Here is a 72,089-nt window from a genome sequence, read left to right on the forward strand (position 1 = left end):
TTGATCTCCATCACCAAAGCACCGGCACGATCTTCTTGTCACCGGCGCCACACCATGATCATCCATCAACGTGTTGCCATCGGGGTTGTCGTGCTACTTATGCTATTACTACTAAAGCTACATCCTAGCAAAATAGTAAACGCATCTGCAAGCACATATGTTAGTATAAAGACAACCCTATGGCTCCTGCCGGTTGCCGTACCATCGACGTGCAAGTCGATATTTCTATTACAACATGATCGTCTCATACATCCAATATATCACATCACATCGTTGGCCATATCACATCACAATCATACCCTGCAAAAACAAGTTAGACGTCCTCTAATTTTGTTGTTGCATGTTTTACGTGGTGACCAAGGGTATCTAGTAGGATCGCATCTTACTTACGCAAACACCACAACGGAGATATATGAGTTGCTATTTAACCTCATCCAAGGACCTCCTCGGTCAAATCCGATTCAACTAAAGTTGGAGAAACCGTCACTTGCCAGTCATCTTTGAGCAAAGGGGGTTACTCGTAACGATGAAACCAGTCTCTCGTAAGCGTACGAGTAATGTTGGTCCAAGCCGCTTCAATCCAACAATACCGCGGAATCAAGAAAAGACTAAGGAGGGCAGCAAAACGCACATCACCGCCAACAAAACCTTTTGTGTTCTACTCGAGAAGACATCTACGCATGAACCTAGCTTATGATGCCACTGTTGGGGAACGTCGCATGGGAAACAAAAAATTTCCTACGCGCACGAAGACCTATCATGGTGATGTCCATCTACGAGAGGGGATGAGTGATCTACGTACCCTTGTAGATCGTACAACAGAAGCGTTAGAGAACGCGGTTGATGTAGTGGAACGTCCTCACGTCCCTCGATCCGCCCCGTGAACAATCCCGCGATCAGTCCCACGATCTAGTACCGAACGGACGGCACCTCCGCGTTCAGCACACGTACAACTCGACGATGATCTCGGCCTTCTTGATCCAGCAAGAGAGACGGAGAGGTAGAAGAGTTCTCCGGCAGCGTGACGGCGCTCCGGAGGATGGTGATGATCTTGTCTCAGCAGGGCTCCGCCCGAGCTCCGCAGAAACGTGATCTAGAGGAAAAACTATGGAGGTATGTGGTCGGGCAGCCGTGAGAAAGTCGTCTCAAATCTGCCCTAAAAGCCCCATATATATAGGAGGAGGGAGGGGGACCTTGCCTTGGGGTCCAAGGGACCCTCAAGGGGTCGGCCGAGCCAAGGGGGGGAGGACTCCCCCCCAAACCGAGTTGGACTTGGTTTGGTGGGAGGAGTCCCCCTCCCTTCCCACTTCTTCCCTTTTTTTTTCTTTTCCTTTGATTTCCTTCTCTTGGCGCATAGGCCCCCTTGGGGCTGTCCCACCAGCCCACTAAGGGCTGGTGTGTCTCCCCAAAGCCTATGGGCTTCCCCGGGGTGGGTTGCCCCCCCGGTGAACTCCCGGAACCCATTCGTCATTCCCGGTACATTCCCGGTAACTCCGAAAACCTTCCGGTAATCAAATGAGGTCATCCTATATATCAATCTTCGTTTCCGGACCATTCCGGAAACCCTCATGATGTCCGTGATCTCATCCGGGACTCCGAACAACATTCAGTAACCAACCATATAACTCAAATACACATAAAACAACGTCGAACCTTAAGTGTGCAGACCCTGCGGGTTCGAGAACTATGTAGACATGACCCGAGAGACTCCTCGGTCAATATCCAATAGCGGAACCTGGATGCCCATATTGGATCCTACATATTCTACGAAGATCTTATCGTTTGAACCTCAGTGCCAAGGATTCGTATAATCCCGTATGTCATTCCCTTTGTCCTTCGGTATGTTACTTGCCCGAGATTCGATCGTCAGTATCCGCATACCTATTTCAATCTCGTTTACCGGAAAGTCTCTTTACTCGTTCCGTAATACAAGATCCCGCAACTTACACTAAGTTACATTGCTTGCAAGGCTTGTGTGTGATGTTGTATTACCGAGTGGGCCCCGAGATACCTCTTCGTCACACGGAGTGACAAATCCCAGTCTTGATCCATACTAACTCAACTAACACCTTCGGAGATACCTGTAGAGCATCTTTATAGTCACCCAGTTACGTTGCGACGTTTGATACACACAAAGCATTCCTCCGGTGTCAGTGAGTTATATGATCTCATGGTCATAGGAATAAATACTTGACACGCAGAAAACAGTAGCAACAAAATGACACGATCAACATGCTACGTCTATTAGTTTGGGTCTAGTCCATCACGTGATTCTCCCAATGACGTGATCCAGTTATCAAGCAACAACACCTTGTTCATAATCAGAAGACACTGACTATCATCGATCAACTGGCTAGCCAACTAGAGGCATGCTAGGGACGGTGTTTTGTCTATGTATCCACACATGTAAATGAGTCTTCATTCAATACAATTATAGCATGGATAATAAACTATTATCTTGATACAGGAATTATAATAATAACTATACATTTATTATTGCCTCTAGGGCATAATTCCAACATGACTGACCCATGGTAAGACACACTTCAGGTGCGGTACACAACACATCATACTATAGAGCCTACAGTTGATGCATAGGGGACGACCTTCGTCCTTTCCATTTCTTCCGCCGTGGTCGAGCTTTGAGACTTACTCAAATTCACACCTTACAACACAACCAAGAACTCCTTCTTTACTGATCTATTTTGAACTCCTTCAAAAACCTGTCAAGGCATGCATTTCGTTGAAAGTTCTATTAAGCACTTTGATCTATCTCCATAGATCTTGATGCTCAATGTTCAAGTAGCTTAATCCAGGTTTTCCTTCTAAAACACTTTTGAAACAACCCTATATGCTTTCTAGAAATTCTACATCATTTCCATTCAACAATATTTCAACCACATATACTTATCAGAAATTCTATAGTGCTCCCACTCATTTCTTTGAAAATACAAGTTTCTCATAAACTTTGTATAAATCCCAAATCTTTGATCATCTCATCAAAGCGTATATTCCAATTCCGAGATGCTTGCTCCAGTCCTTAGAAGGATTGCGGGAGCTTTGCATACTTGTTAGCATCATTTAGAATCGACAAAAACTTCTGGTTGTATCACATACAACCTTTTCTCAAAGAAACCGTCGAGGAAACAATATTTTGACATCCTATCTGCAAGATTTCATAATACAGCAACTGCTAACATAATTCCAACAAACTTTCAGCATCGCTACGAGTGAGAAAGTCTCATCGTAGTCAACTCTTTGAACTCGTCGGAAACATCTTTGCGATAAGGGATAGAGAAGGAGCAGTCTCGCATAAATGGATAGGGGATAGAGGGCGAGGAGAGAGAGGGGAAAGATAGAGAGGGCGGTGCAAAAGAAAATGCTAGATACCCAACATACTGTGGGCCTCACCTCTTGCGATGCGTTCGCATGGATCTCAGCGCCCCGCCACACGGGAGGACGAGGATGCGCACGCCACTCGTTACCTTTTCCCAACATTAAATTGTATCAAAACATATAAAAGAAAAGATTGTCGATACATCTATTGGTTGCCGACATGAATCCACATATGCTCAACCAAATCATTTACAGCTGCATGTGAGCTTTCCAATCACGCATCTTATGAAATAATTTGTTTTAGTAATTTTTTTATTGTATTGAAATAACTTGCAAGTCTTTGCACAAACTGTGGAACACGGTAGAGACGAAGAACAAGAAGACATGTTGGGGAAAATAATCCGCGGCGAAGATGATATCACCTCACAGTTTCTGAACGACTCCGATGAGGGAACACTAGTGGAAAACGGGCCTTTAGTCCCGGTTCAAATGGGCCTTTAGTCCCGGTTTACCAATCAGGATAAAAGGTCGAAACTTTTAGCCCCGGTTGCATTACGAACCGGTACCAAAGGCCCTCCACGTGGCTCCTGGGTTTGGAGGACCTTTAATCCCGGTTGGTGTTACCAACCGGGACTAAAGTATTTTTTTTGAAAAAAAATAATATTTTTTTGGATTTTTTTTCATTTTTTTTGGATTTTCAAATCTTTGAATTATTTAATCTCTAATCAGCCCTCCTCGCTGCTCCACCATGAAGCCCTCATTTCAAATCTTCTCACTGCTCCAACCCAAGCACGTTTAACTTTCGAGTTCTATCTACCCTACTATCAAATTTGCACTTGTTGTTTTCTTAACAATAGTAAGTTATCAATCCTATTAATCCTTAGGTCTTGATGTCACAAGATTTAATTTTTAAAAATTCCATCTAATTATTAAAATACACAACAATGATTAATTTAAAAACTAAAAAAAACATCAAAAAAGATAAAAAAAATCAAACAGTTCTCAAAAAATAAAAATCCAAAAATAAAAAAAATCAAAATTAAATATATAATAATAATAAATATCTTTAAATCGAAATTAATAATTAATAAAAATAATAATAAAGATATAAATAATAATAATAAAATAAATAAAAATAAAGTAAGTACTAATATTGTCTTACTCATTTTTCCCATTTATTCATTTAATATGGCATAATTAATATCTTTAAATCTATAAATTGAAATTCAACAAATAATATATCCATTATTATCAGAAAAATGTGAGGAATCCAAATATGGCATTATTAAAAAATATCAATTTTTATTCTTTTCGATTCAAAAATCTAAAATAAATAAAAATGTTTTAGAAAATAAACTAGTTATTCAATTAATTTATATTATATGCATCATATCAATCCTATGAAGCCCTCGAGCATGATGTCACACATTTCACCATTTGAGATTGAAACTATTATTCTAAAAAATAATTATTGTTTAGTAACACAAATATTTATTGAATAAGTAGTTTGACAAAAAAATTAAAAAAACTAAAACTTGAGGATATTTTTTTTTCCTTTTGGAATTTGAGGATTCTAAATATTTTAAAAATAGTCTACGACGTGTTTGCCATCGGAACCGGTTTGTCGTGCTGAACATTTTGATATATTAAACTTTTTTTTGAGCTAAATGATCGTGGAATTAAAAAAACACTACAAATAAACTCTAAAAACGCTGAAACTTGGCATGGTATCGTCATTTCATCCACATAGGATGTGTTAAAAAGTTGTGAGGGTTATGACAAAAATTGGATGCACTTTGTGTACAAACTGAACAATCTCTTTCGAAGTATAAGGGTTTCAGACGAATACTCATGTGTTACAAAGACATTTCATTTTTTAAACTTATTTTAACTCCGGACTTTGTGTGTGCTCAATATGCACCATTCAAAGACACGTCATCAAATTTCAACCCTTTCTGACTTTATTTAATGGTTTGTTTGACCTAAATGACCGTGAAATTGAAAATCACTACAAACGATATCTTAAAAGGCTGAAACTTGGCATGGTATCATCATTTCACCCACATAACATGAGCTAAAAAGTTGAGAGGGTTACGACAAAAATTGGATCTACTTCGTGTACAATCTGGACAATTTGTTTCGAAGTATCAGGGTTTCGGACGAAAACTCATGTGTTATAAAGAAATTTCATTTTTTAACTTATTTCAACTCCAGACTTTTTTGTGCGTTTAACATGCACCACTGAAAGCCATGTCATCAATTTTCAAACCTTTCTGACTTCATTTCCTATTTTTCATGCATTTAATGATTTTTTAACAATGATTTCAAATCTAAAAACAAAAATTGTCCTGTTTAGAAAAACAAAACAAACCAAAAAAGAGAAAATAGATCATTAGTCCCTGTTGGAGCCACCAACCGGGACTAAAGGTCCCTTCCCGCTCGAAATTTGGACCAACAAAAAGGAGACCTAATGCCTACAGTGCTCCGTCAAAACCTCTTTAGTCCCGGTTGGTGTCTCCAACCGGGACTAAAGGTCCCATTCGAACCGGGACTAATGCCTACCGAGCTCCGTCCGACGTCCTAGCCACTCGAACCGGGACTAATGCTCACATTAGTCCCCGTTCGTAACGCGTCCGAGATTATCGCTCCGATTAGGCTAGCATGAAAGCCATGTATAGTCCTCAAAATCAATTTAAATTGATAAATAAATACCCCAAAAGTATTCTAGAATGATAATATGTCAGCATGGAACAATAGAAAATTATAGATATGTTGGATATGTATCATAGTGTAGGGGGGGGGGGGCAATTCCCCAGCTCGAAGAACAGAAAAACCAATCATGCGCCCCGCTCAATGTGTTTGCCGATATCGATCCGGATGTAGCAGCCCGTGATCTTGGTTTCATTCTTGCTTAATACTTAGGCCAACAGGTAGAGTTTCCCAAGGCTGATTTAGCATACAGATACCAGTACGGGAAGCCTCTTGCCAAACCTGGAGGTCCGGCTTCCATCAACACAAATGCGAAAATTGCATCAGTGATACATGGAAGCCTCAAAGGAAGGGAGCAACTGGCTCAATAAGAGATAGCATTACTTCAATGAAGACGAGGAGATGTACATTGAATTTGATGAATTATTTCAGTTATACAATCAAGACGCCATTGATAAATCTATCGTCAGTTGCTATTGTTTGTAAGTAATATTTCTGTAATAAAATCTCCAACTCAGCTTGTTCATTGCATGCATAATTATTCTCACTATATTATGCAGATAGAAGATTTTCAAATGCCAAGAAGAACAAATCTATGTCATTGGATTCATTAAGCCAAATAGCTTACATGAATCACAACATGGATCAGAGAATTTGCCATCTGTCAATGGCAAAAAAGGTCTTTGTCATCAGCTTGTAAAAAACAGATGACAAAGAAGGGATTGATGGCCATCAGTCCTTTTTTTGCCGTCCTCCCGCTAACGACAAAGAGCAACATGGCATATGGCAAAGGGGGAGATGGGCCCCACCATTCTTTGCCGTCTGCTAGCTCTCAGTTTGCCATCTGTGAAAAACTAAACGGATAGCAAAGTGCTCAATTTGCCATCAGCCAGAAAAAACGGACGGCAAAGACTTTGCCGACTGTTTTTTTATGTAGGCAAAACGACAATATCATGTTTTCATATTTTTTGAAAATGTAAAGAAAGTCTGAAGAATATGAAATTTGGCATGATATTGGTTTGCAATTCGTAGAAGACGTAGAAAAAGTTTGAGAAAATTTACTAAATTTTAACATGTTTCTTGTCAAAAGTAATTGGGTAAACAAACACAAATTTATTGCTGATTTGCTATTGATTGGTACCTCATTCACCTGGATCGATGACCTGGCAGAGCATCCACCCCCACCACGGAGTAATGCTACATCTATAAAGACTTACTTAAAATTTTTACGTAATGTGATTGGTAATTAGAGGATGAGAGGCTCCATCCTCACTGAAAATTAGGAAGGAGAGAAGAATTAGTTTCGAAGGTTAAGTAAATTTTTTAAGTTTTTATAGGTCTAGCATTATTACGCACCACGCATCAAACTGGCACACGACAGCCGACCACGGCCCCACCATCGCACGCACCATCACCCATAGCCCTTTCCTTTCTCTGCAAAGTCCTCCTCCCAGGAGCAGTACTGTGAAAAGTCTACGCTAGTCGGCGGTCGGCAGTCAGGCATGGAGGAGGAGGAGCTGACGCTGGTGGTTTACTAGTCGAGTCTGTTCGCGCTGCACGCGCGCTACGCCCTCAACATCAAGGGCCTCCCCTACGCGTACATGGAGGAGGTGGGCCTCTTCGACGGCAAGACCGCGCTCCTCCTCGCCTCCAACCCCGTGCGCAAAAGGGTACTGGTGCTCATCCACAACGGCAAGCCCGTCTCCGAGTCACAGCTCATCGTGCAGTACGTCGACGAGGCTTTCCCGGCCAGCTCCCCGCGGTTCCTCCGATCCCTTCCGACCCGCACGAGCGCGCCGTTGCTCGCTTTTGGGCCTCCTACGTCGACGACGAGCTGCTTAGCGCGTGGATGCCCATCTACGGCGGACGCACTCGCGAGGAGAGGGCTCAGGCGACGGGGCGGGTCGGCGTCCCCCTGGAGACGCTGGAGCCGGCGTTCGGGAAGTGCTCCAAGGGGAAGGGCCGGCTTCTTCGGCGGGGACACGGTGGGGCTTGTTGGCGCCGCCTCCTTGGAGCGCCGCTTCTTCTTCTACCTCGAGCTGCCTGGCACAACTCTCCTGAGGTTACTCTCTTCTCAAAGCATCAACATCTCTAATAGAGCCCTCGAACCCTTAAAAATAACCGTTTTTTTATAGTTTTCATCGGAAAAACGGCGTAGACTAGAACCTTTAAATCCTTAAACCCGTAAAAAAATTTAGAGGTCCAACCCTCAAACCCCTTCCCAGCATGTAGAAGTGAGGGTTGGAAGGAAAAACTGCCCCCAACCCGCACTTCACTTCCCACCTCACGCGGGAGGCAGTTGTTCACCGCGCGCGCGAGGAAGTCGCCTCGGCCGCCGCCGCCCCGCCTCCCCCCGCGCTCCGGCCGCCGCCCCGCGCCCCGGCCGTCGCCCCGCCGCCCCTCCGCGCCCCGGCCGCCGCCCTCCTTGCCCCGCCGCCCTCCGCATCTCGGCTGCCGCCCACCGCGCTCCGGCCGCCGCCCCGCCGCCCCCGCGCCCCGGCCGCCGCCCCTCCGCGCCCCGCCGCCCTCCGCATCTCGGTCGCCGCCCACCGCGCCCCGGCCGCCGCCCCGCCGGCCCACCGCGCCCCGGCCGCCACCCCGCCTCCTCGGAATATTTCGTTATAAGGGTTGGTTTTGAGGGTTCTAGTCTTTGCCCCTGTTTTTTAACCCTTAAAAGTGTCAAAAATGGGCAATTCTCAACCCTTAAAACTGGTTTTAGATTTAAGGGTTTGAGGGTTCTACTAGAGATGCTCTCAGAACATCTCTAGTAGAGCCCTCAAACCCTTAAAAATAACCGTTTTTTTACAGTTTTCATCGGAAAAACGGCGTAGACTAGAACCCTTAAACCCGTAAAAAAAATTAGAGGTCCAACCCTCAAACCTCTTCCCAGCCTGTAGAAGTAAGGGTTGGGAGGGAAAACTGCCCCAACCCATACTCCACTTTCCACCTCGCGCGGGAGGCAGTTGGTTCCCCGCGCGCGCGAGGAAGTCGCCTCGGCCGCCGCCGCCCCATGCTCCGGCCGCCGCCCCGCCTCCCCCCGCGCTCCGGCCGCCGCCCCGCGCTCCCTCTGTGCCCCGGCCGTCGCCCCGCCGCCCCTCCGCGCCCCGGCCGCCGCCCTCCTTGCCCCGCCGCCCTCCGCATCTCGGCCGCCGCCCACTGTGCTCCGGCCGCCGCCCCCGCGCCCCGGCCGCCGCCCCGCCGCCCTCCGCATCTCGGTCGCCGCCCACCGCGCCCCGGCCGCCGCCCCGCCTCCCGGGAATATTCCGTTATAAGGGTTGGGTTTGAGGGTTCTAGTCTTTGCCCTTGTTTTTCAACCCTTAAAAGTGTCAAAAATGGGCAATTCTCAACCCTTAAAACTGGTTTTAGATTTAAAGGTTTGAGGGTTCTACTAGAGATGCTCTCACTCTGGTTGTTTCTCTCAAACACACACACACAAAAACACTTATGAACACACACGTCCAAGAAAGAAACCAGCACCAGCCTTTGCCAAGAGCTCTCCTCCTTGATGACACAAATGCTACATTGTTTCTCCCAGCCCTCACGGCCTTTCCTCTCATTTCTGTGTTCACCTTAAATAGCTTGTAGTACAACAGACTCACACACGATCATACTACCAGCTAATCCCTAAACTCACGCTCTAACTCACGCCGCCAGAGGCCACGTCCTGATCCCACTTTCTATGCACGCAACTACTCCACTAATTATTCTACATGCAACCTCCACCAGCTAATAATGTGCATGTACTAATGAACACGACCGAATCACTCGGCAACATGCCAACTACCTCACGCATGCATGGTTGCTTCAAACCCATGTGAATGACTCACCGGTTCATCATGTTCGTGTAGCCCGTCACGCTCCAACCTCCGTCGCGCCTTGTAGCTTCTCACGACATCGCCGCATCACACGACACCATCAGCATCTCATTGGCAACCCGGAATCTCGTCTCCTTCGCGCCCACAGCTGAAGCTTCTCTAGACATATTATATCCTAGACTATAAACTGCATGATGTGCACACATGCACGTGCATAAGGCACATGACAAGATTATTTTTAACATTTTCTCTTCTAATCTTGACATGGTGGCTCACCAAATTCCCATGAATGACGCCTTGGCAGCGCCGATCTCCACTTCATATCGTCATCGACGCTGTCACAACGCCGATCATGCGCACCTTGTCGTCGACGACACCGTCACAACACCGAACTCGACGACACCGTCATGGCGTTGACCATGCCATCGCAGCAGCGGTCGCCACGCCGTCTTGCCGCAGCATCACGGTGCAACTATCATTGGCTTCGCACCAACTCTCCATGATGATGATGGCATCGCACCACCGTCATCGGCATCACACCGACCAGAGTGACAGCATCACGCCGCCATAGACCATCATAGCGACATATCACCGCCTCACCTTGTAACGACATCTCAGATCGACGACACGGCGGTGGTGTCCATCCAGGGGAAGCCCCATGGCCGCTACCCGTGTTTCGATGGCTTGATCACTCCTTCAGTCTCTTACACACGGCTTCTGGCTACCAACCCGAGTCCGTGCACCGGTACGGGGCCTTCGCAGCCTCCCTTAGCCCGCCAACATGATGTAAGTATTTCCCCCTTATCATCTTTCTTTCTCACTTTCTCAGTTTATTTTCAGCATTGCCCACTTACAAACAACCTAAATTTTGTAGGCATATAAGGCCTTTGTCGAGCTTAGGAATCTCGATGTGCGGGAGTACTTGCAACGAGTGAAGGCAAACGAGGATTACAACCATCAGATGATGGCGGTTAGTTTTGCCCTCTTAAAACCAAGCTAAAACTTGCACTTTCATTCCTTCTGACCTTCTAGTTTGCTTGATTAACTAACATCCAGGCTATGTTGGCGTCTTGGACTAATTGCACAGATCCACCAAAAATGGGGCCCCACCACCACCTGCTGGAGAACCCCCACACGTGCCCACGTTCGATGAATGGGTGGCACTAGGCAGTCAGTCTCCGGTAAGTACATTTTCCAAACTATAGACAAAGTAGCTCTCGTTCATTCAACACTATCATATCATTTTTACCCTTACAATCTCTTCTCAAACATGTAGGGGGCCGGTGGCTCGACTCCTGCTTCGTCGACCCCAGTCACTCCGATCTGGCAAAGTGGTGCTGGTCTTGGCGGTGGCGGTCTTGGCTGACGTCGATGATGATACCCGTGTTGGTGCATGTCATGCCATACTTTTCATGTGCCGTTCCTATTTACCGTTCTTAGATGGCGATGATGATGCTTGTGTCTCATACTTATGTTCTCATACTTGTGTTCACTAAATTTCACCGATGATGATCTTGATGATGATGATGATCTTGCTGTGATATGCCATATTTGTGTGTTGAATTTGAATGAAATGGAAAAAAAAGAGCATATAAAAAAACAGAGCAGAACTATGCCGATGGCTTGCCGTCGGCATTGCTATGCCGAGATGAACCGGTAGCTGACACGTGGCAGGGATAAGCCGACGACCTGGCCGTCGGCTTAGACTGGCCCCTATGCCGACGGCCAGGCCATCGGCTTATCCGTGCCATGTGTCACCTTGTGCTACGGTCGGTGCAGTGACGATGACGTTTGCGGCCGTCTCGTGAGAAAATACGCCGGTGGTCAAACTATGTCGTCGGCCGTACGGAGGCCGTCGGCATAGACCCCTATACCGATGGCATATCTATGCCGACAGTCTGACACAACTACGTTGACGTTATCTACGCCGACAGGTGTATGCGACGGTCGCCGTCGGCATAAAGCTAGGCCGACGGCAAAGGGCCTACGCCGTCGGCATAGGGGGTTAGTCCGGTAGTGCATGTAATGACATCATGAAAAAAAATCATACCTAGTGTCTGTTTTATACCATACATTTTTATTTTATATATTTTTAATATGATAAAATACGGTGGCATCGTTTACTCTATTGTCCAAATACTTCTAAAATGTACTTCCTTCGTTTCAAAATACGTGACTCAAAAATGTCTCTACTTTGTATTAATTAATACAAAGTATAGTCATTTTTAAATCACTTATTTTGGAACGGAGGGAGTATATTGGTAGCTTTCCTTTTGGCGTGCGTCGTGCTAGTCGCCACTTCCCCGTCGGCCGCGCACAGGCGGGCTTAAAAGCTCCATTCTGTGTACAAACTGCCCCCGCACGAGATTGCGGAATAACACCGCAACCCCGCGTCTTGTGCCACTCGAGTGTCATCAACACTCTCTATCGCTCCCAGACGATCCTCGCTCTCCGCTACACTGTCAACGCCATCCCCGGTAGCCGGGCAGTGTGCATCCTTGCCGTTGTCCTCATCATCGTTTGACACATTGTCCTGCCGGCATGCCCGATGCCCATCACCGCTGTTCTCACCCACGAGCAGTATTTAAGTCTGGAGTCCACTGTCCTGGCCGTGAACTCGTCCCTGGCCCCCGCCCTCACCACCCTCGATCCACCGCTAGTGAGATTTCTCACCCGATCTAATGATACATTACGCATGTATAATGTTGGATTAAGCAGTGTATATAGGTAAGTGTTGGTTTAATTTGTAATGTAAGTTACCGTAGATTTTATTTGTAATGAGGTCGGTGCATATGTTTAACTTTATTTTTAATTTTGCCTTGATATATTTAAATTCCTAGCATTCTATTGCCATACTGGATGGGTGCGGCCAAGCGCACCATGGATGATCTAGTCCTAGATAACAACCACCCAAATAGACAACAAATTAACATATAATTATTTCTTCTACCACATGGAAAACTTCAGCGTAATGCACAACAACACGCGGCGCACGCCTACGCAGCATGGCTAGTTTGGAGCAATGCAAAATGTACGAAATTCACCCTATGGGGTTTACGTAAGAGCATAGGTATTTTTTGATTTGATGAAATCGGAGAAAGGGGCCCACTGAGTTGAATTCAGAAGGGGTGGGGGGAGGGGGAGATTAAAGAGGATATGTAAGGAGCCAGTAAAGTTTTCGTAGGTGTGGCATTTTTGGCTAGTTCATCACCATCAAAAAAATCAAAACAGGGTCCAAGACAGCCTTAAATTACAACGTATAGCGTATCCAATCGAACAAAAAAAAAAACAATCAAAACATGGACCAAGACAACCTTTAATTATTCAACCTTCACCGTACTTTTAAAAGAAAAAATTGGTTGTTTCATACTCATGAATATATGCATACAATCCACAATGAATCATTTTCATGTCAAAGTCATTTAATTATCTACAACTACTAATACCACAGTGAACCATATTACCATGCAATAAAGTCAATCCTCATGATCTGCCGATGGCAGCAAAGCCACCACCACGCATCATTTGCTTGAACTCCTTGAAGTCGACGCGACCATCGCCATTGGCATCGACCTTGCTGATCATCTGGCGGCATTCCTCGATGGTGCGTCCCTGCTTGAGGCCGAGGCTTGCCAGCACGGACCGCAGCTCCTCAATGGTGATGTAGCCATCACCATTCTGATCAAAGACACAGAATGCCTCCCTCATGGCTTCCTCCTCATCGCCCATGTTGCCACCGTTAGGCCCCTCGCTTTCATCGAGGATGGAGCGATATAGTAGGCCAAACTCCTCGATGTCGACGCAGCCATCGCCGTTGGTATCAATCTTGGCCATGGTGGCGTCCATCTCATCCTCCGGGATGTAGATCCCTAGGTTCTTGAGCGACTCACGTAGCTCCTTCTTGGTGATCTGGCCGTCGCCGTTCTTGTCGAACATCTGGAAGACCTTCCTTAGCTCCGAATCATCCACCCTGCTGCTCATATTTTCAGCTTTCGGCCGTTCTATTTGCATTATGTATCTTGAAATCGAACTTTCATCGGGGTTAGTGTTGGAATAGACTTTGCCGAAGTAGTTGGTGATTGGTTTTGTTCCGATGAGAACAAGCTGTGCGGTGTGGAGGCAATAGCGGTGCCTCTTTTCCAAGAGAAGAGAGATGGAGTTAAGGTGTGCCATACTTCTTTTTTTGGACATACTAGCTATTCTCGACATTCAATGCGCACTTTTTTCTCTATCTCTTATCTCTTTTTTGTCTAAAAAAAGACATGGTTTCAACTTTTACCTCAAAACTAGCTGGATGCCGGTGTCTTGCCACAGAACAATATATATGGAAATAGAGATATTAATCAAAGCATTGTTATAATTTACTACATGTATGATGATTATGTCATGACAAATATTGCCTTAAACATACGAAATAAGTAAAACCCAAGTGACTTGTACAGTTGTACTTACATTTTAAGTGCACATATATATCATATTCAATATATAAAGTGTTTATCTTTGTGGGGAGAAGGCGCCCACATTTGTACTCCTTCCGTAAAGAAATATAAGAGCATTTAAATCACTATTTTAGTTATCTAAATGTTGTTAGATTTGTTTACAGAGGGAGCACTTTTTGTCAACCCACACGCAAAGACAAACCCCCACTCCCCTCCCTCTCAGAATCATCGAGTATCGTGTCGTCTTTTCCTAGCTTGGCTCTAGGGTGTGTAGGATGGGCAACTCAGTAGAGATGCTCTTAGAGCATCTATAGCCGCAAACCTCAAACCGGTCTTAAACGTCGAGGCGAATGGCGCGGTCAATAACGATAAAAAAAGACCTAGATGGGCTCCTCATATCATTCCTAAACGTCTGTGCTGACCGGCACCCCTCATACCGAACCTAAATTTAGGGCGGGTATGAGGAGGTCTCGAGGCGTCCGCCCCTTTACACCAGACAACTGGGCCCACTACAAATTGCACCAAATGTCCCAAGCCCAACAAACCCACCACCCTCCTCCCACATTCGTCCACAATTTCCCGCATTAGAGCCTTCGCCGTTGTCCACCCTTGCTTCCCCATTGTCACCGTAAGCTGCTATCCACGTCCCTAGATGTCGACCAGCCCGTCCCACACCGCACCCATGGAGGCTACTTTGGTAACGTCCGTGGGTCTCTCATCTCTGGCTTCGACATGCCAGCTGGAGAAGGTCATCGGATCGATGAAGGGGCAGCAGGAAAGGAAAGCGACATCATAGGTAGCATATGTGAACCTCAGTGAGCAGCGACCCCCTCGCCGCGCCCGTAACCCCCCCCCCCCCCCCGAACCCTAGATTGCGCCATCCGAAAGACTCTTGGATGACCAAGCAGAGAAGTTTCTTGTGGAGCTGAATAAGGAGTTCAATGAAAGTAGGGAGTACGAGCCGATGAGAGTGGCGATTGCAGCAACATAAGTAGAGGCAAGAATGCAAGTATAGGAGGCAGAGCGGGAGGAAAGGTTGGTCGTGTGTGGACCAGACGGCATGGATGGCATCCGTTACACTCAGACTTGAATTTCATCTTGGCATGTCCGGATTGGTGTACTGTGATTTATTTTTGTTAGTCGCATTATTGAGCCGTTGAATTGTGATGAATTTGTTTTCTATGATTTATATGCATAGATTGCATGGATTTGAGGATCCGCATATGAGGTGTGTGGTTGTCCGACAGGGACCGTATGCCGCTGTCCGTGCATGCGTCCGCATGCATATAGGAGGTTAGATTTGCCAAGTCCGACAGTACATGATCTTAGTGATCATCAAATGTTCTTCTAGTTTTTTTCCAGATCATACATAGTGATGATTAAATTATATTTATTATGGTCCATCATAAAGTAGCACATAAATAACGAGTGAGACTTTTTGGCTCTCGGCCTCCATGGAGGCCATTTAAAAAATTATCAAAATTTAAAAAATTACTTTCAAAAAAACTATAAAAAATGTGCAAGTAAACAAGGATGTTATGTGTACGTGTGTAAAATTTCAGGATGAAATACCATGAAATGCGATCTATATAAAAAGACAAATTCATAGCCTAGGAGGATGAATAGTATCATGTGTTAATAAGTCCCTGATTTATATTTTTTGCACAGCCCTCATTTCAACATATTTTGTCCTGAAAATTTGTACACTTGTGCATCAGGCCTCCATGTATATAAAAATATTGAATTTTTTAAAATCTAAAAATATGAATTTTGATAATTTTTTCCTTGTTCAAAAACCGTCCTCATTAGAGCTCGGCCTCCAAAAGGGATTTTCGGTAAATAACAAGATTACTTAAGAGAGTGTATGTGGTCACTTCAACTCATATTTGTCTACCCAGTTGTGGGTTGCACACTGTTATCCACCTTAGCTTGATTGTACTCACAATTCCTCCCCAAATAAGCTTCTATTTGAGATTGTGTCCTTTCCAAGTATCAATCTAGAGCATGATATAATATCGCAATAGACTTGAAGAGAGCACAAATGTATTATATTGTGTTGTCGAAATAGGGAACCAAAATATTAAATTTATGTACCTGTAATTTATGAATGAGAACCAAATGGGAAATAACTGAGTGAAATGAATCCCCACCAGGATCATGTGTAACTATCAACAGATCAAAATATAGCACTACTGTTCATGTTCTTAACCAAGATATGCAAGCAGAGTATTAGCAAACTAATGCATCTACTGAAATTATGTCTTCACACATAAAGATTTGTACATACAACCATATGAGCTCTATCTGATTGAAATGAAAACTTAGTCCAGTTCGAATTAAATATGTGATCACATACATAATAACATGATGCTTTGTTGCCTTCTATTGGACAACAACAAAGGTACCTGGCGTTCAAAACGAGTAGATAGTAATAAGAATATGCATGGTATTCCGATGACAAGATCTCCATAATCATACAAAGAGCACCAACACATGTGCCCTATGGCACTTCCGATCCCTCGCAGCATAGATCTCATGGGCTACAAAGTAACTAAAGATAATGCAAGGAGATAGAAGACAATGGTGCATCCGTGCATGAGATTTAAATAACATAAGCCGTGTGATCTCGATAGTTCAAGATGCATACTGCAGATCTTCTCATTATCGGGCATTGAGACGACGACAATAGGCACAACTGCCTTGTGATGTTGGATGCAACGTGCGTCCGGATCATTTGATCTGCTGACTCGCCTTGCTCTATCATCCATTGATTCGGTTGAGGTTTAGGTAAGATTTCATTTGATACGGTGGAGTTAATGCATGACTTAGGAAACATAAACTAGAGCTCTTAGGTTGAGCAGAAGTACAGAAGAATGATAAGTTTAGAAAGGAATTTACATTGGTTATGATTGCAGAAATCAACAAGGCTGAATACAACCCTGTTTTGTTTTTAACCATAATCATGTTTGGCCAAAAAGTAACTACAAAATATATATAAGGATCAATTTAGACAATAATTGAATGTTCATGTGCTGTAACGGATTAAAAAACATATTGCATTAGCACGTGAACTGCACATGTATGTATATATATACATGACAAAAGCGAAGATATAAAGTTTCGCCGGAGCGGATGCAATCACAAGCGCTCATTCGTATGGAGATGTGGTTTATCCTGTTACCTCATCTGTATTTTCCATCTATAGTTTATTTGATGTTTATTTCGAGTGCGGACGTTTGGAGCTCGGCCTCCATGGAGGCCGAATTTTTTGAATAATTCAAAATTCAAACTTTTCGGTTTTAAAAAAATCTGAAAAAAATATGGAAGTAAAGAAGGATGTTATGCGTATGTGTGCAAAAATTTAGGATGAAATACCTTGAAATACGATCAGCACAAAAAGACAAATTCGTGACCTGAAATGATGAATAGTGTCATGTGTAAAAAAAGCCTCAGATTTGTCTTTTTTGCACAGCCCTCATTTCAATGTATTTTTTTCTGAAAATTTACACACATGTGTGTTGCGCCTTCACTTATCCCTGTATTTTTTCAGAATTTTTTGAAATGTAAAAATATGAATTTTCATGAAATTTGAGTTTCAAATTTAAAGGGCTCCATAGAGCTCGGGAGCCAAAAGCAACCGGTTTATTTCCTCTTATGGAAGAAAGTTGGACCACTAGGCCTGCAAGAGAAGGGACCGCGTTGGCACTAGACTGACGCACGCCAACGGTCCAGCGGGAGGGCCCAGTCGCCTAGTGGGCCGAAGGGTTCCGAACCTTTTTTGAAGAACTGTTTATTTAAGGTTCGAACCTTTTATAGTGGAACCCTGTACCTAAATCCTCCATTTTTCAAGCAAATCATATCAGCGTGAATGGAGTGCAGCGGCACCAGTGTGGAAGAGAACTTGTCATATGCAAAGCAAAGCTGGACGCTGGTTCATTTACTGTCCAAATGGTGCTCATTTAGCTAGACGAAAATAGCAAGTTTTCCATGCCCCGGCCAGCACAGTGCAACTTGGAACTTTCCATCAGCTAATGAGAAAACGTCCCGAAGTACCTCCTGGCGGCCACTGTCCAGTGAGAAAGGCAAACACCTCTCTAACAGCCTTTCATGTGAATACACGTGAAAGTTAGGCAATAGCTTGCCTTCTTGGGACTACACCTCTCTAAAGGTCCAGCCGAGCTTTCCTCCTGCGTCATGGCAAAATTCAGCAATTCATAAAAGCTGAACCTTATCCACCCAATGGTGCGGATCTCAATGCACATGAACGGTTCCGATAGCCACCCCTTCAGCTAGTTTGGATAGCAAATCCATGCTCTCTCTCTTTCTATATACATACATACATACATACATACATACATACATACATACATGTATAGTATAGTCCCAATGCACACATCCCACACACACAAGATCTCACCGGAGAAGAGCTAAGTCAAACTAGACCGAAGCAATACCTAGATCGAGAGAAAAACATAAAGAAAAGAAATATCCCAAAGGAAAAAAATAGAAATCGATGATGTTGAGGGACAACCATGGGCTCCAACTTGTTAAACATTGTATATTTATCTGTGTTGGTATTGTATAAACCGGCACATGTAGGGATAAGGGCGTGAGTTGTAAACGTGTTGGTCTGTTAGGATTTGATCTCCCTTAGCTGATTATATTCCTTGGAGATCAATCCTAATCCCAACCACCTTTGTATCTTGTTCACCTATATAACACGTACCGCGTCCCTGCACATTGCATGCGCTTCTAGCCTCTATTTTCTACATGGTATACAGAGCCTTCTCTTCCCATCGCATCTAAACCATGTCATCCTCCTCCACCGCGGTTGCCATGGCCGTTCCATCCCTCGCCTCCTTAGGTCACACCGTGACAGAGAAGCTAACCAGGAAAAACTTCCTGGTGTGGAAGACCCAGGTCATGCCACATGTTCGGGCAGCCGGGATGGTCAGCTTCCTCGACGGCACCATCAAAGAACCAGCTTTGATCTTGATGGTGGAGAAGGAGGTGTCTGACAAGAAGGTGGTCGAAGAAGTTGTCAATCCAGAGCATGCGATCTGGGTAACCCAGGACCAGCAGGTCCTCACGTTCCTCCTCGCCACCATGACTCGAGAGGTATTGCTTCAGGTGAATAGCATTGACACTGCTGCAGCTGTTTGGGCGGCTGTTTTGCAAAGTTTTTCTTCTCAATCTCGAGCCAAGATAAGCCAACTCCGTTCCCAGATTGGTCGCACCCGCAAGGGGGATCTCTCTGCTGCTGCATATGTTTGCAAGATGAAAACTATTGCTGATGAACTAGCGGCCGCTGGTAAGCCGCTTGATGAGGATGAGATCGTCTCACATATCCTGGAAGGATTAGATGCAGACTACAATCCTTTTGTTTCGTCCATCTCCATGCGTGTAGATCAAGGAGTTGGCCTGAACGAGCTGTACTCCCTTCTGCTCTCGGCCGAGGCGCGCATTGACGCCCAGAGCCGCTACACCAACCCCAGCGCCAATCTGGCCTCCAAGGGAGGCAATCGTGGTGGCTTCAGCCGTCCCTCTGGAAACAATTCTGGAGGAGGCCGCGGCAACTCTGGAGGCGGTCGCGGCAACGCCAACAACAACACCTCCGACACTCGCCAAGGTGGAGGGGAGGTGATCAAGTGCCAGCTCTGCAAGCTCGAGGGCCATGGAGCCTGGCGCTGCAAGAAGAGGTATGATCACAATTTCAACAACAACTTCAACAACAACAACACCCAGCGCCAGCAAGGAGGTCGAGGTGGTGGTGATCGCTCCGCTAACACTGCCACCAACTCCTATGGAGTAGATACCAATTGGTATCTTGATACTGGAGCCACAGATCACCTGACAGGCGATCTTGAGAGGCTTGCAGTGCGTGATCGCTACACGGCAACGAACAGATTCACACTGCAAGTGGACAAGGTATGGATATTGCACATGTTGGTCATTCGGTTTTAACTACTCCCCAAGGTTCACTAAAACTGAATAATATCCTTCATGTCCCATGTGCATCCAAAAATCTTCTTTTTGCATCTCAGCTTATGGAAGATAATCATGCTTACCTTGAACTTCACCCTCAATTCTTTTCTGTCAAGGATCAGGACACACGGAGAGTACTCCTTCAAGGCAAGAGTAGGAGGCGCCTATTTCCTATCTCGGGTCATCATGTGGCTCCCAAGCGAGAAGTGCTTATTGCAATAAAACCCTCTACCTCTCGGTGGCACAAGCGTCTAGGACACCCTGCTTTTCCGGTGGTCCAACAAATTCTTCGCAACTTTAGTCTCCCAGTGTCAAATAAACAAGATCATCTCTTAGTATGTGATGCTTGTCAAATGGCTAAAAGCCATCAGCTACCATATCCTAGGTCTACTACTGAGTCAAAAGCTCCTTTAGAGCTTGTTTTTTCTGATGTTTGGGGCCCTGGGCCTCTCTCTGTAGGCAGACATAAGTTTTATGTCAGTTTTATTGATGATTTCAGCAAGTTTAGTTGATGCTTAAACATAAGTCTGATGTGTTTGAGAAATTTCATCTCTTTCAACAACACGTTGAATGTCTCTTTGATCGCAAAATTCTTGCCATGCAAACTGATTGGGGTGGTGAGTATCAAAAGCTTAATTTCTTCTTTGAGCGCATTGGGATTACTCACCATGTCTCATGTCCCCATGCTCACCAACAAAATGGTTCTGCCGAGCGCAAACATAGGCACATTGTCGAAGTAGGTTTATCTCTTCTTGCTCATGCATCAATGCCCTTGAAATTTTGGGATGATGCATTCCTTAGTGCAGTCTATCTCATTAACCGCACACCCAGTCGTGTTATCAAAAATCAATCTCCTCTAGAAAAGTTCTTTAACACTCCACCAAATTATCACTTTCTTCCTATTTTTGGGTGTGCCGTTTGGCCTAATCTTGGGCCTTTTAATAAACACAAGCTTGAGTTTCGTTCCAAACAATGTGTTTTCTTGGGGTACAGTACACTTCACAAAGGTTACAAGTGCCTCGACGTGTCCTCTGGCCGTGTCTATATTTCTCGGGATGTCATCTTTGATGAGCATGTTTTTCCCTTTGCCAATCTTCCCCCCAATGCCGGTGCACAACTCCGCAAGGAACTTGTTCTCCTTCCATCTCATCTCCTACCATCCACCCATATGATTTCGGGAGTAGGGGATAACCGCAATGATCACATGTCAATATCGCATAATGCCTCTGACCCTGTTTCTGAAAGTGTACAGGCTATAGGAAATACTACGGAAGAAATTGGCGAAAACCGCCGTGATTTTATGCAGGATCCAGCACCAGATGCAACCGCCGCAGAAAATCCGGGCTCTGCGGATCCCGGAGCTGATTTGGGCGGGACTTATGCCTCGGGATCAGCCGCGTCAGCCGCGCCAGCACCTGTAGGCGGATCTCCTACGAGATCCGTGCGGTCTGCCCAACCCCGCCTATCCCCTACGCCGGGTGTCGTGCACGCTCCACGTGCAGATTGCAACACCGACGGGACTCGTGCGGGTCCTCTACGGTCGGCCGCTCCCATTGGTGGGGAGCCCCCTGGTGCGCGTGGCAGCAAGGATGGGGCCCGCCTGTCTACCTCTCGGGCCAACAGTTCCACCGACAGTGCGTCGTTGGCCACGCCTGCCTCACTGCCGTCACGCCACCTGGCGGTTCCGGATTTGCCGATCGCTCCGGACGTCCAATACCAGGAGTTTTCTAACACTGCTACTTCTGTTGCATCTGATTCCTCTCCTGTAGACAACCGTACCCTGCTCCAGATTGATCGTCCAGCACAACCTCCTCCTGCACGAGCTCATACCAGGTCACGCAGTGGGGTGATTAAACCCAAAGAGTATACTGATGGGTGTGTTCGATGGGGTTCTTTTTTGTGCCACAGGTGAACCACAAAATCTCCAGGAAGCACTTGGTGATCCTAAATGGAAAAAAGCCATGGATGAAGAGTTCCATGCCCTCATGGAAAATAAGACATGGAGGCTTGTTCCCCCTGTCAAAGGCAGCAACATCATTGACTGCAGATGGGTATATAAGGTAAAAAGAAAATCTGATGGCTCCATAGACAGGTACAAAGCTCGCTTGGTAGCCAAAGGTTTTAAACAGAGGTATGGCCTTGATTATGAGGATACGTTCAGTCCTGTGGTTAAAGTTGCTACTATTAGGATAATTCTCTCCGTTGCAGTCTCTCGTAATTGGTGCATGCGTCAGTTAGATGTGAAGAACGCGTTTTTGCATGATGTTCTGGAAGAGGAAGTCTTCATGAGGCAACCACCTGGGTATGAAGTTTTAGGCTCACCTCGACAGGTGTGCAAATTGGACAAAGCAATCTATGGATTGAAACAAGCCCCGAGAGCTTGGTACTCTAGGCTATCCTCTAAATTGCAGTCACTTGGTTTCATTCCCTCCAAAGCAGATACCTCTTTATTCTTTTATCACCGCCATGTGTGACGCCCTCGGCTTAATCGTACGCTAAACATACACGCAAATGCGTACGATCAAACCCAAGGACTCACGGGAAGATATCACAACACAACTCTAGACACAAATAAAATAACATCAGCTTCATATTACAAGCCAGGGGCCTCGAGGGCTAGAATACGAAAGCTCGATAAGCACACGAGTCAGCGGAAGCAACAATATCTGAGTACAGACATAAAACAACATGGGGTGCCTTAGAGAAGGCTAGCACAAAGGTACAACGATCGAACGAGGCGAGGCCTCCTGCCTGGGAACCTCCTAACTACTCCTGATCATCAGCGGCCTCCACGTAGTAGTAGGCACCGTCGGGGTAGCAGTCGTCGGTGGCGGGGACCTCCATCTCCTGGGCTTCATCATCTGGTCGCAGCAAACGGATCAAGGGAACAAGGGGGGAGCAAAGCAGCGGTGAGTACTCATCCAAAGTACTCGCAAGTCTTACATCAGAACTATTCTAATTATGCACCAGTATCAAAGAAGGGGGTTATATGTGGACTGACTGCAGCAATGCGAGAATAGAGAGAGAAGGCCTAGTCCTATCGAAGACTAGCATCTTCAGGGTCTTGCAGCAATAGACGAGAGTAGAACAGGGGTAACACATTAATAGTCATATTGTTGCAGCAATAATAAAGTGAGGTCACGCCTAAAGATCCTTCCTCGACTCCCTGCGAGGAAGCAATCCCGAGGCAAACTAATTCCAGTTAAGTAACAATTGTAGTTGTAAAAGATCAGGGCACAACTCCAAGTCGTCCTGTAACCGTGGACACGGCTATCCGAATAGTTAATTTTCATCCATGCAGGGGTGCACCACATGTCCCGTCACGCTCGATAACACTCTGGCCGGACATACTTTTCTGGGTCCTGCCCGGCCTCGGAATATCGATACGTCGCAGCCCCACCTAAGACTAATCAGAGAGGCCAGCCCGCCGGTCTAAATCCTAAGCACAAAGGGTTCATGGGCCCAGTTCCCCTTCACGCTCCTGCACGTGGCGTGGGCGGCCGACGTCAGTCCTAGCATCCCTTAATCACAAGCGCGATGCATCTCGGGACCACTCGGGCGCACGCCGCTACACTGCTGACATCTGAAAAGCTTTGGCTGATACCGCGACGCCGAGTACCCATAATTCTTCCCGCGTAGCCGGTTAGTGCGAAAAGGTCTCCGACCAACCCAGATCAAATACCCAAATCCATTAACATTTTAATTAGGCCAACAACACGGTCTCGCGGGAATCCACCCGTCTTACAACTAATCACCGAAGATCCCAGTAACATGGTCGAGTAACTGTGTGGTCGTAACATCGGGGGGAATCCGAGGTATCACCCTCGTTGGATCCCGAACGATGTACCCGTCAAGGTGGGCTTAGAGGAATCACCCTCGGGGGTCCCACACTCGCGGGGTTGCACGACAGAGGCGTCATCCGGAATGGTGAAAGAGGAATCACCCTCGATAACCACGACCGACTAGCTATACTGCAGAGATATCATCAGGAGTACTTAGCGAGGTGTCACCCTCGGTACCCCATAGTATCGCTGTAGCGTCGTACAACGAAGGGGGTGAAAGTGTTGTGTCGGGTCTGGCTCGTCGATCAGAGATCGAGATTGAAAACAAGCGGGGCAACTGAGCTACGGGGTCAGAGGGGATGACTGCTCCACCTATACTAAGCATATTAAAAGTACAGGATTGAAAGTAGCAGTTCATCAAAAACAGACTATGCATCAGATATAGGAGCTAACTACAACAGTAGCAAAATACTAATGCAAGCAGTAGGAAGAAAAACATAGGCGATATAGGAATGATCAAGGGGAGTTTGCTTGCCTTGCTGCTCTGCGGCAAAGGACTGATCGGCAGGGTCGTAGATGTACCCGGCAGCAGCGTCAGTCTCGGGGTCTACCGGTAAGAAGAGGGGGAAGAAACAATAAATAATAGCATCGATGCAACACAAAGCATGACATGAAAAGATGCAGGCTAGACATGAGCTAACGCAGGAACATCCGTCATAGACGGGTCGGAAGAATATCTGACGATATTTTCCGGGTCTCGGGATACTACCGGTTATACTGGAAACGATGGAAAAGTTCCCTGTTTGCTATGCTAGGGACGCGTGACAGACGAACGGGCCGTGCATCCGGGTTCGTCTCGCTTTGCTGATCAACTTTCATGTTGAAAATATTTTGATCTGACTTACGGATTATTTAATATTAATTTTCAAATTTTTATTAATTATTTAGGAATTAAAAACAGATTTAAAAGATTTAATAAAATTCCAATATGACATCATCGCGATGTCATGCTGACATCACATTTGACTGGTCAACTGACCTGCGGGTCCCGAACGTCATAGGCACAAGTTTTTATTAAGATTAATTATTTATTAATCAGATTAATTCAACGAGGGACCCACGTGTCATACTCTACTTATGTTAATTAATTATTTTAACTAATATATCTATTTATTTATCTATTTAATAAAACGTTATTTTTCTAATTTATATTAACTATCGCGTGGGGCCTCCCTGTCATAGACCCGGGTGCATTGGCCCCATCGGTAAGTGACCTAAGGTTATTTTCCTATTTTATTATTAGATACCTAACCGTGCAAATACCGTATTTCTTTAAATATCCAAATACACAAATACATACATCACATCTCATACATACATACATACATACGCATCTAATACACCACTTATGCTTTTTATTTTTTTCTCTCAAAACTCTCATCTCTCTCTCTGTTAACAGAGACACAGAACTCACTTTGCTCCAACTCCACCTAGAAGAACCTAAACTTTAAATCCTCCTAGCGGAGTCCACTGTCGACGGATCGAGGCCCCGTTTGCCGGAACGGAACCGAGACGTCGAGGAGAACGACAAGGTGGGAGGAGCCCGAGGAGGGGCTCACCGACGGTGACGTGACGGCCCGGTGAAGCCGGAGTTCGCACAAAGGTGACGGTGGAGACGGCGTGGAGGCGGTGACGGTGACGGTGACGATGGTGGTGACGTGCCGGCGAGGGGGAGCCGGTCGGATCCGGTCGGATCCGGTGAGTTGGTGATGTCTCCCTGCCCGGTCCCTCCCGGACCGAGCGGGAGATGGCCGACGGGGGGCCGGGGCTCGCCGCGGGGAGGAGGAGGCCGAGGGGCGGCCGGGGCTCGCCGCGGGAGGAGGTGGCCGAGGGGCGGCCGGGGCTCGCCGCGGGAGGAGGTGGCGCGCCGGCCAGGGAGGGAGGGGGCCGACGGGAAGGAGGCCGGCGGGGGGAGGCGAGGAGGCCTTGAGGGGGAGGCGAGATGGGGTGGGAGAGGGAGTCGTGGGGGATGGGGGAGCTCTCGGTTGGGTGGGGTGGAGAGGACCGAGAGAGAGAGGGAGGGCGCTGTCGTGGGGGTTGGGTGGGGCCCCACCACGAGGGTGGGTTGGCTGGCGGCGGCGCACAGGGGGGGGAGGGAGCTGGCGTGGGAGGCTGCTCGCCGGGGGGGGGGGGGGGCGCTAGGGTTTGGGGAGGCCGGCTGGGCCACTTGGCCCAGTTGGGCCGGCTGGGGGGGCTTTCTTCCTTTCTTTTTTTTGTTTGTTTTGTTTTGTTTTAGTTTGTTTTCCCTGTTTCCTTTTTTTTATTATTTCTTTCTTTCAATTTTCTTTTCTTTCTCTTATCATTTTTTTTATACTTTCCTTTTTTACATATATGTTCTTTCGATATTTGTCATGAATTTATAATACACTTTTCTTTTGTCCTCAAATTTTGAACCCGGATAGGCTTGAATCAACGCGGGTCTGAGATGGAAATTCGGTGACGTGGCATCATTAGCGGTTGATCACTGTAGCTTAATTACAATCACTACTGTAGCAAAAGTCGAGGATGTCACACCATGGCACTGTCATTTTTATGCTCATCTATGTTGACGATATTATTGTCACAAGCTCCTCCCCAAAGGTTGTTGATGCTCTCCTACGAGACTTGCGCATGGACTTTGCACTCAAAGACTTGGGCGATTTGCATTTCTTTCTCGGCATTGAGGTAAAACAGGTAGATCATGGACTTGTGCTATCTCAAGAAAAATATGTGCAGGATATTCTTCAAAGAGTGGGTATGAAGGGTTGCAAACCATCTCCTACACCCTTGTCCACCTCTGAAACTCTCTCTCTCTGCATGATGGCGCGTTACTTGGTGCTACTGACATCGTAGTGTGGTTGGAGCCTTGCAATACTTGACCCTTACTAGACCAGATATTTCTTTATCAGTCAATAAGGTTTGTCAGTTTCTCCATGCTCCTACTAGTTCTCATTGGACAGCTGTTAAGAGGATTCTTCGGTATCTTCATGCCACGAAAGGATATGGCCTCAAACTTGCCAAGTCAGACTCTATGTTGGTTAGTGCTTTCTCTGATGCAGATTGGGCAGGATGCCCAGATGACAGGCGCTCCACAGGTGGCCTTGCAGTTTTTCTTGGAGGTAATCTGGTTTCTTGGAGTGCACGTAAGCAACCCACTGTTTCTCGTTCTAGTACAGAAGCTGAGTATAAGGCCCTTGCAAATGCAACTACTGAGGTTATTTGGGTTCAACATTTGCTGACTGAGTTGGGCATTCCTCATCCAAAGGCTGCTTCCTTGTGGTGTGATAATCTTGGTGCTACCTATCTCTCTGCTAATCCTGCCTTTCATGCCAGAACTAAGCATATTGAGATCGACTACCATTTTGTTCGTGAACGGGTCGCCAACAAGCTTCTTAACATTCGTTTTATCCCCACCGGAGATCAAGTAGCTGATGGGTTCACCAAACCCTTGTCAGTACGACAGCTAGAGGTATTTCGTCGCAATCTCAACTTGGACAGTTGGAGTGTTAAACATTGTATATTTATCTGTGTTGGTATTGTATAAACCGGCACATGTACGGATAAGGGCGTGAGTTGTAAACGTGTTGGTCTGTTAGGATTTGATCTTCCTTAGCTGTTTATATTCCTTGGAGATCAATCCTAATCCCAACCACCTTTGTATCTTGTTTACCTATATAACACGTACCGCGTCCCTGCACATTGCATACGCTTCTAGCCTCTATTTTCTACACAACTAACGCACGACATGACATATACTACATGAGAGACTCTTCAAAAGCGATGCCTCCATCTATCTATCTATAGTCTATATCTATCTATAGTCTATAGTCTATCTATAGCTATACTAATTAGAGACTCCCGACAAATTCCCATGTTAATCAAAAAATTAGGGACTCCCAAAAAATTATCACGTTAATCAGAAAATTAGTGTTGTTAATTTGGTGAGACCGATTTATAACAGTGTAGATTAACCCATACAAATTCCCATGTTAATACAAAAATTAGAATCTTACAAATCTTGAAAGGCAATTTAATAAAAGGGATCGCCTAGAACTCGGTCGACTGAGACATAGTTTGGTCTCAGCCAGCTGACATCATCTGACGTTGTTCTGATTTTAATCTAAGCTTTTGTTTTCTGATCAACCACCTGGTCGTTTTCCTTTTATGGGCTCGGCCAGATGCGTTATCTTATCATGTGGGCTATGGAATTGCTTTTATTTTTTCCACAGTTCATAGTTCCTTTGTTGGGCCTCGTTGCTAGCTAGGTTCGTCTTTCTCTCCTTGTTTCATGGTTTGATGCAAAAAAAAATGTGTTTTGTCTAAAGTAAGGCAGTGTTATTTTTGTGTGGGAAACACTAGAGTTTGATTGTGTGCATAAAGAATAGCTAGATTGCGCCTGCCAGAGAATATAATTTTGTAAAACAAAACGCAAAAAGGACCAAAATGAAAATAAAATGTTGTATGTATCCATTGTGATGGGACAATAATAGAAAATCCAGATATGGGATGCTGAGATAAAGAAATAGAGAAGTAACTGGCTCGAAAACCCTTTCCTAGTCCCCATTTGCAATCGCTTTGCGCATGTATAGCTGCACTTAGGCTACAACGCTTACACTAGCATGTCTAGTGGTAGACATGCAACTAGACCGACAACCCTTGTTCTGACACTAATTGCAATCGCTTTGTGCTCGTGTAGTTGCAGTTGGGGATACAACTCTCGCAGTTGCATGTTTTGGAGTGAAACATGCAACTAACCCCAACAGCTCAACTCTACTTACAGCCGTGTTATGCTTGTGTAGTTGCAGCTGAGGGTACACCTCTTACAGTTCAATGTTTAGGGGTGACACATGCAACTAATAAACCTGAACAACTCCACTCCTGGCCTTAGTTGCAGTAGCTTTGTGATAGTGCACTTGGGGTTGGGGGTACAATGCTTGTAGTTGCATGTTTCGGGGTAACACATGCAACTAGCCCAACAACGCCCCTCACGACCCTAGTTTTAGTTGCCTTGTGTCCATGTAGTTGCAGTTACGGGTATAGCTCTTGTAGTTGCATAATTACGGGTGACACATGCAACTAACCCCAACGACTCCCCTCCGACCCCTAATTATGGTCGCCTTGTTCTCATGTAGTTGCAATTGGGGGTAGAACGCTTGCAATTGCATGTTTAGGGGTGACACATGCAAGTAACTTAATAACTCATTCCCAGGCCGTAGTTGTAGTCGCCATGTTCCAATGCATTTGTAGTTGGGAGTACAACGCTTGCAATTGCATGTTTAGAGGTGGCACATGCAACCAACCGCAACAACTCCCTTCCTGCCATGGTTTCCAGGTGTACTTAAAGAGTGATAAAAATATTAAAGAAAAAACATAGAAATGAAAAAGAGAAAATGACAAATAAAGTATAATAAGAAAATAACAAAAGGAACGAATAAAATAAAACACCATTGTCGGTTCTACACGCTCTGCTTTTCTCTCTCGCTTACTGCGACAAAAAAGATGGGAATAAGATGATTGAACGATCGTTCCCCGTCAATCCAGGTTTTATATAAAAAACAAAGTCATGACGGATTGTGAGCATCATCAACGAATGATAAATAAAATAAATTAAGAAAATAAGAAAAGGAATGAAGAAAAATAAACCACCGTTGTCTCTTCTACACATTTTGCTTTTTCTCTCGCTTGCTGCGACAAGAAAGATGGGAAGAACACAATTGAACGATCGGTGCCCTGTCAATCCAGGTTCTATACAAAAAAAAGTCATGACGCATTGTGAGCATCTCAACGGACAATACAAAAATCTTTCTCTAATAATAAAAGAGCTAATATTTCTATCGTCCGTCATGCACTTTTACAAAAAACTCCCTGCGTTTACTGATAATCAACCCGCATTCTGTTTTAAGTGAAGAAAACGATTCGACTTCATCCTGCGCCGACGCGGACCGGCCAGCGACAATACGTCCGTGCGTACGTGCGAATCTAGGTCGCCTGGTTTCGGGGGATTGAGTATCTCATTCGTTATTTTCCCCCTCTCTCTCTCTTCACGGGATTCTTCCACATCCCCGGGCTCGTCGAAGGCGACGGGGCCCTGTCGGAGGTCGCCCAGCCCTCCCTGCCGGACAACGACGCGGACGCGGACGCGGAGATGCACCACACTCCCGACTACGCCCGACGGGGCGCCGCGGGCCGCCTCAGGATCGCGCCGCTCGAGCTCTTCTCCGCCGCGGCCCCGTCGCCTCCGGCGGTGCCCCGCCCTCCCGGCAAACCCGCCTTCCCCGAATCCGCCGCCGCCGACGGTGCAGCCGCGCTAGAGGCCAGCGGGCGGAGGGGCGCAGGAGGAGGCCGGTGCGGGCCGTCAGATCGCGCAGGGGGCATCGCCGCACGTCGTTGCCAAGGTAATAACACCAGCGTCAGGCCTCGCTTCAGACATCCCTGCCGCCGCTGCTGGTGTCCATTGCAAAATTAAATCGCTACAATGTTTTGTTGTAGGGCGACGGAGGCGACTGCTGTGGCCGGCTGAGACAGGACAGGAGTACGACTCGTTGCTGAGGAAGAAGGGCGAGTGCAGGAGGGTGTTGGAGGATCTCATGATGGAGAACCAGCTCAAGACCAAGGAGTGCCGCGAGGCCTAGATATCCATGCGCGAGCTGCAGATGGAGCTCTAATCAACCCGCATTCCGTTTTAAGTGAAGAAAACGATTCTTTTGTTGAACGCTGCGAGCCTTGATGTTTATATGCTGATACACCTGCATGACAGAAGCTCACAAGCAGCCCAGTGGCTAGGTCCCTGGTCTTCCCGCCGTAAGACCACGATTCTATCCCTGTTCTCTGTATATTTCTCTCCTTTTCTCCCCGCACGGAGGAACGTGACACCCTTTTTTTGTTTTTTGTTTTTTTCCTTTATAATTTCTGTATATGTTTTTTTCTTCTTTAAATTAATCCGGGATTTGCAAAAAAAAATAATCAAAAAGTTGCGAGTTTTTAAAATATATATCAACATATGATAACAATATTAACTATTTAGAGACTGTTTGCATATTATAAACAATTCACGACTTCAAGAAAATGTTAGTGAAATAAAAATGTTCACGATTTTGAAAAAATGATCGTGTATTCACAAAATATTTGGTAATTTGAAAAAGAAGTCCATCAAATTCTTTAAAATGTTCACAAAAATTAAAACGGATAAGTAAAAAAACAAACAAAACAAACTGTCTCTTATATAGAAATTTTATTAGGAGATTTGTAGATGTCGTTTTATAATTTTATTAAGTCCTTCACGCGTCGCGTAAAAAAAAGTTTTGTGTTTTTTACAACGTTGAGCCCCCAAAAATTGACACAACTTTCTATAGATTCGTTTTTTAAGTTATATGAAAATGACTAAATGTTTATTTTGCCTCCATACACAACTATGTTTACTTTAGTGTCATGTTTTTTATTGGTTATGAAAAACACCGCTATGCTAGGTCAAATGCAGACATATCATTCATCAATCTTGCTCAGGCATGGTCCATTAATGCACTTTGCTCAACCAAAATATATTTCGTTGTGGTTAAGAAAATGTTCGTGAATTGAGTTCACGATTTCAAATATGTCCATGATTTTTAAAAATTATTCATGATTTCACGAACATGAAAGTGATAGTATATCTCGATGATGTAGTAAAATATAGTCATTGTCATTAGAGATTACGATTTCTTTTCTCCCGTTGCAACGTACGGGCCATTTTGCTAGTGTATAAAAAATCAGTCACATCGGGCCATATGCAACATTCACTGGACAACCTATATGAATCCCGATGAATTTTGATCTAACATCACAAACGAAAAAGTCATAGTTAAAACTCACGTTGTCATATTAAAAATAAAAATAGCACAAACAAAAAATCTAAAAAAAATAATCAAGAATGAAGAACCAAACTACTATTTTTTTTAAAGTCTAAGAAAAAGTGAGACAATCAGACTTGGGAGAGTGGTTGAGAAAGGGTAGGAAAAAGCTCACAAGGAATACATAAAAGTTTGCCTTAGTCTTCATTTCTGTATAGGACACTGACGTGAAACGAGGCGAGATACATCCATTCAAAACAGCTACAGTACAAAAGTATAACATGCCCAGCACCTCCGCCCCCAACACAATCCAGCCCAAGATGTGCCGCGCACCAAGAAAAAAACAGATAACGGGCTGCGTTCCGCATTTTTTAATAACAACACAAATCTCAGAGTGAATGACCCTTCTCAAAAAAAAAAAAAACGAACGTGAATAAGACCACAAATTAATCTTAGGTCCTGTTTGAAAATACAATAGATTATGATAATCTGGATTATGAAGATAGATTATATAATTTGGTTATAAAAGTAATCTAGGTGGACATATATGAAAGCCAGATTATATAAACTTTAATTCAGGTTTTACATTGCATAATGACATGTTTTTACTTTTTTCTAAAGAGAAGGGTGACGGTGATAGAAATGTAATTTTCTTCAACTTTACAAGGGTAATGGGTCATTAGTAATCTATAAATCTGATTTTAGCTGGGGTAGATCAGATTATGAGTTTTTAATAATCTGTCTATCTAGTTTTTATAATCTACATTATAATCTATCATGTTTGAAGACATAATAGATTATAAAACTGGATTATATAATCTGAGTGCTTCAGGGCCTTAGCTAGCTAAGTTTTGGCAAAACCGTTAATAACCCAAAAGCTAACGCCAACACGTGTGGGCATTTGCAATTTGCCCACATGCCTTCATTACCACTCATTTTACCACGTCAAAATAGATAATATCATCCGGAATCTTTTTTGATTTTTGGCTTAAAAAGTTTTATCTTTTAGTTAAAAAATCCAATTAAAAATCTGTTTACACCATTAAATCCGTTTCGACAAGATCTTCAAAACTAGATCCCATGATGATATGTTTCGATGAATTTTTTTTCAACAGTTGCCATGATGTTACATTGTAGTTGTCATAGTGTTTACACTAAAGTTGTCATGACATGTTCTATCTATTTTTTTCTTCTACATTTAAAGCTACCGGTATATTTTTCAACTACTTTTTATGACAATTTTTAGTAATTAACCAGGGCAAATTTAATGCATGGATCATGGCAATTCTTTATTAGTCCATCAAAATTTACTTTTGAATGTAGAAGAAAAAATACCTGAAACATATCATGGCAACTTCAGTGTAAACACCATGACAATTCATGTGTAATAGACATGAGTACTTTAAACTGAAAAAAAAGTCGTCGAAACATATTGATACGAGAGCTAGTTTCGAAGATCTCGTCGCGATAGATTTAATGGTGAAAGAGGATCTTCAATCGGATTTTCTATTTCATAGATAAAATATTTTAAAAACTGGAAATAAAAAAAAATCCCCACATACATGCATGTGATGACGTGACGCAGTCTGTGTGTTATAGGCGTGTGGACGGATATTGCTCTCATCATACGTATGTGCGTATCACGATAAAAGAAGGTAGCCCTCCTCCCGTAGATGCCAAAGAGATTGGATCCTAATTTTACTACATCTACCTCCGTATTTTATCTCTCTCTATCCTTCTCAGATATAAATAATACTAAAACGTCCCTTCCCCTCTCCAATCTCTATCCATGTGAAAAACGAAACCATCCTTCTAGTGTCCCTTCCCTCATGATGGAGAATATACCACCGTACCGCTCTCTCCCCCATTGTAAGCAAATCCGCAATTCTACGGTCCCTTCCTTTCTTTTCTTTCTCTCAAACCATGGTAATTATTTCACTGTCCTTAAATCTTGGACAATCTTAATTTAATTTCTGGGCGAGATGCTACCCACCAGGCCTGGCTGTTCGTGACGAGCAGATCAATCCATCTGGCTGCCCACCAGGCTAGGCCGTTCGTGACGAGTAGACCTCACCAAAGTTCACGGCAACGTCCATGAAGAGACTGCAGATGGTGGCATTCTCCAGGGTCTAGCCATGGGAGCAGCTCGCCAAATTTGTTGCCCAAGTAAACTGATGGATGATCGATCTGTAAATCTGATGTTCATGGGTGCGGTCATATCAATGTTCGAGACAGAGGGCGTGCAGACTGAAGCCCCAGCAAAAGCCACACACGGGCTCACAAATCCATGGTGCTTTATGTCAAGGTCGCTAGATCATACAAATACCTATCTGGTTTGGTTTTTCGTTGTCAACATGTTATGTTTGAATGATCAATTTGAATTGGTTTATTTAGCGACTGATGATTCCCAAATGGTAGATATGGATGCGCCCGACACCTACATGGCTAGGGCATGTGAAGTCACTCACGGTTACACTTCCGGGGAAGTAGACTTAATCGGCTATACGCAACTGCAAGCATTCTGTAAGGGGAGAGAAACCAAACTAGACAAATTGCATGCAAGCAACGCCTTTAGCTGTGGCTTTTACTAAATCATTCTGGCGGCCAAATCTGATGCTGCAATTTGCACCAAAGTGGACGAAGATAAGTATACCTTAATTACATAGATGCAGGCCCATGATAGATGGTGGAGCTGCAGTAAGCCGGGGTGGAAATCAGATGATTAAGAGCATATTATTTGCAGGAGTGCCAACGACAGTAGGATGATCTATGGTTCTTGAAATTAATGGATACAAATAAAGTAATATTGTCTCATGGTAACCTCCGCAGAACTGCAACTCGCAGCAGTGAAACACTTCTCTCTTGAATCACGTCATCCTTGTGATCCATGGGCAGCTCCGGGTAGCCACGGCGGCAATGGCATCTCCTGGATACGCAGTCACACTTTCTTTGCGTTACATGGATGGTGCACGTGAGCTTTCAAGGGCAAGAAGCCGATGTACACATATGTTTTGCTTAGGATATGATACCTGCAATGTTACGGTAAGCATACAGACATGATTGCCGTACCTCTACAACAGGAGACCCCCGTACCTCCAGATCGGATCTCGCCGGTGCCGTACCTCGCTGCCTGGCGCCTCCACTACATAAGCCCCTCCCGTCACCCCCAGTAACCCCCTCCCGTCGCCCCTCCTGTCGTCCCCGTGGGGGACCAGGGGGTAACCCTAGCCGCCGCCGCCGGTTCTCCCTCGCTCCTCCTTCATCCTCGCCGCCGCCAGCAGCGCCGCCGGGCGAAGCCTGGCCGGCAGGGGCGGCGGCGGGGATCCTCTCCCCTTCACGCGACATGGCTGATGCGGGACGGCCGTCCGCGAGGAGGCGTCGGACTAGCGCGCGGTGCGGTGGCGCGGAATGTGGATCCTAGCGGCGGTGTGTGGAGCGCGTCGAGGGCTGGGGTTCGTTCTTGTGGCGCGGTGTGACGGCTGTGGGAGGGGCAAGACATGGTGGTTGATGGGGTCATAGTCCTAGGGTAGGGTCATAGGCCTGCCCTACACGTCCTATCCAAGGGCTACCCCACACAAGGGACATGACCTTAAGTATGCCCCGACTGAATTAAGGTGCCCCCATCATCCAGTCGGTAGCAGGCCCGGAATCATCTAGTCGGAGACTAACATTCGGAGAACACCGGGCCTACCGACTGGATACACTCGGTGCGCCGTAACCTCTCTGGAGGGAAACTGCTGTACGTTTCCGGGTGCATTTACTAGCATTTAGAGCATACGTTACCTGTAACGTATGCATTCAATCGCCACTACTCCACCCTTGAATCAGAACCGTTGTGGAGGGCAGCGCACTCTATATAAGCCGCCCTCCCCCACTGGTAAAAGGGTTAGCAAATCTTTGTACTCCATATCACACTCGGTAACAAGCTCCGAGAGCACTCAGACGTAGGGCTGTTACCTCCACCGCAGAGGGGCCCGAACTCATACAACCTCGCCGTAGCTAGGACTCTGCCCATCTCATTCGTACCCTACACATCTACTGTCAGGCTTATACCCACGACAGTTGGCGCCCACCGTGGGGCAGGCGTCTAAGCGACTTCCGGCGAGTTTGCGACTACTTCCTTTCGTCATGTCGTCCGGTGGAGGTTCGAGCATGGGTCACCAGATCCTCTTCGGCGCTCTCTCCTTCGTCGTCGACGATTCGGCGTGGCTTCAGGAGGCACCTCTCGACGTCGAGGCGCTTCCCCGTCGCGGGGCCACACACTTCTGTGCCGGCGCTCGCGGCGTTCTTCTTCTCCAACAATCGGCTCCATTGCCGGCTTGCACCTTCGTCACGCGCCGCATCAGGCGATCTCGCAGTCCGCGTCTACAACGTTGGGTACAGCATGCCCGAGCGCGTCAGTTCGCGTCCTCTCAAGTGGCGGTTCTGGAGTCTGTTGTGGTTGCCCCGCGTCCCCAGTGCTCGGGATCGGTTCCGACTGAGCTCCCTTCCGAGTACGTGGGCCGCGGGCCTGCAGCAGAAGTTCACATGGCCAACACCCATGAAGATCCCATCAGGCCGGCCGGAACGAGCGCGAAGTCGGTGAAGCATCCGGTGCACGCCGTCCGCCTCGCCGTTCTGCCAGTCGGCACACCCGACAGAGCAACGTAGAGTTGTTCCACACACCTCTCCTCAACTTGGCTGCAGCAGCCAAGATCGCCGATTCCCTCCAGCCGACTGATTCAGAGGCAGGAAGAGGAATTGAGAAGATCCGTGCTCTGTTGCACACGGCGCAGCAGCAGAATTCGGCAGTCTCCCAGTCGCACAATCGGATCCGCAATAGTTCCGTCCATGCAAACACGCATCGGTCGGTTCACAGCCCCGGCTCCTATCAGCACCACGGGGGAGGCAGTCGTTCCATGGTTCGTGAAGATCGCCGCCGTTCGCGCACCCCTCCGCGGGGTGGGCCCTATGGGTCCCGACATCATGATGATCGGCTTCAGACGGCGACACTTACGACCCGAGACCCGACGCAAGAGGGCGAATCGCCCAGCGAAGAGTCGACAGGGGTCGAGCCCATCGCGATGGCCACGATCTGGATCGTCCGAGTGGCAGCAGGACCATTGTGTCCGACCCCGAGTGTTTTAGTCGAGCCATCCGCTCGGCTGACATCCCGCCCAACTTCCGATTGGCAGCGGGAATCGGTAAATTTACGGGGGAATTTAAGCCTGAAACATGGTTAGACGACTACCGAGTGGCAGTCCAGATCGGAGGAGGGGACGACTATGTCGCTATGAAGCACCTCCCTCTGATGCTCGACGGCTCGGCGCGAGCTTGGCTGAACCAGTTAGCCCCCTCAAGCATTTACAGTTGGGCAGATCTGGCCCGAGTGTTCATCAGGACCTTCGAAGGGACATGCAAACGCCCTGCAGGCCTTGTGGAACTTCAGCACTGTGTCCAGAAGCCGAATGAGCCCTTGCGCGACTTCATCCAGCGATGGACGACTCTCTACCACACGGTGGAGAGCATCACCGAGCATCAAGCAGTCTGCGCATTCAAGGCAGGCGTACGGTACAGAGAGTTGTATCTAAAGTTCGGTCGGACAGGCGACATCTCCATGAGCAAGATGATGGAGATAGCTGCTCGTTATGCAAATGGCGAGGAAGAAGACCGCATCCGGAGCGGTAAACACAAGACAGTCGGCGATGCCGACGGAGGTAACACTCGGAAGCAGAAACAGAAAGTTCCACCCACACCGCAGGCAGAAGCTGCAGTTGTGACCAGCGCCAAGTTCAAGGGCAAAGGGAAAGCACAGTCTGCCCCCAAGAAGAAGTCGTTCAACAATCCCATCCTGGATCAGCCTTGTCCAATACACACGAAGATGGACAAAGAAGGCAATCCCATATACGCGAAGCATACCACTCGGCATTGTCGTCTCCTGATCCAGGGGTTCAGCGAAGGACAACCGACTGAGAAGAATCCCGAGCAGGACGAGGAAGACAAGGAGGATCCGTTCCCCCAAGTCCATGCAACCCTCATGATTTTTGCTGATGTCGAAAGCAAGAGTCGTCTGAAGTTAGTGAACAGAGAGGTCAACATGGCCGTTCCGACTGCTCCCAAGTTCCTTAAGTGGTCTCAGACTGCGATCACCTTTGATCAGTCGGATCATCCAATGCATGCCCCACTCCAGGAAGACAGGCTCTGGTCGTTGACCCGGTAGTGGAAGGAGTCCGACTGCGCAAAGTCCTCATGGACGGCGGTAGCGGACTGAACATCATGTACGCTGACACCCTCAAGGGAATGGGCATTCCGATGTCCAGACTCAGCGAGAGCAATATGCAGTTCCACGGAGTCGTCCCCGGGCGGAAGGCCAAGTCACTCGGCCAGATCGCGCTGGACGTCACTTTCGGCTCCGACAAAAACTTTCGCAAGGAGAAGCTCACATTCGAGGTGGTGGATTTCCAAAGCGCTTACCATGCAATTCTGGGCCGCCCGACGTACGTGAGTTTCATGGCATGCCCGTGCTATGTGTATTTGAAGTTGAAGATGCCAGGTCCAAAAGACGTTATCACCATCACCGGCAACCGTCAGCGAGCTGAGGAGTGTCTGCAAGAGGGATCAAGGATCGCCGACCAGCAGATGGCTGTACTTGAGCTCGAAGAGTACAAGAAGACAGTCGACCCTGCCGACTTGATGCGCTCAAAGAAACCAGCTTCTAAGTCCGCGTTCCAGTCGGCGGGAGAGACGAAGAAGGTCAGCATCCACCCGACGAACGAGTCTGCCGCCCCGACGAACATCTCCACCACCCTCGATCCTAAATAGGAAGCCGAGCTCACCCAATTCCTCCGTGAGAACTGGGACATCTTCGCATGGAAGCCTTCTGACATGCCGGGTGTACCCAGGGAGTTGGCTGAGCACCGACTGCATGTGGATCCCGTCGCTCGGCCCGTCCGAGAGCGCCTGCGTCGGTCCGCCGCGCACAAGAGGAAGGCAATCGGAGAAGAGGTGGCCAAGCTGCTGGCTGCCGACTTCATTCGCGAGGTTCACCACTCCGAGTGGCTCGCCAATGTCGTCATGGTGCCCAAGAAGGACAAGTCACTCCGCATGTGCATTGATTTCAAGCACCTCAATAAGGTCTGCCCGAAAGACCATTTTCCGCTCCCCCGCATAGATCGAATTGTCGATTCGACTGCGGGATGCGAGCGTTTGTCTTTCCTTGATGCCTACTCGGGTTATCATCAGATCCGTCTGTATGGTCCCGATGAGTTGAAAACAGCCTTCATCACCCCGTTTGGGTGCTTCTGCTACATCACTATGCCTTTCGGTCTGAAGAATGCAGGAGCTACCTTTATGCGCATGATCCAAAAATGTCTCCTCGACCAGATCGGTCGCAATGCGGAGGCATACATGGATCATATCGTAGTCAAGTCACGCAAAGGTTCCGACCTACTGACTGACTTGGCAGAAACATTCGCCAACCTTCGTAGGTACGATATCAAGCTAAATCCAGCCAAATGTTCATTCGGTGTTCCCAGCGGAAAGTTACTCGGTTTCTTCGTTTTCGAACGAGGGATCGATGTTAACCCCGAAAAGATCGGGACCATTGTCCGAATGGATAGGCCGGTCAGAATACACGATGTTCAATGGCTCACAGGTTGCCTAGCGGCTTTGAGCAGGTTCATCAGTCGACTCGGCGAAAAAGCACTTCCTCTGTACCGACTCATGAAGAAGTCAGATACCTTCGAGTGGACAGACGAAGCCCAAGTCGCATTCGACGACCTCAAAGTCCTACTTTCCACCCAGCCGGTTCTTACTGCTCCGTTCAGTAAAGAGCCCCTTCTTCTATATATCGTGGCTACAAATCAAGTCGTCAGTACTTTTCTTACAGTCGAGCGAGAAGAAGAAGGCAAAGCATACAAAGTTCAACGGCCAGTATACTACGTCTCCGAAGTCCTGACCCCCTCCAAGCAGAGGTATCCCCATTATCAGAAGCTTATCTATGGGATCTATATGACTGCGAAGAAGGTGGCCCATTATTCCCAAGACCACTCGGTATCTATCGTTTCTGATGCTTCTTTTGTCGAAAATTCTCCACAATCGAGACGCGTGAGGCCGAGTGGCGAAGTGGGCAATGGAGATGTTGTACTGTGATATCAAGTTCGAGGCCAAGAAAGCTATTAAGTCTCAAGCCCTGGCTGACTTTATAGCAGAATGGGTAGAACAACAGCAACCGACTCACATCTACTCGGCTCATTAGACAATGTTCTTCGATGGGTCTAAGATGTTGAATGGATCCGGCGCTGGTGTTGTGATCATATCGCCAAAAGGTGACAAGCTCAAGTATGTGCTTCAGATACACTTTGATTGCTCTAACAACGAGGCAGAGTATGAAGCTCTTCTCTACGGATTGTGCATGGCCATCTCACTCGGCGTCCGTCGCCTGATGGTCTACGACAATTCGGACTTGGTGGTCAACCAAGTGATGAAAGAGTGGGACGTAAGGAACCCCACCATGACGACATACTGCAATGCAGTCAAGAAGCTGGAGAACAAGTTTGAAGGTCTAGAACTTCATCATGTTCCGAGACTGAAGAACCAAGCAGCTGATGAGTTGGCGAAACTCGGATCCACTCGGAGACCAGTCCCGAGTGACGTCTGCCTCGAGCACCTCCATCTTCCCTCAGTCAAAGAAGATCCCTTCACTGAAGAACCAGTACAACCTAAAAGCGCAACAGATCCGACTGAAGTCGATGTGCCTGCTGTGGTTGATCTGGTCACAGAGATTCTGGTAGTCGTTCCCGATTGGACTGTGCCGATCATGGCATTTATCTTGAGACAAGAACTTCCAGAAGATGAAGTCCAAGCCCGGCAAATAGTTCGCAGGTCGAAGGCATTCACTGTCATTGACGGTCAATTGTACAAGGAGAGTATTTCAGGCGTCCTCTAACGTTGCATTTCCCCAGAGGAAGGACAGTTGATCTTAGAGGATATCCACTCGGAAACCTGCGGCCATCACGCTTCTTCGAGAGCAATCGTCGCCAAGGCGTTCAGAGCTGGATTCTTCTGGCTGCAGGCTAATGAGATGGCCAAAGCTATGGCTGACCGATGTGAAGGCTGTCAGTTCTATTCCAACAAGTCCCACAAGCCAACATCTGCACTAAAGACAAGCCCACTTGTGTGGCCATTTGCAGTTTGGGGATTAGACACAGTCGGACCATTCAAGACAGGCCAAGGAGGCTACACACATCTGTTGGTGGTAGTCGACAAGTTTACCAAATGGATAGAAGCCAAGCCCATCAAGAAACTCGATGCCTCAACAGCTGTCAAGTTTGTCAGGGACATCATTTCCAGATTCGGGGTGCCTCACAGCATAACCACAGACAATGGGAGAAACTTTGACTCGGACAGATTCAAAGGCTTCTGTGCGAGTCAGGGTATCCGAGTGGATTTTGCTTCCGTAGCACATCCGCAATCCAATGGACAAGCTGAGCGTGCGAATGGACTTATCCTTCAAGGTTTGAATCCTCGACTCTTGCGAGAGGTAGGACATGCTGCTGGTGCATGGGTCATCGAGTTACCTTCAGTACTTTGGGGCCTCCGCACCACTCCAAACCGATCAATGGGGCGATCGCCGTTCTTCCTCGTCTATGGAGCAGAAGCGGTCCTTCCGAGTGACCTGCTTCACAATGCCCCGCGAGTCGAACTCTTCTCCGAAGCCGAAGAGGAACAAGCAAGGCAAGATGGAGTCGATCTTCTAGAGGAGGAGCGCGAGATGGCACTCACTCGCTCAACAATTTACCAGCAAGATCTGCGACGCTTTCACGCACGTCACGTCAGGAGTCGCACATTCCAAGCTGGCGATTTAGTGCTCCGAGTGGATCAGCAAAGACCACACAAGTTGGCTCCGGCCTGGGAAGGACCTTTCATCATTTCCAAGGTGCTGAACAACGAAGCATACAGACTATATAACATTCAGAGAGAGACAGACGAGCCGCGTGCATGGAACGGAGATCTCCTCAAGCGTTTTTATACGTGATCGTCGACTGAAGCAGTGTAACGAACAAGTTTGAAGAAATAATATATTCATCAGATTCAGTTTTGTGCAGATTCAGAGTTCTCAAAAAAAAAAAAACTTAGCTGCGATCCCGAATCGCCTAAGTACTACCTTCCTCCGAGTGTGCACTATACGTCGTACTCGGGGACTTAGCCGCGATCCTAATCGCCTAAGTACTACTTTCCTCCGAGTGTGCACTATACGTCGCACTCGGGGACTTAGCCGCGATCCTGCATCGCCTAAGTAATAACTCCCTCCGAGTGTGCACTATACGTCGCGGGACTTAGCCGCGATCCTACATCGCCTAAGTAATAACTCCCTCCGAGTGTGCACTTCACGTCGCACTCGGGGACTTAGCTGTGATCAAGAATCGCCTAAGTATTCACTCCTTCCGAGTGTGCACTTCACGTCGCACTCGGCGACTTAGCCGCGATCCTGCATCGCCTAAGTACTAACTTCCTCCGAGTGTGCACTATACGTCGCACTCGGGGACTTAGCCGCGATCCTGCATCGCCTAAGTAATAACTCCCTCCGAGTGTGCACTTCACGTCGCACTCGGGGACTTAGCTGTGATCAAGAATCGCCTAAGTATTAACTCCTTCCGAGTGTGCACTTCACGTCGCATTCGGCGACTTAGCCACGATCCTGCATCGCCTAAGTACTAACTTCCTCCGAGTGTGCACTATACGTCACACTCGGGGACTTAGCCGCGATCCTGCATCGCCTAAGTTTTAACTCCCTCTGAGTGTGCACTTCACGTCGCACTCGAAGATTTAGCGGTGATCACGAATCGCCTAAGTATTAACATCCTCCGAGTGTGCACTATACGTCGCATTCGGAGACTTAGCTGTGATCAAGAATCACCTAAGTAATAACTTCCTCCGAGCGTGAACTATACGTCACACTCGCCGACTTAGCTGCGATCCTGAATCGCCTAAGTCTTACTCTCCTCCGAGTGTGCACTATAAGTCCCACTCGGGGACTTAGACGTGACCAAGAATCACCTAAGTCTTAATCTTCTCCGAGTACGCACTAAGTGTTCCACTCGAAACAACATTTCAACAAAAGACTAAATGTTTTCATTCCGACAACATAAGTCCAAAAACGATAGCTGACTCAGTGCGGATCCAGATTACCCGCACCGATCTAAAAGTATGACGGCCAACAGAAGTGGCCATAGTATCTTACAGGTAAACACTCGGCATACCGAGGATAAAGTTTGATCACGCGTCAGCTGGGCCGGCGTCAGGACTAGAGGGCTCCACAAAAGTGTCCAAGTCGATTCCATCAGCGATGCGGATGGCAGTCTCAAGGAACGTCTCCATGAAGTCTTCGAATTGAAGCTTCTTCGTGTTGGCGACCTTCAATGCTTTCAGCTTATCTTCCCGCACCTCCTTGCAATGGACTCGGACCAAGGACAACGCAACGTCAGCAGCGCAACGCGCTGCCTATTTCTTCCAGGATTGCACTCGGTCCGGAATCTCCTCTAGTCGCCCCAACAGAGTCTCCATCTCCTGCCGCGACTCGTCTTCCGGCCAAAGCTCCTTCTCAATGCGGCCGATGACTTCTCTCAGTCAGCTGACGAAAGGACCCACTTTGCCTACACGGATATGCGCCCGGAGTAGATCCCGGTTGGCGTCCTCGCTGAGTGGCACATTGTCCTTCATGGACCGCTCTACAGCCGCCGCTTCAGCTTCGGCGTCACCACAAAAATCTGCACCAAACGAGCAAACATACAGTAAAAACCGAGTGTTCGTCACACGGTACAACCACTCGACAAAGCATAAGACTTACCTGCCAGACGAGTCATCATCTGGACAGCCCAGTCGTTGACATACTTCTCCTGAGCTGTCCATCGTTTGTTCCAAACAGCCATTTGATTGTGCAGTTCAGTCCTCTGTTTCTTCAGTCTCTCCACCTCCGCCACCAACACCCTGTTTGCCTCCAGCGCCTCCTCCAAGGACTCCTCTTGAACTTCCAGGACGTCCTTCATGCCGGCCATGGCGAGCATTGCAGCTTCCAGTTCACCAGCATACTGGTTCCTCTCCGCCCTCAAGGCTTCATAAGCAGTTCCCATTTCACAAGTTTTCTACGCCACGAAACAAAGGGTAATCAGCAAGTTTCTCAATACACGGTATAAGTTCTTCAGACCCCTGCCGACGCAAGAAGTCGACAGCGGTCACGGGGACTACACCCAGTGGGTTCACTAAGAGTGACCCCACTGGCATGCTCCTCAAGCAGGCCCGCCCTATTGAGATGCATGTTTTCACCTACGCCTCAGGGGCTAATACTACTCCACCTGCGTGCAACTTACTCTCGGAGACTCTTACCGCAAGAGCACTCCGACTGCAATAAGTACTCGCACTCGGAAATATTGTCTACGGACACAACTAAACTAAAGACCAAATGTATAAAGACAACTGCCGGTGCAAGCACTCGACAGAAGTCTCGGGGACTACACCCACTGGGTTCACTCGGAGTGAACCCATTGCAAACAGCAGACAACACCCAGTGGGTTACAGAAGAAAAGTAAGTACTTACTAGACTACTTACTCGGATGTCATCGCGCAGCTCCAAGCTCCGCCGGTACAAGGCCGCAACGGAGTCATAAGCCCTCTTGGCTTCTCCGGCCATCAGCTCCGCCTGGATCATGGCCCCCTTGGCCGCCCCCACCTGCTCCTCTGGGACACACCGAATGCTGAATTCAGCATTCGACGAACCGGGAATCGTGGGAAGTTCCTGGGGGCATCCCAAGGTTCGCCCAGTAGGTTCCTCACACACCGGCACCGGTTTAGTCGGTGGAGGCACTTCAGTCGGTAGAGGCACTTCGGTCGGGGGAGTGTTGGCGGCAGGGGCGGCAGTAGGAAGAGCGGCCTCAAGGACAGGTTCTAGGACAGGCTCCACGACGGGGTCGGCTCTCCCCTGGTCACCCTCGTCCAGGCAGATCGCCCCTGACAAGCCAAATAACATAACGCCTCAGAAAAAGAAAAGGATGGCGCAGTCTACAGGAATAAAACACCCGACTCTCCCACAACATACCTGGCTGGGACGAAACGACGTTGTCCGTGTCCGTGGGGTCGTCCCCTTGACGGGCCGGCGAGGTCGCAGAAGTGGCAACCCTGTCGAGTGGAGTCCATTCGACTTGTAAAGCAGGAGTTCACTCGGTCAACAGAAAGAGCCGAAAGTTAGATTCACTTACGTGGAGGTGACGGGGATGGCCATCCTCATCCGCGGCAGAGCCTTCCTAGGCTTGGGCCCACTCGGCTTGGGCGCCCTGGAGGACTGGCCTGCAAGTTCAGCGGCTGCGTCCCTGGCCCTCTTGGTGCCTCGAACACTCGGTACCGCCGGGGCAGCAGGCGGAGCACTCGACGACGTAGGAGGGGCTGAAGGGACGGCAGGCTCATGCCGACGCTTACTCCGATGCTCTGGCCGCGGAGGTGGCGAATCTAGCTCTTCATCCTCTTCCTCTTCCTCGTTGTCTTCCTCCTCCGACTCCCCGCTGTCGGAGACGTATTCGGCGCTCTCCACGCTCCCCTCCTGGCTGCCTTCTTCCTCCTCCTCCTCCAGATTCCCGTTCGAGACGGGGGAAGACCAGTTGGTCCACTCCTGCATGAGGTTCAGTCGGAAACATTAAGCATCACACGGAGATATAAATAAACGACTGAAATCAAGACAGTTCAATGCACTCGGCTAATGCTGCTCACCTGATTCGGTGGAGGGTTGTCCATGCTGTAAGGCGTCACTCGGCGGGCTCCTTTGGGGTTCTCACAGGGACCCGTGATTTGGAGCACCCATGAGGTCACCTTCTCCTCGAGAATGCCCTCCACGTTGGTCCGAGTGGAATCCTCGGGCCCTGTGTAGTGCCACATAGCGTGATGGCGGGCCTGCAGAGGCTGGATTCGCTGACCGATGAAGACTTCCAGCAGGTCAATACCGATGACCCCCCTCCTGACAACATCCACGAGTGCCTCGACCAAAGGCTGGATGTCGTTCTTCTCGGCTTTCAAGAGGGCGAGTTGCTTGGGCGGAGCAGGGCGGTCTAGACTAAATGGAGGCAGCCCAGTCGACGCGTTCGGACATGCTATGTCCTGGCAGTAGAACCACGTCGACTGCCAATTCCTAGCCGACTCGCTCAACTGGAGAGCAGGGTAGCTGCTCCGACTCTTCTTCTGAAACCCTAAACCCCCGCAGAGCTGGAGGAGATGCGTCTTGTCATCCGACTGACTAAGATGTTTGATGGTTTGAGAGCGGGCGGAGAAGATATGTTTGAATAAACCCCAATGGGGGGGGGCAACCGATAAAGCACTCGCACAAAACAATGAAGGCAGAAAGGTGGGCGATGGCATTCGGAGGGAAGTGATGGAGTTGAGCACCAAAATGATTCATGATACCTTTGAAGAAAGGATGCGGGGGCAGAGAGAAACCTGTGTGAACATGGCTGAGGAGCAAGACGCGCTCCCCCTCCCGTGGCGCCGGCTCTACCTCGTCGTTCGCCGGCAGCCTCCAGGACTTATGCACGAGCTGGCCGTGCTCTACCAGCTCCAGCAGGTCCCCCTCCGTCACCGTGGAGGGGAGAAAGTCTCCCTGGATCCACCCCGCCGGCAACGGCCGCTGCCTCCGCTGAGCAGCCGCCGCCTTGGTCTTCTTCTTCCTCGCCTCCATCTTGCTGGTCTGATCTTTGGTCATGGCGGCGACGGTGAGCTCTCGAGAAAGAGGGGAAGAGAAGGGCGTACAGGCGCAGGAGGTGGCGAGGAATACAGAGCAAGCAAGAGCAAAGGATTCGGCGAGCGTAACCGAAAGGTCTCGTCGCCCAGAGTTAAATAGAGGACCGACTGGGTCGCTGGCGAGTGGGCCCGGAATCTTATCTGCCCAACCAGCCGCGGCGATATCAGTGGAGGAGTTGAAGGCGCGAGGATCGAGGAGTCAGGCGCTACTCGAGCGCGCTAACGTCGTCCCCGCTAAGCGCGCGGAACCCGAAATTTGAGATCCCGGAAAATCCGCCGCTGTCAGTTGACCGGTCGCGTCAAAAGATGCCGTGGAAGCACTCGGTTCCCGACAGTCTGTTTCGCAGGCACTTCCACTCGGAACGTTGGTCGAGAGAGAGATAAAATGGATAAGGGCAAGCAACGCCCAAGCCGAACCTAGTTCAGTCAGATCTGAACCTCAAGCACTGCTTCGACGTTTCAACCCCAATCCATTCGGGGACTAATGATGGGGTCATAGTCCTAGGTTAGGGTCATAGGCCTGCCCTACACGTCCTACCCAAGGGCTACCCCACACAAGGGACAGGACCTTAAGTATGCCCCGACTGAATTAAGGTGCCCCCATCATCCAGTCGGTAGCAGGCCCGGGATCATCCAGTCGGAGACTAACATTCGGAGAACACTGGGCCTACCGACTGGATACACTCGGTGCGCCGTAACCTCTCTGGAGGGAAACTGCTGTACGTTTTCGGGTGCATTTACTAGCATTTAGAGCATACGTTACCTGTAACGTATGCATTCAATCGCCACTACTCCACCCTTGAATCAGAACCGTTGTGGAGGGCAGCGCACTCTATATAAGCCGCCCTCCCCCACTGGTAAAAGGGTTAGCAAATCATTGTACTCCATATCACACTCGGTAACAAGCTCCGAGAGCAGTGAGACGTAGGGCTGTTACCTCCACCGCAGAGGGGCCCGAACTCATACAACCTCGCCGTAGCTAGGACTCTGCCCATCTCATTCGTACCCTACACATCTACTGTCAGGCTTATACCCACGACAGTGGTCGCGTGCGTCGTCGAGCTCGGGTCAGATCCTTCTGGATCCGGCGCCCGGACGTCGTCGACCAGCAGGGTGGTGGTACTCGTCACTGTTCAGAATGGATCTTCATTGATCCAGATACCCGCGGTGTGCTTCTCTCCTGCGGTTTCCTGGCATTGCCGGCGTGACCGCGGATGAAGCTGGTGGAGGAGATTCAGATAAGGGGAAACCCATTGGTCGGCCCTGGCCGGCCGCGCCGACGACGACGCTCAAGGGCGCCGTTGTTCTTCCTGAAGACATCGGTCTATGTCTGCTCCTCCACTTCCTACCTCACTGCCTCTCGGGTGAAAACCCTAACTCCGGTGGGCGGCGGCGGCGTCCTTGACATCGTGACCTTCCTGAAGGCGTCGCCTTGAGGGCTGAGTGCTGGTGGGCACTGCTTCGGGGGAAACCCTAAGATCTGACTTTTCAGATCGGACGATGGCAGTACTGCGATGTTGTTCCTCGCTTGAGAGCATTGTTTGTGGAGCAGCGCTGGATGATAGAGGCAGGAGATGGAGCGGCTTCGTCTGGCCCGAAGATTTGGTGGAACTGTCAAGTCATGCCTGACCGACACGTGCTACGTTGAGTCATGCCTGGTTGGTAGGTGCTACGCACGATAGTTCTTTCAGAATCTTCGTGTCTGGACGAATGAGCGTAGGGCGGTCGCGCTGTTTGACGCTGTGGTGGCGTCGATCTTCTTCCATGGAGCTTTCGGTGGAAATGTCAAGTCATGCCTGGCCGACAGGTGCTACGCTGTGTCATGCCTGGTCGGTAGGTGCTACGCACGACAGATCTTCCAGAATCTTCGCGTCTGGACTGACGAGCCGTGGTGGCATCGACGGATGGACGGACTGGCAAGGATGATACAGATCTCTCTCCTCAAGATGGGTCAGCGGCTGATGATGATGGCGACGTCTAAAACGTGTGCATGTGGTGTACGCTTTAGGTCTGTTGCACCGGCTGTCGATTCCGATACGTTATGTGGATGGATCGGTGACGGCACCAGTTTTAGATATGGGGAGTGAGAGCACTCCACATTATCGAGTTTAAGGTGTGAGTGGTGGCTTCGGATGGTTTGATGTATGTTCTTGTTAGACTTATGTTGAATAATTAATAAAGATGGTCGTATGCATCGATTGATGCAGAGGCCAGGGGTTTGAACCTCCTTTTCCAAAAAAAAAAAAATACAGACATGATTGCAGATACAATGTTTATTGTAACGACATATGGTTTGGGTCATATATCTACTATATATGTAGTTTTCAACAAATATTCCAAAGCTTGCATATATTCAGGAAGCTATAGTTTTGAACACTTGGTGTACGTGTTTGTAAGTAGAAATAATACATAAATATAAAATAACATTCCATACAGTTTAAAATTGCAGTTATATGGGGAAACATACATACAGATATCAACTCATTGGCATCAGCTATTAGGAAGGAACGAGACATGATTGATTAATATTTTCATGTTGATGACAGTTGTTGAGGCTTCTCTATGACCCGATCATGGTAACTTAGGTTAAAATCATAACATATCTAATATATGGTATATATATAGTCGACAAAAGGCTCAACTACATCATGTTGATGGTAACAAAAACAAACAGTGTCGTACTGTAGTTGGTACATCTTAATATCTAGCCTCGTAGAAGTTAATAATGATATAGAATATAGGACCTCGGGATTAAGTTAATTGTTATTTTCTATGAATGCATATAGCAAGTAAACGTGATGCTATAGGATATGTTTTATAAGGAGCAACTATGACCGGTCAGAAAGTTTAGATGATATTCTATGATCAAAGCTTGCGTTTAGCTGGTGTGCTTCCAAGCTATCAAAAGATAAAGTCACTATGGAAATAGGGACAAAATTACCAAGCCTACAACAACCAATAATAACAATGAGACAAGAATCATAGAAAGTATTTATAAGTATTTTATAAACTAGCATGAGCGAACACTAGTGGGGACAGGGCCTATAGCCCCGGCCCGTAAGGGGCTTTAGTTCCGGTTCACCAATCGGGACTAAAGGGACGGGACTAAAGGCCTAACCTTTTCGTCCCGGCCCTGTTACACGCCGGGACTAAAGGTGCTCCATGTGGGCGCCTCGTAGCGCCCCAGGGGCAGGCCCTTTAGTCCCGGTTCATTACACGGACCGGGACTAAAGATTTTCAGATTTTGCTGGTTTTTGGGTTTTTTTTGAATGAATTTATTTTTGGGTTTTAGGGTTTTAGGGTTTAGGTGTTCGGGAGATTAACGTGATGCCTCGTTTGGTGTTCGGGAATTAGTTTTTATATAATTTAAATAGAAATAATTATGCATATATATATATATATATATATATATATATATATATATATAAGATTAACTTATCTTACAAGCGATCATATATATACAATTATATGAAGATCTGAATTATCGGGACTAGAGCCCGTCTATTCGATTACATGGACGAACATCAGTAATGGCCCTTAGCTACACTAAATCGTCCTTTGTCTTCTATAGCTTCCATCCTCAGAAATCCTGCAAGCTCCTCTGCAACAGCAATCGCACGTTGTTGTGGTAGGACCTTCGTCCTCATGGCCGTGTGCTATATAAGAAGAAGAGATGAATATGAATATCAATCATGATAACAAAGAATGACGGGTAAAAATAGAGGTGTGAATGTTCATTGCTTACGTCGAATCTGTGATCCTTGAACTCAGAGGTAAACGTGCGAATGGTCTCGCAAACATAGTATCCGCATAGATGCGTTCCCCGTGGCTGCTGGTCGCACTTTACGAGAATAGAATATATATAATCAAAATAATAATCTAGCATCATAAATGTATTGAAAATTAATAGAAGTATATCATACTACTACTTACCTGAGCCGCTCTAAAGGTCAGCTTCTCAGGTACCGGTAGTCACGCACTTGAACCGCTTCCAAACCCTGCCCGACAAGGATAATGATTTGCTAAGTTTTTCATTAATTGATATATCAGAAAATCATCGAAAGAGACCGAGTGAGCGCAAGAATGATTAAAATTACCCTTGGAGCATGTCCTGCAGGCTTTGGAACTGTTCCAAGGGTCTCGATAATGGGTCGAAGGCATCAACTCTTCCCTTATCAATTTGAATGTCCAACAGAATCCAATGGAAGCTGCACATGTATATATATATATATGTGTGTGTGTGTGTGTGTTAGTAACTTATCAATTACACTTATAAGTGAATGGACACAACAGAGTAAAGACCCTCACCTGAAGTTGTATGGAAACAGTATGTGGTCACAGAAATTTTGATCTGTTAGAAACCTTAGAAGGTTTTCCTCCGTCTCCTTGGGTTTGTCAGTTAGCGTCGCTATATGTATTTTATCTGGGTCAATAAACCCAATATTTAGGATGCTCTTACTTTTACACTCCAGAATCTTCATTCTGCATAATAGAGTATAAGTTATATATAGACAATGAATTGAAATAACTAAACAAGTTATATGTAGACAACAAATTAAAAAACTTACAGACAATAGCAACTCATAAGCGATTTGTCGAGGGCGTCGCCATTGTACATCTGGAAGAGTTCGTCAAAGTCGATATGGATTTCTTCGGAGCGGCCGTAGTACTCCCGTGGGACACTCAGCACGATCATCGTTGTCCCATTCTTTGATTCACTTAAGTACCATTTATGCAAGTAACGCATATTGTTGAGAGATCATCTTTGCTGACCAAAGGCTCTCCCATGACAAACTGTGGCTTAGGGGCTACCACAGCCTTGGGTATCCTGTCGTCTTGGGAAGCCAGCAAATCTTCAACCGAGATACCACATTCATCCGCCAACTCCTTTACTCTTTCAAAAGCTTGCCCCTGCACCGGAGGGGGAACATTCTCGGTTAACACCTTGAGGGGTGGGATCGACTGTTTGGCCTGTTGTCCAAGCTGAGGAACGTCTGATTTTTTCTTGCTTGTAGTTGAACTTGATTTGCTCCCACTTGCACTTGCACGTGAGCTGCTCTTTTTCACTTCCTTCTGCAATGTGCGTGTATAGTCATCAGGCTTATAGTGTAAGTCATACTGTGATGGAGTGGTTATGAAGTCTTTTGCCCATGCTATGTGCTCTTCGGTGTATTCCGGGCGGGGCTCGGGTTCCTTCCTTTTCATCTGCGCATCATGCTGTTCCTTTGCTATCCTGGCGTTTTCCTCGGGGGTACGATCATAAGGTCTGATAGGAAGATTAGCATGAGGTACCTTTGGGAGGGGCGACAGTTTGCGCTTTGGGGAGCTCCGTCGCTTAGAAATCATCGACGGAGCGTTCTTGCTGGCACGCTTCCGCTTAGTATCATGTGCGGGGGGCGGCGGAGACGGACGACCCAAGTCCGGCGGCGGTGATCGAGATGGGCTCGTGTTGTGCTGGTCGACGTCATGTGGAGGGCTTGGAGGTAATGGAGGTGTAGGTGACCTGCGACGACTCGGAGGCGGTGTTGTCCTTGGGGCCGAGCCTGGAAGCCTGATGTAGTTCTTGTGACTTGTCCCATAGGATGACTCCACCGAGTACTTCTCCGAGTGTACTCTCATCTTCGGGTCCAGCTATGTCGAGCTCCATATCATTAAACCCCGTCATGATTTCATCCACCCCGACTTTAGCAAAGCCAGCTGGAACCCCACGGCCATGCCAGCGTGCATCAGGGCCAGAAGGTAAAGCTTGTCCGACGGCCACCTTCATGGATATGTTCTTGAATTTCTGATGGAGTTCACATGATGTTGACTCCTTGATTCCATCCACGGGGTAGCCGGGACCGCCCTCTATCATTCTTCGTTCATCGTCGGGCGGTGCCTCAGATTCAGCCACGCTGCTTTTCCGCTTAGATGGGGCGCCGGTAATATCAAGTGCAGGATCTTCCTGGCGCGGTACTCCTCTAAGCTCATCAATCTGCTTCTATTGCTCGTTAATCCTGGCAAGCAACTGGTTGAACTTGTCATTCTCCTCATCCTGCTGCCGCTTCTTTGCTCTCTCTTGGCTTCTGTAAGTGTCTTGGTCTCTGGCAAACCCAAGCCACCACGGGTAAGAAGGACCGAAGCCTCGTGTTCGTCCTCCATGTTCGTCATTGCCGAGGACCAGTGTGAGCAAATCTTTATCTCTATCTGCAGTGAACTTTCTTTGTCCCTCCTTAATTTCTTTCACTATCCTTTTCCAATTCTCCCTGGTATCCTAAGATCGTCATTGCAGATGAGGTCCCCTGTTGTTTCGTCGTACGACCCACCATGCGCAAGGAACCAATTTCTTGCTCTCAATTCCCACTCATCACGGAGTGGTTCAGGTACGATGCCTTTATCTATCAGATCTTGCTCTTTCTTATCCCACTTTGGGATGGCAGTCTCATAGCCCCCTGGCCCCAGCTTGTGGTGATATTTCTTCTTGTCGGCATTTATCTTGTTCTTTTCTGATAATGTCTAGGCATCTTCTGACTCCTTGTACTCTTGAAATGCCTTCCAGTGATTCGCCTGCTTGGCTAGATACCCCTCGAATACTGGCACTTTCTGTGTCTTCAGATAGTTTTGCCATAGCTTCTTCTTCCAGCTACGGAACAGTTCGGCCATCTTCTTTAGAGTCCACTGCTTGACTTTGGCCCTCAGTTTGTCTGCGGCGTCTTCATTCTCACATTCTGGCGGGTTGAAATGTGACATGAGATCATTCCAAAGATTATCTTTGTACCTTTCGGCGACATAGTCACTATCGGCTGCCCCTTTGCGTTTGTTCCACTCCCGAACGCTGATCGGGACGTGATCCCTAACGAGAACTCCGCATTGCTTCTTGAATGTGTCAGCAACATTCTTAGGAAGCTTGGGTTCACCCGTAGGCATTATCACCTCAAATGTGTAATGCGTCCGTGCATCCAACTTTCTAGTCGGGCCTCGTTTCGTAGTTTTACTCGATGTGGAGGCCTAAGAGGGAGAAACATTCGTCAAATGAATGTATATGTATACAATATAGAGCTATCTCTAATATTTTTCACATATTACAAGTGATTGTCGAACTTCATATGTATATCGCCGGACTTCTGCTCTTCACCGGCTTCTCCATCAGTGGAGCTATCACCTTCTCGGTCATTGGACCTATCTCCTGCCCCATCGGCTTCATCTTCGTGTCGCTCGACCTTCATTCCAACGTCCTGGTTTAGATATGACGACGGAGATTCAGCTGGTTCAACGTCAGGGCCGTCTTTGATTATATCTTCCAGAAGTTCTTCCTCTTCGAGGTTCCTGATATGTGGATCCATAGTTCTGCAAAAAACGGATTCTCTTAACCTTTGTACCAAAAAAGAATTATTCTATCAGGAACTCCGTTCCAAAACAACTTAAGTCCCGGGTCGTGACTCCACCCGGCACTCCTAGATTTCTGCATAGTATTCAAGGTAGGAGTACTTTTTCAATCTGAACATTCAATAAGCAAAACCAAATCGTAAAATAAAGTAGTATTCAAATACCACCTCCGCGGTGTCCGGAAGCCTCGGCACCCTCACTGGCCCACGCGACCGCCACCAAACAAGGATCGGGTAAACGACGGGCTGGCTCCTCACCAACCTACGCCCCCCGGAAGGTAGCACCTCCCAATACCAGCCGGGCGGAGCCCAGTCCCGGACAGGGCCCCTCTGATCAAGCAGGTGTCCTCCGCCGAGTCGACGACGAGGATGCGGGATAGGCATCGTAAAATGAACTAAAAAAATAAACTAGTTCTATTAATTTTCTTGCTAAAAATAAACTATTAACACTTAAGCATATACAATAGCAAAATTAAACTATTAACACTTAAGCATATACAATAGCAAAATTAAGAAATAATCTAAGAAACACTATTAACACTTAAGCATATATACTATACAATAGCAAAATTCCTCCTCTTCTTATTTTCATTTTTCTTCTCCTTCTCTTCTTTTCTTCTCTTCTCCTCCTCTTCTTTTCTTCTTTTCTTATACACTATACACTATATACACTATAGCAAAATTCCTCCTCTCCTTATACACTATACACTATATACACTATACACTTAAGCATATACACTATATACTATACACTTTTTCTTCTTTTCTTCTCCTCCTCTTCTTATTTTCATTTTTCCTAATCTTATTTTCTTATTTTTGTTCATATTTCTTCTTCTTGTAACCCTAACCTAATTCTAAATATTACTAACCCTAATAATCTAGCACAAACCTAATAACAATAGGAATTAAATGACAAAAAAATCTTTTTCTTTTTCTTCTTTTCTTCTCCTTTTTCTTCCTTTCTTCTCCTTTTTCTTCTTCTCTTCTCCTTTTTATTCTTTTCTTCTATACTGGCCGGAGTGTTGGGGAGGAGGGGGCGGGGGGCTTACCGGCCGGAGGTGTCGACGGCGCGCGGCGAGGAGGACGGCAGGCGGCGGCGAGCAGGACGGCGGGCAGCCTGACGGCGTCGGTTAGTTCGTCGCTGTGCCGCGCCGGGCAGGAGAACGAGAGGAAGAAGAAGAGAAATGGACGATTTGGGTTGGAAATTTCCGAAGTCCCGCTTATATAGGTGGATCTATGGTCCCGGTGCGTGGCTCGAGCCGGGACTAAAGACCCCCTTTAGTCCCGGGTGGAGCCACGACCCGGGACTAAAGGCCTCTTTTCGGACAGACCAAGAGGCGGGAAGCAGGGGGTCTTTAGTCCCGGTGCTTGGCTCCAGCAGGGACTAAAGTGTGTCTTTAGTCCCGGGGCGTGGCTCCACCCGGGACTAAAGCCCCTCCTCGGCTGCACAATAAATTTAGTCCCACCTCGCCCAGCGAGGGGGACTAACACTTGTTTATAAGCCTCGTCGCAGCTTGTCCATCGAGTTCCTCTCTAAAGCAGGCTTACGGGCCTAAACTTACTGAAAATTGAAACTATATTCGAAATTGTGGAGAAAATTCAATCTGAATTCAAAGTGAATCACTTTCAGGTTGAATTTTGTCCATGATTTCTCATATAGTTTCAATTTTTTTCTATTTTCAAAATTAATTATTTTGACTATCCAAACTATTAACTTATTTTGTTATTTTCAATTAAAAACTATGTTTATTAAAAATTCTTTTTGCATATTTGAGAATTTGACAAAACTATGATAATGAAAAGTGTTTGAAATTGAATAAATAATTCAAAACTATTTTTTATTTTCATAATTAATAATTTTGACAATCCATACTATTATCTATTTTGTTATTTTCAATTAAAAACTATGTTTATTAAAAATTCTTTTTGCATCTTTGAGAATTTGACAAAACCATGATAATGAAAAGTGTTTCAAATTGAATAAATAATGCAAAAATATTTTCTATTTTCATAATTAATAATTTTTACTATCCAAACTATTATCTATTTTGTTATTTTTAATTAAAAACTATGTTTATTAAAAATTATTTTTGCATATTTGAGAATTTGACAAAACTATGATAATGAAAGTGTTTCAAATTGAATAAATAATGCAAAACTATTTTCTATTTTCATATTTAATAATTTTGACTATCCAAACTATTATCTATTTTGTTATTTTCAATTAAAAACTATGTTTATTAAAAAATCTTTTTGCATATTTGGGAATTTGACAAAACTATGATAATGAAAAGTGTTTCAAATTGAATAAATAATGCAAAACTATTTTTTATTTTCATAATTAATAATTTTGATTATCCAAACTATTATCTATTTTGTTATTTTCAATTAAAAACTATGTTTATTAAAAATTCTTTTTGCATATTTGAGAATTTGACAAAACTATGATAATGAAAAGTGTTTCAAATTGAATAAATAATGCAAAACTATTTTTTATTTTCATAATTAATAATTTTGACTATCGAAACTATTATCTCTCGAAGTAGCAGGATTTCGAACGAGAACTCATCTCTTACAAAGGGATTTCATTTTTTTGAACTTATTTGAACTCCATACTTTTTGTGTGTTCAAAATGCACCATTCAAAGGCACATCACAAAATTTCAACCATTTCTGACTTCATTTGGTATATTTCGTGCATTTAGTTATTTTTTTGAGGTAGTTGACCCTGAAATTGAAAAGCACTACAAATGAACTCTAAAAATGTTGAATGTTGGCATGCTATCATCATTTCACCCACATAGCATGTGTTAAAAAGTTGAGAGGGCTACGACAAAAACTGGATGCAGTTCGTGTACAAAACTGACAATCTCTCTCGATTTAGTAGGGTTTCGAACGAGAACTCATCTCTTACAAAGGGATTTCATTTTTTTGAACTTATTTGAACTCCATACTTTTTGTGTGTTCAAAATGCACCATTCAAAGGCACATCACAAAATTTCAACAATTTCTGACTTCATTTGGTATTCTTCGTGCATTTACTTATTTTTTTTTGAGCTAGTTGACCTTGAAATTGAAAAGCACTACAAATGAACTCTGAAAATGTTGAAAGTTGGCATGTTATCATCATTTCACCCACATAGCATGTGTTAAAAAGTTGAGAGGGCTACGAAAAAACTGGATGGAGTGTGTGTACAAAACTGACAATCTCTCTCGAAGTAGTAGGGATTCGAACGAGAACTCATCTCTTACAAAGGGATTTCATTTTTTTGAACTTATTTGAACTCCATACTTTTTGTGTGTTCAAAATGCACCATTCAAAAGCACATCGCAAAATTTCAACAATTTCTGACTTGATTTGGTATTCTTAGTGCATTTACTTATTTTTTTGAGCTAGTTGACCCTGAAATTGAAAAGCACTACAAATGAACTCTGAAAATGTTGAGAGTTGGCATGCTATCATCATTTCACCCACATAGCATGTGTTAAAAAGTTGAGAGGGCTACGACAAAAACTAGATGCAGTTCGTGTACAAAACTGACAATCTCTCTCGAACTAGCAGGGTTTCAAACCAGAACTCATCTCTTACAAAGGGATTTCATTTTTTGAATTTATTTGAACTCCATACTTTTTTTGTGTTCAAAATGCACCATTCAAAGGCACATCACAAAATGGACAATCTCTCTCGAAGTAGAAGCGACCCCCACAATAAGAGACGACATTCTTCTTCTCTCATATATGGTGGACACTAGCTCACCTGATTTTTCAACCGTCGTTGATGGTCGCTACTCCTACTTCCCCTAGTGCATAACCAATATCTAGAACAAGGAGAAGAAGGAGAAGCGACCCCACAACAAAAGTGGTTCCACGGCACGCCACGTGGTTCCGCTGCACGTCACGTGGGACTAATGGTCTCTCATTTTTAAATAATTGTTTTAATCAAAAACAGATCTGTTACAAAAGGGATTTCATTTTTTGAACTTATTTGAACTGAAGACTTTTTGTATATATATGTGGTCGAAATGCATGATACCATGAAGTTAGAAAGGGCTAAACCATTCAAAAGTAGCAAATTAAGTTAGAAAGGGCTAAACCATTCAAATTTGGAAACTATAATGGCACAAACAGAAACTAGACATATATAAATTGGTCCAAGAAGTACATGATACTAGTCCAAACAGTATATAATAATAGCTACCATAGATATATATACAAGTGTTCGACGTTAATAACACTACTCGTCTGAATCATCTAAATCAGAATGTCCACGTTCCTCGAGATGACGCTGGCCATAGTTGACGACTCGAATCTTGCGGTACAACTCGTATGAAACGTATGCATCTTTTGCTGCATACTCAATGTTGATATCATCAAGTGGGCCCTTCTCCCAAAGTCTGTGCTGAGACTTTGGGAAACTGGTCTTCATATCATGATATGACTCGTCGATCAAGGCAACTGCCATATGAGCCATCGAAGTCCTGTTATGTCGAAGCCTGAATATCGTTTGGAGATCAACGAGACAACCAGCTGGTATCTCAATACCGAAGCTGTGCCTCGTCTTCAGCTTGTCGTTCCTTATGTCAACGGAAGCAAAAGTGATGCCACTGCGAAGGAACTCCATGAGTTCTGGACAATGCTTGTCACTCCTGCAACAGAAACAAATTAAAATGGAACAAATGTTACATACTGCTGCAATAAGGAAACATGTTTCACTACAACTAAAGAGAAACTTATCTTTAGGATTCAAATAGAACATATGCAATGGAACCTAGAGAAACCACTATAGCTATCCAATGGAACCTAGAGAGATCACTAGCTATATGCAATTTTCATGACTATGACATATCATATTGCTATCCAATGGAACCTAGAGAGATCACTAGCTATATTCAATTTTCATAACCTTGGATCAAAGAACACCACATAAAATTGTATCACTACAACTATGATTTCAATGGAACATATTGAACCAATCAGATTTTTCAGATTATGGAACACTATTCCAATCAGATTGTGTTTCCTTCAACTAATAAAAATTGTTTCACTACAACTATTTGAAGCGAACCAACTATGATTCCAATGGAACATATTAAACACTAGTTGATTCTAATACGATTTTTCAGTTTATGGAACACTATTCCAATGGGATTGTGTTTCCTTCAACTAATCAAAATTGTTTCACTACAACTATTTGAAGTGAACCAACTATGATTCCAATGGAACATATTAAACACTAGTTGAGTCTAATACGATTTTTCAGATTATGGAACACTATTCCAATTAGATTGTGCTCCCCTTCAACTAATCAAAATTGTTTCACTACAACTATTTGAAGGGAACCAACTATGATTGAAACAAAAAAACTTACAATGTCATTATCTTGGATCAAAGAAAGCCTCAAAACTTACTTCGCCATTGGAAGATCAAGACATGGCGTTGGAAGCATAGCTGGATGACGGCAACACCGCGTTGATCGGCCGTGTACTCCAGATCAAGCCCCAAGAACTTCTCATGATCCGTTGCATGGTCAAACCATTTTTCCTTCAACTGTTGAAGAGAAAACGGCACCTCGTTGCTCAGGTTCGTGTACACGACATCGAGCATCGTCGTGCCATGTGCGAGCACCTTACGAAAGCTAGTTGGAATGGTGGAAGAAGAGAAGGGAAGAAGAGAGGAGAAGAAGAGAGGAGAAGAACAGAGAGGGCGACGCGAGAGAGAAGAAGAACAGAGAAATGGCGACTGTACGCTTCGGTTCGTGCTTTTCATCGCTCGAAACGACGCGGGATGCAAACCGTTTGGGCCTTTAGTCCTGGGTTGAGCCACCAACCGGGACTAAAGAGGTATACCAAACGGTTGCCACCACTACGGCAGGCCACGTGTTAGTCCTTTAGTCCCGGGTTGAGCCACCAACCGGGACTAAAGAGGTATACCAACGGTCGCCACCACTACGGCAGGCCACGTGTTAGTCCTTTAGTCCCGGGTTGACCCATCAACCGGGACTAAAGGGGGATACGAACGGTTGCCACCACCACTGCCCGCCGCGTAGCCCTTTAGTCCCGGTTTGGGACACGAACCGGGACTAAAGGCTCCTTACGGGCCGGGACTAAAGCCTCGAGGGAGGTATTGAGAATTGGGGCGACGTGGCCGGGCCTTTAGTCCCGGCCCAGAGGCAGGCCGGACTAAACGGTCCAGGCCAAAGGCCCGTTTTCCACTAGTGAAATGCACGGGTTGACGACTAGTAAAGGGAATGGCACAAGTGACGCTGTCACCGAATCAAATACTTGAAGGTTTGATCGTAGATATTAGGCTTGTAGATCAACTATGGGCAAACTCCTATGTATGTCTTCACTAGGGTAACAACGCCAAGCACCGCCATTACTAGTTATACCAATCACAAGGCCACACTGTTTGGTTTCACCCAGAGCTCAAGACCCAACACTCAAAATGTACCATCCAATGGAATAAATTTGTGCTAGCTACTCCACATGCCATGATCCTAAGGCTGGCCATAATGGGAGTAACTAAGATAGTGTCATGTACTTGGAACTAGCAAACATGCTGATATGACAGACAACTAAAGAAGACAGAGAGGGTTAGAGTAACATAGATAGATACCGTAACACGTTAAATGCTATGCTACTATGTACATCTGGGCATGGGCAGCCCGGCCCGGCCGGCCCGACCTGACCCGGCCCGAAAATCCCGGACTGGGATCGGGCCTGAAAAGTAAGCCCGAAGAGCAGACCGGGCCGGGCTCGGGCTTGCAAAACGTATTTTTTAAGCCTAGATTGGGCCGGGCCTGTCGGGCTTTACCGGGCTTTGCATGTTCGGGCCAGGTTCGGGCCCGATTTGTTAGACCCGACGACCGGGCCGGACCGGACTCGGGCATGAGTTTTCCCGTTCAGGCTTTTTAAAGCCTGGCCCGGCCTGGACTATGCCCAGGTTTACTACTATGTGTCATGCATGTCAATAAATAAGGTCATCTATGATACTACTTTATGATACTATGCACTATAAAGATAGTATCATACAATAATGTTATATGCATGATACTACTATATAATACTGTCCACTATGGCCATCCTAACAGCTGCAAATGCGCACGGACCTCCTGACGACAGATGAGCATGCCCACATGAGCAAGCTCAGCCATTAAAGAGTCGCTCACCCAGGGCTGGTGATGAGGGGTGGCCGCCCCGGGCCCCAATATCCCAGGGGCCCCTCCCCAGCGAGGTACACCCTTGTCCGAAGAAAATTCCAGGTCCAGCTGCGAGACGCCCGCGTCCTTCCTCTTCGATCGCCTAGAGGAAAACAATCACCTAGATAGCCTTGTACACGGGGTATGCCTTTTTTTTCTGTTCGATCGCCAGGATTTTGTCCAACACGATCGCTGCAATCATTTCTTTCCTAACAACATTGCTACTATTCCCCCCCCCCCCCCCCCCCAAAAAAAACATTGCTACTGTCCTAAAAAAAAAATTGCACTAGTACTTAATCCATAATTCCACCAGACGCAGCGCTCCGGTCGCAAGTACCCACGTTCGGACGCCGACGAACTTCGCTCGCGAGACACGAGTCTCCATCAGCCGGACGCACATGCGGATCCACGGCAAGACCACATGGTCGAGCGCCTCCCATCACACGCCGGTACACTCCACATGGCATCATGGGCAAGCCCCAAATTACCGATCAACGGATGTGATGTGAATCCATGGTCATCGTTCTGAAATTCAACCATTTGTGAGGTATACATGCTCGCTAATCATACTTACAAATTATAGAATTTTAGTGCTGACAGTTTCTTAGATTGGAATGAGATATTTTCATACCACTTCCGTTGAAACTAATGAACTAGACCAATGATAAAGCTACTTTTACTTTTAGTAAATTGTAGAACTTTAGTGCGGACAGTTTCTTAGATTGGAATGAGATATTTTCATTGGATAGTTTTGTGGTATTTATGCTACACATTTTTTTCCAATAGATTTGACTTTAGAGATCTTACAAATTGTCTTATGTGATTGCATGTATATTCACTCACATCATTGAAAATTCAAGAGATTTATATTCTTGTGCAACTAGAAAATGCCATTTTATCTATATTATGCACTTCCTATTTTCGTCTATGTACATTCACCACAACTCAGCGAAGTTGTTGGCGAAGGGAGAAGGGTCACCAACACAGCCGAAAATCAATAGGCAGCTCCGAGGCCATGCTCGAAGTGTCAGACAATGGATTATCTATATTATATGACACCATCACGCGCCGCCACAAGCTCCACCGTTATCACCATCATGGCCAGATCCAAGATGCGACGCCTCCATGCTAGGCACAGGGGTGACAACAGCAGCACCGGTTCATGTCCACTACAACATCCCGTCACGCCCCGGCGCCGAAGAGGTGCCCCGGGATGAGCGCCAGTCGTGGGGATCCGGCTGTCCAACAAGATGTGATGTGGGGCAGCAGCAACTCCCTTTCCTCTGGATGTTTGAGCGCTCGCTGCATGCCGATGTCGAGTGTCGATGGCGCCAGGGAGAGGGGGAAAGGCACGCTCACGTTGTGCCATGTCCACCATCTAACTACGGATTGACGTCCCCGTCGCAACATCCAACTCTCATGCATCTGGTACACACCATGCAAAGCCTCACGCCGTCCATACCACCTTAGGAATGGATCCCCGCTGCTGCCGCTGCAAGTCGGGCGGAGCTGGTTGGCGTATGGCGAGGGTGGGCATAGGGAGGAGGCCCCGTAAAAGGAATCGGACTCTCTCTTGTGTCACCCACATGAATGACATGGAGTTTTTTTTTTTTTGCGGGGATATGAATGACATGGAGTTGGAGGCACGAATTTGCTTCTGTCAGAAGCACAAAAAACAGTGCTTCCACGAGAAGCTGATATTAGCTTCTCGTAAGAGCATATATTTGCTTGCGCGAGAAGCACAATTGTACTTCTCGAAAAAGGAAAAAAGGTGAAAAATGAAACCGTTCTTCTGGCTCCGGTGTTTTCTTTTGTTCTTTTTCTTGGTTGCCGGTTTTCTTGGTTTCATTTTTAACTGCTTTTTTCCGATTTCTTGTTTTTCATGAATATTTTTTTTCAGAACCTATTTTCTAGTTTTGAAGGTCTTGAAGTCATAAATTCAAAGATCAAAATGCTTCTTGAACACATGGTTTAATAGATAAACCATTTTGTATAAAGGAATCTAACAAAAACCTAAAACTATCAAAATAAATTATGCACGTGTAGTACGTTACCTGTCAACACCTGAAATGTGAGAGTGACATCCGGAAGGGGTAATCCTCAACTAATGATTTCGGATCATATCCGTGCATGATTCCTTATCTGCGACGCATTGCTTCAAATAGCCGGACATTTGGACTCGAGAGCCAAGGACTGGGCCGGCCAATGTGTAGCCAGCACAGTGCAACGTTCCCTTCTTTTTATTGTTTGTGTTGATCTTATTACTGATACTTTTAAAAAAAAATCCAATTCTTTTATCTCTTCCTTTTTATTTTATTGAATTTATAAATTTCAGTAAAAACTCTTGTTTTAGAAAACAACAAATTTTTTTGAAAAAATGGAGACATCCAAAAATGGCTTCTTTGTACTTTGGTTCACAATTTTTCCAAACATGTTCGAAACTCGATAATTGTTCACAAATTTAAACATATTTTCACATTTTAAAAATCTGTTCAGGATTTACACATTGTTCGTGGTTTTTAAAAAATCACAATTTTAAAAAATATTCAGAATTTTTGAGAATTGTTCATAAATTTGAAAAATATTTAAACTTCAAAAAACTCTTCATATTTTCAGAAATTGTTTATATATTTAGAAAAATGTTTGATTTTTAAAACTTAGTTTGTACTTATCAAAGTTGTTTCACAATTTCCAAATTTGGTGACAAATTTCGAAAAAGGTTCACATGTTCAAAAATGCTTCGTGGTTTAAAGAAACACAATTATCAAGAAAATCGACTTTTGAAATTTTCTAATACCGTGTCTGAAATTTTAGAACAATGTTTTCTATATCTGTCGCTGCATATGACTCTTATGTCTCTGCGTTGCCTGTTATACTTCGATTCTAATCATCTCGGGTGGCTAGGCGTCTTGTCTTCGTTCCCTCCTAGACGCGCATTATAGGCGTGCATTCCGCATTTTTGATGGTACCAGCACTACTATGTAGGCCCACTTGCGATACAATTAGTGTCGGATAGGAGGTCCTAATTCCTATATGCAGCAGTACACACATGACACATAACCCTACCGATCTTCATCCCCTCAGCTCCTGAATCATGTGGACTGAGGAGCCGAGGGAAAGCTTGTCCGTAAAGAGCGGACAACTCAGCCTTCTAAAATTGTTTCTTTGGTTCGGGGCCTTGCAGCAAACTTCTTGTCTGTCGCTCTACCGAAGGAGAAAATCCAGAAGAATCCATGGGTGCGACCTGCTGGGAAAGTGAAAGTCAATGTTGATGCCGCATTTGCCTCCGACACTTTACAAGGTAAATTGGTGAAATACTGCAGGATGGCTCTGGAATTTTTCTGGCAGCAGGAAATAATGTCATTGGTAAATGCATTGATGTTTTTGTTGACACCGATTTTGTCGCAAATTATTATAAAATAATTTTTCATTACAAAATACCATAATTAAATTAATTATCAAAATGTATTTTATTTTGTCCGACGTCATTGGTCAAATAACGACCGAAATTTACTATGTCAAGAATGACCAATAAACTTTCAAAAAATATTACCCGTAGATAAAACTCGGCTATATTCCGACAACTTATAAAGTATGATTGGATCGCACCAAAAAAAGATGAAAAATCATAAGAATCAAAAAAAGATTCTTAAAATAAATAAATATAAAAAACTCTTAAAAAATAATAGCTAGATGTTTTAGTGAACTAGCTAGTTTGTATTTTACAGCCAAACGCAAAAGTCTATGTGAAGTTACATCCACGTGCATGCATGGATTAGCCGGGGTCATTATACAACTAATTAATTAAAGAAGTTTAATTAGGTGACCATGTCCCACCAGCATGCAAGTCCATGCAAACAATTATGGCCGAAAACCTACATGCATGCAAGTCCATGTAAAATAATCATAGCTCATATCCATACATGACTTAAGACTTACATGTATGGATTGTGCATGGATTAGCCGGCAAGATTAGCAAATAATGTAATTATCCAGCCCATCGGCTCGTACGTACGTGTATGGATTTACTGGCACCATTGCCTAATTATCAGCCAATGGCCCACATACATTAGCCCATGCACTCAAACATGCGCGCCTGAAAACTGCTATCCATACCAGTCGGCAGTTCCGATGAGATGGAGGGATTAAAGAAAGAAATTGTAAATAAAAAAAAAATAGGAGAACCGCTCCACGCTCCCACGATCGAACGTGTGATCTGTACGTGCGCACGCTCCATCTCGCTTGGCCGCCTATATAAAGACAACATCGCTTGCCCAGGTCTGATCAGCTCCAACCCCCGATCATTCACAAGCAGTTCATCGCTCGTTCTCCCACGCATCCATTCCATTGCCCACACTGCTTATATATTCATCTCTCGGACGTACGCCCGTATACACGCGTTGCCGTCCGTCGTCAAGTCGCTGGCCGCTCGTCGTCCACTGCCTCGCTTGATTCCGGCCGCTCAACATATGCACCATCGTACGCGTCTTTCTTGTGCTGGCGTAGGCAAAGCACCGGTGTGTCTTCAGGGCTGTTGCGGCACTTCGATCGGCTAATCCTATTGTCAAGGTGAGAAACAAGGCAAGCTGAAGGCCTTCCCCTACCACTCCGTATGTGAGAGAAAGAAAAGGTTTGGAGATGGAAATATAATTCTTTGTTTGCTCTATGGTTGGTTACATTGACATAACCATGGAGTCTTTCTCATAATTCTTAGTTTAGTCATATTGGCACAAACTAAGAAAATTCCCTCCGTATTTGCTATATGATTTCTTACTTCTTGGTTGATCACATTGATACAATCATGGAGTCATATTTTTTTTAATAATTCTTAGTTTGGTCACATTGACACAAACTAAGAAATTATATCATCATATTTGCTACATATGTTCTTACTTCTTGGTTGATCACATTGATACAACCATGGCGTTATTTTCAATAATTCTTAGTTTGGTCACATTGACACAAACTAAGAAATTATCTCATCATATTTGCTGCATAATTTCTTACTTCTTGGTTGATCACATTGATACAATCATGGAGTTATATTTCAATGATTCTTAGTTTGGTTATATTGACATAAACTAGAGAATCATTTATCCCAAATTGCTACATGTTTCCTTATATTCGTACATGCCAAGTTGCTTCCTTATCATCATGGAAATTTGGTCCTTGGTTTGGTTACTTTGACACAAACCAAGTGGCATTAAAACATATGTATGTTTCTAAAATTTGGCATTTTGTTTGTTCATGATGACATGCGTAAATCTCCTCAAATCATATATCATTAAATTTTGGCGCTTGGTTTGGTCACATTGACATGAACCAAGTTGTCTTAAAACTAGCATCTTAATAAAATTTTGGCTCTTGGTTTGGTCACATTGACACAAACCAAGATGCACTCTAAATTCATCTATAATTAAATTATGTGCTTGGTTTGGTCATGCTGACACAAGCCAAGTTACCTCAAATTGATATCATTAAATCATGATTTTGGCTTGGTCACATTGACACAAGCTAAAGAGTTCCAAATTGCGTCTTATGGAATCTAGTTTCTTGAGCCGACTAAAAAGTTAAAATCATAAGTTCTAAAATATTTTCATATGAAACAAAATAAAATAGTGGCCATTAAAAATTGCATTCTCCATGTATGCATCACATATATTTATCCTATGACCAAAGTAGGATCTAATGAAATATCATGCCTAGCTAAACCAAGACTATGTTATCATAAAACATATACTTGGGTAGTAAAAAATAAATGGGACACGCTAGGTAAATATATTAACTCAAATAAATATGGTATGACAAGTATACCATGCACCGCTTAAATTATTATGTGCTGCTTAAATTCTCATGCACGTAGAAAATACCACATGCATGGTCCTATAGCTCTTTTAGTGCATGGAACAATTAATCATTAAGGAAAACCATCTACATATAATAAAACTGACAAGACTTCCATCATTAAATAAAATATAGACATAAGTTTGATTAATTGATCGGGTATATTAAATAACCCATGCATGCATTTCGCTATAGGAATATTTCGCACAATCAAAACTAGTGCGAGTAAAATCAAGTAAAATATGATGTTTAAAATATATCATATCAATATTAAATGCTCCTTCAAGCATCCGGCGTCGACGACAGCGAGGAGGACTTCTTAGGTTTATCTTTTGTAATTGCCATATGTGTGGTAATCCTATGTATTAGAAAAGTTGAAATTCTTAATCAGGTGTTTTTTCTCCGAAGATGTAATTAACAGTTCTTTTATATATATATATATATAAGAGTTCTGGAAATAAAGTACCCGCAATACTTGATATTGTCTCATTTAAATTCGCGTACATTAAATACTATATTCTATCTGTCTCTATGACGTGGACGCGTAGTTATTATTTTTTCTATCGCCCCATTTTCCCGTCATCAGTTTCTGGCACGCCCGGTGGGACTTATTTTCCCCCTCATCTTTGAATTCCAACATAGGATTAAACATATGACTTCATAAAATAAATATATATATAAAAACATGTATGCAAGAAAACTAATATATGGTTTTCTTCATTTATACCAAGGTATGGAGGGACAAGTGCAGCAGTTCGTGACTCTCCGTTTCGGCCAACTCTGGCTAGATGTGCCAATTGGTCCGATTGTGACTTCTGTTAGTGAGAGCTGGAAGACTACAACTGCATCACCAACTGAACCAGAGAAAGAAAAAGAAGTCTCTTCAGCATCAAAAGATGGATTTATTCCTGTGCACTCTAAGTCATCCAAGAGAAGAATGCGAGCAGCAGCAGCAAAAGCTTCAAAAGTTGCTTCACATGACCGTGACGTGAGTGTGCCCAAGGCTGCTACATCTGATTCAGTTCCTCCTGGTTTTGCAAAGGCAATGCATGTTAAGCCTACAAGCCAGGTGGCCCCGATCAAGTTCCATGGCACATCACTTGATGAGTGGCATGTTCTTGCAAAAAGGGCAGCTCCACTAAAGATACCTTCCCCGACACATTCAGTTTCAGCTCCAGTTTCTCCAGCTAGACGAGAACCATCTGTGTCATCTACATCAACCAAGGTCGCGGTGCTGCTCACTCCTTCCAAACTGAAGGTGGGTGTGCCGTCGACAGCATGCACAAGGAAAGTTGTCCATGAGGCGTCAGATGGAGGCTCATATATAAGCCTACTTCAAACGCTACAGGGGCAACTCATAAGGCTTCTGCAGCGGATAAGGGCAAATATGTCATGGTAGAGGAGACGAAATCTCCTCGACCACGTGGACAACTTCGGGTTGATGCTCCCGAATTCTTCCCCACATATGTGGAACCAAACAACAAATGCTCGCTCATGTGGAAAGGAGTATACCTCACTCCGAGCGACATAAGGACAGGTCATGTTGATCCAACCGCTACAATTACAGATCCCTTGTCATCATCAGTGTCGATGCCACAACCATCATTTGAAGGTTCATATGACCCAGCTCGTCAGCGTCGCCGACGGCAAAAGCTCACCGGGCCTGGGTTGATCTTCCGATGGCAATCGACTCCAATCAAGCAAGGCAGCAGCGGAAGCAAGTCGCTTATCCCATCCGGCACAGAGATGGGATGAGCAATGCAAGAATTCATGGAAGGCATCATGATGACTTTCACAAAAAGTTAGCACACAACATATGTGAAACATTGCAAGAAATGTTGCCTGGTTGTTCTATGTCAGCAGATGACGAGGGCTGCGCAATCATGCGGCGTGCACACACTCTCGCCAAATGGCCGGAGTATGAAGAGTTTGTAAAGGAAAATCCCAAGCGACAAGGATATGTCACTCAAGCTGGTCGTGCAAGTGCAAGACGTGCTGCCCTTAAGAGAAGAGAAATGGCAATACGTGCTGACTCTGGATATAGCAGGATCCAAGGAAGAGATGCTCCAACATCAAGTGAAGGTAGTAAAGCACAAGTGAGCAAGGAATCATCAAGGAAGGCTGTCACGACGCTCACTCCTTGGCCAGCTCTTAAGAGAGCTTCAAGGAATTCATTTGAGGTGTTCAACTCTCTGTCGATTGGTATCACAGAGGTAGCGGACAGCAATAGTGAGACATCATCAACTACATTTTAGGAGAAAGAAAGCCAAGAAAACTATTGTACCGGGCCATCGTCCTGTAACTTGCAATCAAAAGGATACAAGTAATGAAGACCAAGATTCAGATTGTGTAGTTTCTCGTCTTCAGTTGGAGGATTCCCAACCTGATTCCGAGAATGAGCTAAACTCTCATGAGGAACAAGAACATGGTATGACCCGTGTGGAGCAGGTCCTCATGACAAATACAAGTCGGTCAGCTGAAGAACAACTTAAGCAACTCACAGCTGCACTCCAACACAAAGGAGATGAGTTGGTTGCTTTACACAATCATGTAGCTAATAGTACAAATACTGAAGCTGATAGGAATGCCTCAGGTAGCCATAATACTAACCAAGGAGGGATCGGAATCAACCTTGAAGCTATTCAGAAAATGATAGCTGAAGGGGTCAAGGCCCAATATATGCAAACTCATTACTCCATGTAGCCGGGATATGTTAAGCCGTACCTGTCGGATGTTGATCTCGTGCCATTCCCGGCCAATTACCGGCAAGCTCAGTTCAGTAAGTTTAGTGGCGGAGGATCACCACATGATCGAGCACATAGCTCATTTCCTAGCAGCATGGCAAGACACGGCTCAAATGGTGCACTCCTGCTCCGTCAATTTGTGCAAACATTGTCGGGTCCTGCTTTTAATTGGTACATCAAGTTGCCATCAAGTTCCATCAAGACTTGGGAACAAATGCAAGACGCTTTTTTTGAGCACTTCTACAGCACTCAGAGAAAAGTAGGCATCATGGAGTTAACCCAAACAGAACAAGGGATTAACAAGAAAGCTGCAGATTTTATTAACAGATGGTGATGAGGTTATAGCCCCAGGGTAGGGTCATAGGACTGCCCTATAGGTCCTACCCTAGGACTACCATTCATAGAGGGCAAGGCCCTTAAACAGTTCCGACTGAACTAAGGACCCCCCATCATCCAGTCGGTGACGAGCATTCGGAGCGTATTTATCGTACCGACTGAATTCCACTCTGTACATCGTAACCTCCCAGGAGGGCAACGGTCATACATTTTCATACACCATTATTAGCATTTAAGGCATACGTTACCTGTAACGTAGGCATTTATTCGCCACTATTCCACCCCTGTCCACCGGGCCGTTGTGGAGGGAGCGCACTCTATATAAGCCGCTCTTCCCCACTAGTGCAGGGGTTGGCATTTACTGTAATCCTATATTCCACTCGACACTAAGCTACCAAGAGCACTGAGACGTAGGGCTTTTACCTCCACCGTAGAGGGGTCTGAACTCATACAACCTCGCCGTAGCTAAGGCTCTGCCCATCCTTTCGTAACCTACACATCTACTGTCAGACTTATACCCACGACAGTTGGCGCCCACCGTGGGGCAGGCGTCTAAGCGATTTCCGGCGAGTTTGCAACTTCATCTTTTCATCATGTCGTCCGGCGAAGATTTATGCATGGGTCGTGAGATCCTCTTTGGCGCACTCTCCTTCATCGTCGACGATTCGGCATGGCTTCGGGATGCGTCTCTCGATGTCGAGGCGCTCCCCAGTCGCGGGGCTACGCACTTCTGTGTCGGTGCCCGCGGCGTCCTTCTTCTCCAGTAATCGGCCCCGGTGTCGATCTTCGCCCCCGTCACGCGCCGCAACAAGCGGTCCCGCTGTCTGCGGCTTCAGCGTTGGGTGCGACACGCCCAGGCGCGACAGAGCGCGTCTTCTCAAGTGGCGGTCCTCGAGTCGGTTGTGGTTGCGCCGCCGTACCAGTGCTTGGACTCAGTTCCGACTGAGTTACCTTCCGAGTACTTGGGTCGCGGGCCTGCAGCTGAAGTTCTCATGGCAAATTCCCATGAAAGTCCCCACCGGACTGGTCGGAACAAGCACGAGGTCGGCGAATCATCCGGCGCTCGCCGTCCACACCACCGTTCTGCCAGTCGACGCACTCGTCAGAGCAACGTCGAGGTGTTCCGCACACCCGTCCTCAACCTGACTGCCGCTGCCAAGATAGCCGATTCCCACCAACCGACTGATTCAGAGGCTGGTAGAGGGATTGAGCAGATCCGTGCCCTATTGCACAAGGCGCAGCAGCAGAATTCGGCGGTCTCCCAGTCGCACAACAAGATCCACAACAGTTCTATTCACGGGAACACGCATCGGTCGGTTTTCAGCCCTGACTCTCATCAGCGACGCAGAGGGGGCAGCCGTTCCATGAATCCTGAAGATCATCGCCCTTCATGCACCCCTCCGAGGGGTGGGCCTTACGGACCCCGACATCACGATGATCGGCGTTCAGTCGGTGACACGTATGATCCAAGGCCCGACGCAAGAGGGTACATCGCCCAGAGGAAGGTCGACAGGTGTCGAGCCCACCGTGATGGTCACGATAGAGACCGTTCGAGTGGAAGCAGGACCATCGTCTCTGGCCCCGAGTGCTTCAGTCGGGCCATCCGTTCAGCTGACATCCCTCTCAACTTCCGATTGGCGACGGGGATCAGCAAGTTCGTAGGAGAATCCAAGCCAGAAACATGGCTGGACGACTACCGAGTGGCGGTCCAGATCGGTGGCGGAGATGACCAGGTCGCCATGAAACATCTCCCCCTGATGCTCGACGGCTCGGCACGAGCGTGGCTGAACCAGTTGGCTCCATCAAGCATCTACAGCTGGGCAGATCTGTCCCGAGTGTTCATCAGGACCTTCGAGGGCACGTGCAAACGCCCTGCTGGTCTCATGGAGCTCCAGCACTGTGTCCAGAAGCAGAAT

General features: G+C 46.1%; 1 protein-coding gene and 2 pseudogenes across 1 annotated transcript; 2 read left to right on the forward strand and 1 right to left on the reverse strand.

Annotated features, from left to right (window-relative positions):
- Positions 1 to 7,646: 7,646 nt before the first annotated feature.
- On the forward strand, positions 7,647 to 11,869 carry LOC123408024 (annotated as a pseudogene).
- Positions 11,870 to 13,195: 1,326 nt separating this feature from the next.
- LOC123412972 (probable calcium-binding protein CML28) lies at positions 13,196 to 13,984 on the reverse strand. Its single transcript, XM_045105921.1, has one exon. The coding sequence runs from the start codon at positions 13,869 to 13,871 to the stop codon at positions 13,344 to 13,346; it is 528 nt and encodes a 175-aa protein (XP_044961856.1). The 5' UTR covers positions 13,872 to 13,984; the 3' UTR covers positions 13,196 to 13,343.
- A 5,631-nt stretch (positions 13,985 to 19,615) lies between these two features.
- LOC123414447 lies at positions 19,616 to 19,713 on the forward strand (annotated as a pseudogene).
- Positions 19,714 to 72,089: the final 52,376 nt, after the last annotated feature.

This window comes from Hordeum vulgare, chromosome 7H (assembly GCF_904849725.1).
Source record: "Hordeum vulgare subsp. vulgare chromosome 7H, MorexV3_pseudomolecules_assembly, whole genome shotgun sequence".
In the NCBI taxonomy this organism is placed as follows: Eukaryota; Viridiplantae; Streptophyta; class Magnoliopsida; order Poales; family Poaceae; genus Hordeum; species Hordeum vulgare.

What these genes read in the sequence shown, in the direction of transcription:
- LOC123412972 (XM_045105921.1), bottom strand. Translation starts at nt 13,871, where the DNA reads ATGCAAATAGAACGGCCGAAAGCTGAAAATATGAGCAGCAGGGTGGAT.